General features: G+C 37.2%; 4 protein-coding genes across 4 annotated transcripts; 2 read left to right on the top strand and 2 right to left on the bottom strand.

Annotated features, from left to right (window-relative positions):
- Positions 1–1,737: 1,737 nt before the first annotated feature.
- LOC109010711 (probable LRR receptor-like serine/threonine-protein kinase At1g74360) lies at positions 1,738–6,317 on the bottom strand. Its single transcript, XM_018991614.2, has 2 exons — positions 5,591–6,317; positions 1,738–5,210 (listed from the first exon to the last, which is right to left on the bottom strand). The coding sequence occupies exons 1-2, from the start codon at positions 5,652–5,654 to the stop codon at positions 1,960–1,962; spliced, it is 3,315 nt and encodes a 1,104-aa protein (XP_018847159.1). The 5' UTR covers positions 5,655–6,317; the 3' UTR covers positions 1,738–1,959.
- A 14,617-nt stretch (positions 6,318–20,934) lies between these two features.
- On the bottom strand, positions 20,935–24,734 carry LOC109010721 (protein WEAK CHLOROPLAST MOVEMENT UNDER BLUE LIGHT-like 1). The gene is made up of 3 exons (XM_018991625.2): positions 24,341–24,734; positions 23,361–23,514; positions 20,935–22,758 (listed from the first exon to the last, which is right to left on the bottom strand). The coding sequence occupies exons 2-3, from the start codon at positions 23,460–23,462 to the stop codon at positions 21,088–21,090; spliced, it is 1,773 nt and encodes a 590-aa protein (XP_018847170.1). The 5' UTR covers positions 23,463–23,514; positions 24,341–24,734; the 3' UTR covers positions 20,935–21,087.
- A 21,622-nt stretch (positions 24,735–46,356) lies between these two features.
- LOC109010728 (uncharacterized protein At5g01610-like) lies at positions 46,357–50,435 on the top strand. Its single transcript, XM_018991639.2, has 3 exons — positions 46,357–46,618; positions 47,581–47,635; positions 49,944–50,435. The coding sequence occupies exons 1-3, from the start codon at positions 46,532–46,534 to the stop codon at positions 50,321–50,323; spliced, it is 522 nt and encodes a 173-aa protein (XP_018847184.1). The 5' UTR covers positions 46,357–46,531; the 3' UTR covers positions 50,324–50,435.
- Positions 50,436–51,839: 1,404 nt separating this feature from the next.
- Positions 51,840–54,173, top strand: LOC109010735 (eukaryotic translation initiation factor 5A-2). The gene is made up of 5 exons (XM_018991650.2): positions 51,840–52,205; positions 53,214–53,336; positions 53,448–53,504; positions 53,603–53,677; positions 53,893–54,173. Exons 1-5 carry the CDS (start codon positions 52,080–52,082, stop codon positions 53,992–53,994), a joined length of 483 nt encoding a protein of 160 aa, XP_018847195.1. The 5' UTR covers positions 51,840–52,079; the 3' UTR covers positions 53,995–54,173.
- Positions 54,174–60,948: the final 6,775 nt, after the last annotated feature.

The raw sequence follows: 60,948 nt of genomic DNA, 5'->3' as shown, positions 1-60,948 counted from the left end.
AAAAATTATTCGAAAGTTTAGTTTCCCATTCTTTCCACATTTCACATGTTTTTCTTGTTTGAATTTTTTGGTTAATTACCAAAACAAATTTCGGAATTTAGCCCTTTCTCTTTTTGATTTTATTTTATTTTATTTTTTTAATAAAAGCACTTCCAATGATTTTTATATTTAGTTCTCTAAAATAAATCATCAAAATCCAATTTTTCTATTTTAACTAACAGATTGTACAATACAACATACATCGACTTATCTATTGTTTATCTATATAATTTAAATATTTTTTTATTTCTTCTTCCTTTATTCATATTAAATATTTTTCTAACTACTATTAAATTTGTAATATTTTCGTATCTTTCAATATTTCACATATATTAATGCGAATACACTATCTTTCCGTTACCAAAATGACATAATAGCCTAATAAAAAATTAAATAGAAAATAAAGAAGGAAAAAACCCATTCATCCTTTTTTAAAAAAAAAAAAAAATTATCCTCTTATCATGTTTTAAATTGTTTTTCTTTTTATTAAAATAAAATTTTCTAATAATATTATAATGTTTTCTTGTTTTACAAATAAAAGTGTAAATGTGAGAAATATAAAGAAAGATTAGGAAAAAGAAATAACTAATAAAAAAAAATATTTACATAGATGAATAATGCATGTTAAATGTAGAGAAACACTTTAACTCATGTATTTTACGTTGATTTTACATAATCCAATAGAAGCCTTATTTTGACAAATTATTCTCTATTTGAAAAAAAAAATTACAAAATTAAAAAAGCCAATAAAAGTGCTCTAAGAGCCCTTTTTGAATAGAGATTGTATTATTATCTTCATGTTCCACTAGTTTCCAATTTTATCATCTCCCTCCATAGTTTCCTTACTTTTTATTTTATTTTTAAGTCAATCTGAGTGTCGGCAAAATAATTTAACAGAATCTAAATTAACACAACACTTGTGCACATTTGCGAAATAGTCATTCGAAAATGTACGAAAAATGATACTTGATTCCATGATTTTATCCTCTCAAAGTTATTGCTCGGCATTTTAATTTTTTTTAATCGTTAAAGAATTGACTATTAGTGAAGTAATATATTTTTAAAAATATTTAAAAATTTTAAAAAAAATATTTGACACCACTTGTGCACATTTACGAAATAGTCATTCAAAAATGTTTCGTGGTTCCATGATTTTAACTTCTCAAAGTTATTGTTCGACATTTTAATTTTTTTTAATCGTTAAAGAAATGAGTGGTGCATTTTTTTAAATATTTAAAGTTGTGTGTATACCTTTGAAAGGAAATACATCAAGAGGGTTTGCACTGCCACTAGGCCCAAAAGATTAGTTGAACGGCCCATGTAGTCAAGTTGTGGGTTTCTTTCCAATGTCAATTTTTGTGAGTTTTTATTCTTTTATATTGGCTATGCTTTCCACTTTGGTGGAGTAGAGTGCTTGTTAATGAGGGTTTGGTTTTGGTTTGCATAGAGACTCTAGTGAGATTGAAAACACCCTTTTACTTTCTGGAGAACAAATATTAGTTCTTTTTTCTTTTCTTTTCTCCCAAACAAAAAGGAAAACAAGAAAATTTGGTCCCTACAAAATCAGATCGTGAGTAGTGTTCATGAACTGAGAATATCTTTGCAGCTCTACGAGTTCCAACTCACATTTTTTAAAAACTTGTTTTTCCTGTTCCAATTCTATTTATTTTTCAAAATGGATGATTAATTGATCTGGGATTAGCTAACCCAAGAATTTTCTGGGAAATAGAAAAAAATTGAGCTCAAATTGCATAACCAAATTGTGATTCTTCAACAGAATGAATGATCAATGTCTCTGTACAAAAAGAATTTTGTAGAAGTAATGAAAAACAATGTGTATTATATGTATGTAGACTGTGTAAAACATCCTAGAATTGTGAAAACTTTCTCTAAAAAAACCTGGATTTTTTAGGCCACAAATCACAAGGAGGGAGGATAGGGGCCATAATTGAATTCATCCCTAGTACTGGATATCTTTATCAACATAGCCAGCACCTCCTTCATGTTTGGTCTAGCTTGTGGTGACTCAGCCGTGCACTTTACTCCAATCCGAAGTAGTTCACACATCTCTTCTGCCCCCTCCGCCAACCCAGACCCTAAAAGCACAACTGGAATCACTGATCTACTTAACCCATGTTGCCCAATTCCCATCACCCGTCTCGCCCATTCGACTAGACTCTCTTCCCCTCCATCCACAGCCCTCCTCCCAGTAGCCAGCTCCATTGATAGCACCCCAAAACTGTACACATCACCTTTGGTAGTGGCATGCCATGTCTGCCCATATTCTGGTGCAACATAGCCAATTGTCCCAGCCACTACCGTGCTCACATGGCTATCCCCAGTATCAACAAACCTAGCTAGACCAAAGTCTGTGACTCTTGCTTTCCCATCCTTGTCAAGCAGGACATTACTGGCCTTCACATCCCTGTGCACAATGGAAGGGAAACACTCATGGTGTAGAAACATTAGTGCTCGAGCTACATCAATGGCCACTTCAACTCTCCTCCTCCATGTCAGTTTCATTCTGTCCGATACAAGATCCTCCAAGCTTCCACCTTCCATGTACTCATAAACCAAAATTTTTTGTGAGCCATCCAGACACCACCCATAAAGTGTCACGAGGTTTGGATGTGGCCAACCAAAGCCATTCCCACTCAAAACTTCCATTTCAGCTCTGAATTCCCTTTCCCCCTCTATTCCTTCTCTTTGAAGCTTCTTTACTGCAACTTCTCTCCCGCCAGGCAATAAACCTCGATACACTGTGCCAAATCCTCCCTTCCCAATAATCCTCTCCTCCGAAAAGTTGCCAGTAGCTTTTAAAATGTCGGCATGTGTGAAAGCTGTTTTGTCCAGGCGGATGACCTTAACAGTGTCTGACAACCAAGGTGATGAACAGCTAGAACTTGATGCAAAATCATGCCTGTATTTTGTTTCCTCTAAAAGATACCCTGGTGATTCTAATGGGCCTTTCACCAATGAGCAGACTATGAGTGACAATGCCCCAAATATTAAGAAAGCCAATATCAGAGCTAGGAACACCAAGATTCTAGCCAACTTTGTAGGCCTCTTGTGCCTCCCATCCTTTCTCTCAGGAGACTTGACTTCAGGACTTTTCATAAAATCTGGAAGGTCCAAGAGGGGGACACCGAGATAGGACTCCTTCTCCAAAGTTGCTAATTGCCCAGTTGATGGAATTGTGCCAGAGATGAATGGATTGTAGGAGATGTTGAACTTGTTCAGGCTAGTTAAGTTGCCCAAGCTCGCTGGGAAAGTGCCAGAGAAATTATTGAAAGACAAATCCAACTTTTGTAGGCATGTAATGTCACCGATTTCTTTAGGAATCTCACCAGAAAGTTTGTTCCTGGTGACGTTCAAAACGACAAGAGGCATCTGTCCAATCTGAGGAGGTAGTTTTCCATAGAACTCATTCATGCCTAGATGCAACATACTGAAATTCTGCATCTTGCCGATATCCTCAGGGATCTCACCTGAAAGACGATTCCCACTTAGTTGAACATAACCAGAGATTTGTAAGGTCGGGACTGATGAACCGCGTGCACATATCTGGAAAATGCCATTTCCTTGAAGTAACCTATCCCATATGCTTCTGCAACTCTTCCTTGTGAGGAGGGTATACACAAAACTGAAAGGAGGGTAGTCTGCTGGAATCCACCTTTTCATTGCCAAACACTCTCCTGATCCTGCAATAATCCGATTACTTTCCCGTTTATTCGATTCAAAAGTAGGCGTGGGGTTGCTACCGATATTCGTCAATTCCGGTGGTATTTTCCCGGAAAGCTGGTTGTTGGCAAGATTTAACCATAACAAGCTTGTGCAATTTCCCAACTCAGGCGGAATTTCACCTGTTAGTGAATTGTTAGCTAGCATCAACCATAAGAGTGAGCTCAGCTTTCCAAGAGTGGGAGGAACTGATCCAATTAGCCTGTTAAAAGAAAGGTCGAGGGCTTGTAGGCGTGACAAGTTTCCGAATTCCAGTGGAATGGGACCGGAAAACTGGTTGTACGCAAGGATCAAGAAGTTCAAACTTGACACATGAGTAATTTCAACTGGAAGAGAACCTGAAAAATTGTTTTGGCTCAGGTCTAATCTCGAAATATTGGGTAGCTTCAGAATTCCAGACGAATTTATCCCTCCGGTGAATGAATTTCCATGCAGCAGAAGAAACTTAACCTGTATGAATTTTCCCAAATTTTCCTGTATATTACCCTGGAAATTGTTCTTGCTCAAATCCAAGAAGGTCAAATTATTCAAATTCAGAAGCGAATCAGGGATCTTACTGGAAAATTTGTTGCTTCCCAAGTACAATGCTTCAAGACTCGAAATCGATCCCAGCTCAGCAGGTATCTGCCCCGTGAAATTGTTCTCCGACAGATTCAAGATAACCAAATTTCGACACTTTGATATTTCCCTTGGAAACTCCCCGACAAAACCATTTTCCGACAGGTCTAAAAATTTCAGGCTACAGTTATCAATGAACATGGACGACAATACAGGCCCCCTGAGTTGGTTTTCTGAGACAGAGAAGTCTAGCAGCCTCGCAAAACCATTCCATAACTGCCCAGTTAAATTGTTTGAGCTCAAATCCAAGTACTGCAACTTCGAGCATCCATCGAAGAAGCTTCCATTGATTGTGCCGGTGAAATTATTCCCCGATATATTCACCACAACCAAGTTGTCGCAACTTACCGGTATGCTCATCCGTACCTCCCCACTAAACCTGTTGATGGACAAATCAAGCTTCTCCAAGTTGCTCAATCCGGTCAAGTTCAGCTCTCCGTTGATGATGTTGTGGGACAAATTGAGATGAACGAGCTTCTGGCACCGACTCAAGTCGCTGTGGATCACTCCGCCAAGAGTGTTTCTGGAGAGGTCGAGGTAGGTGAGCTCGGTCAGCGATGAAAAGTTCCCGAATATCTCGCCGGCAATGTGGCTGTCGGAGATGTTGATGTCCGTTACCCTTTCCTCTGTGCCGTTACTTTGACTGCATTTTATTCCCTCCCAGTTGCATGGATTGATTGAACTCGAGCTCCCATTGTTCCACTTCGAGTATTGTCCTCGGTTTACCTTATTGTTGTCTTCAAGAAATGATTTTAGTTGGAGAAGAACATCTCTGTCTGTGTGCAGAGAATCTCCAGAAACAAGCAGTACACCTGTAAATTAAATTATTTGAATTCCAACATATTTAAGAAACATAATCATCCTCGAAAAACGCGAACACAAATGTTTTTGGTTCGGGTAATAATTACAAGAATCAACCATGGGGAACGTAAATTCAATCAATAAATATTCACAGAAATGAAAGAATGGAGATACCCATGAACATTCTTGGAAGCTAAGGTTAATATAGTACTTGAGAGTTTTTTAATGCCATTAAAGCTCATGAATTCAGGGTAAAAAACTTGAAAGAAAACCAAATGATCAAAGCCATATATCCATGCATCTTTAAACAAGGAAATAATTTATGAATTGTCAAACGGATGAGCTGAGAAAGAATCAAAACTAAAAAAGGAAAAATCTGAATTAATATTACCTGAGATCAAGATTAAGAAAATGATTAACGCGGTAGACCATGAATCAGTTTCCTCATCTGACATGTTTGTTCTAATAAACCTTATTCTTCTTCCTCCTTTTCTTCGTCTTCTTATTTGTGAAATTTACAGTGAATGATCGGCTATTAAATTCCCAGAAAACAAAACGCCAAACAAAGAACAGAGACAAGCTGAGTTCATGGATATTTCAGCATATGCGAAGGTTGAACATGTGGGAATGTCGTTGAAAGGCAGCTTCTGCATATAGACAAAATAAAAACAGGAAACATAGGATTCTTGGGGATCGGAGAAGCTGAGCGCGCGACCTCAAAAGGGAAGGAAAATATAGAGAGAGAGAATGGAAACCACCACAAGAAAGAAAGAGTCAGGTTAGCCGCCCATATTGACCCTAACGCCGGCTATGTGTTTTTTGACTCTGGACTTGTATAGCTTGGGGCTCAAGACAAACACTTTTCTCGTGCATCCATCTTTGATTCTAGAACTGATTTTTTTCTTTTTTTCTTTTTTACCTCTGCGTTTGAGCTTTGAATTTTGGGTTCTTGATGAACAAAATCAAAAGGTCTGAAAAATGGGAACACGGCTTTTTTAGTTGGTAATTGATGGTGAGTTTGCTTTATTATTTCTTTATTGGTTTTGTGAATCCATTGGAGAGAATACTGAAAGAGAGAGAATATAATGTAAACTTTTGGGAAGAAAAGCTAAGAGGGGGAAGCCATGGTTTTAGAATTTTTCAACAAAAGATGCTTTGTGGAGACCATATATAGAGACTTGCTGCCGTCATAAAAGTTTCATAAAAAAATAAATTATATTCTTACATATTTTTATATGATATTTATATTTATTTAATAATAAAAATAATTTTATAATTTAATTTATCACGTTAAGATACCTCAGTTTGTATATTTATTTTTATGAAATTTCTTTATAACTATAATATATATATCATATTTAAGACCAAACATAAAGTTGACCCAAATTCAAATTATAAAAAGAGATTATTGTCCCCACCTTTGAATTCTTTGCACTATATATTTAGAATTTTCTTTCTTTAATTAATTAGAATATGCCCTTTCACCCTTCTTTTGTTTTGCTTTCTTTGTTTCTTTCTTCTATAGCTGTCCAGCATTTGAATCTGATACTTATTATTATTCAAATCTCACTTTGTTTTTTATTTTCTTTTTTATTTTTTTAATCCTGTCATTTTTCTGTTTTTAATTCTATTTTTTTTTTCAAAACAGTTATACGATAATTATGCATCATACGACTCTTCAAACTTGTTTTTAAATAATTGATAAAAATTGCTGATGTATCATATACCCGGCCTTGCTTGCTACGTTAAGTCCAACTGCGACACATGTCCTCACGCCATTAATCGTAACATGATAATTCATGTCTCGTATATATAACAGTTTTTGTAAGTAATGTTATATCCAATGATAGATTATGTAAGTATTGTCCATTTTTTTAAAAAAAGATTAAAGTTCACTATCATAAAATTAATTTTTTCATGTGAATTTCATACTTATTCATTTTTTTAAAAAAAGTGTGTCACATTTATGCAATTCATAACTGTAAATATCATTTCTCTTCGTCAATTATTTGTTGCTAGTTGTACTACTATTCATTCAGGTTGGTTTTTTTCACAGTATGGTCTCGGATAAGGCAGGCAAATAACTGGATTATCAATCTGCTCATATTCAAGAATCGGTCCGGTTTGATCCGGTTTTAGACAAGATTTGGGACCTAACTAGTATGCACCAGTTTTACATTTTTAAGAATCGATTCTGCATCCGTTATCCCCCTAAATTAGTACTTCCGATTTTACCTGTTCCGGTCCTGTTCGGTCCCCTTTTTCAATTTTAATATACTATATTATATAATATATATATATATAATGGTATATAATACTATAGTAATAATATATTGTAGTACATTATAATATATATTATAATTATATTATAGACTATTTTATATATAATTATATATTATATATAAAAATTATCTACAATATAAAAAAATTAAAATATATATATATATATGAAATAGTCCGGTTCAGTTCGGTCCGATCTGGTTTTAGAAAAAGAAAAATTAGAATAGGACTGATTTTGACCGGTTTAAAGAAAAATAAAACTAGTACTGGACCGAACCAAACTTGGTACTGGACCAGTGGTTCGGTCTGATTTACCGGTTCACCAATTTTTTTTACACCCCTAATTTGGGTACCTGGATTTCTTTTGCAAAATTTGGTCCACCCGAATTTTGTGTTTTAGAAATTCAGTCTCTTTCTGGTGTTACACGAGTTCTGACTTGAGTTAATCCAAGCGAGTACTTGGATCATGAATAGTCTCCAATAGTTATGTTGAATATGTTATTTTGATTTGGTTTTAATAATGATTAAAATATTTACCTTATCTTATATCAATATTATTTTCTTATAAATAGGAATCAATATCTTGTATTCAATAACAATTGAGAATAGTAAAGATGTAGCATTCAAAGTCATATCGCTCTCATTCTCTCCTTTCTAGCTATCGTCTTTTCTATTTTGTTTTATATTTTCTATCAAGTTGAACTGAGGGCTACTTCAATATTCAAGCATAGATTGTTGTAGAAAGTTTTTTGCTAATATTTTAATCACCAAGAGACCAGCTGTATATTAATTTTCCAAAAATAAAATAAAAGAGATCGCAATGAAGTATTTCCTGCAGGTGCTATTCAAATTATTCAGCTAGGGATTTCAATTTCATCATGCATGATTTTTCATGGTCGTTGCCGAATCCAACACGTAAATCCATCGTGGTCGTGAAACCACACCCATGCAGGAAGTTTGAATTCAGCCTATTCAGGTCAGGTCATGAATTAGCATTAAAAAAAATTAAAATACAAAATATTAATTACCTGGTAAAAGTTTGAATGAATTTGGTGGAATTGAAATATCTTTACGTAGCAATTGGGTACTTATCAGATAGTGACATGTAACAACGTGTAATTTTATTAAAAGAATAATATTATATACAATCGTGAAATATTTAAGTATTGCGTAATTATTTTGAAAAAGAATGATGTTTATTATTAAAAAATTAATTTTTTTATGTGAATCTCGTATTTATTCATTTTTTCAAAAAAATTGCACGATGCTTGTACACTTCAAAATTATAAATATCATTTCTCTTATTAAAAATAATACTAAGTTGTCCAATATCCATATCCTCTACATATCAGTTATTGATATGCTGAAAATCATAAAATTCAAAATTTAAATTTCAAAAACAAACTAACAAAATGAATTTTTAAGTAAAATTATAAATAAAAATATATGTACATGTAGCACTAATACTACTCATACCGAGGATTTTGAAAATCTTCGCTAAAATTATTGACCTTGATGAGTAATAATCTTGCTAGAAGGTTATTATTTTTCTATTTTTTGAATTTTCCATATGAAATCTAACGCACCAAGTTGTTTCTTCCAGTTTTGCTACAAATCAGTTACTGTTCACATCACACACGTTGGTATGTATCACTTATCAGATAGTGACACATACCAACGTGTAATTTTATTAAAAGAATAATGATATATACAGTCGTAGAATACTAAAGTACTACGTAATTATTTTAAAAAAAAGTGGTGTCTACTATTAAAAAATTAATTTTTTTTCATGCAAATCCTGTATTTATTCACTTTTTTCAAAAAAATTGCACGACGCTTGCACACTTCACAATTATAAATATCATTTCTCTTATTAAAAATAATGCTAAGTTGTCCAATATCCATACCCTCCACATATCAGTTATTGATATGCTGAAAATCATAAAATTTAAAATTTAAAATTTAAGTTTCAAAAGCAAACTAACAAAATGATTCTTTTTAAGTAAAATTGTAAATAAAAGTATTTATACATGTAGCATTAGTACTACTCATACTAAGGATTTTGAAAATGATGAGTAATAATCTTGCTAGAAGGTTATTATTTTTTTATTTTTTGAATTTTCCATATGAAATCTAACGCACCAAGTTGTTTTTTTCAATTTTGCTACAAATCAGTTACTGTTCACATTACACACTCCACACATATAGCTTTTCATAGGATGTATGGGTGTTTTTTATAGGATGTATGCGTATTTTTCATAGGGTGTGAGATGGTAGATAGTGATTGATGAGAATAATTTTTCTGTTTCTTCTCTCTTCTAAAACAGTACTATTTTCTTCTATAATATATATCTTGATTATTTTGTCTAATTTATTATTATAAGATTGAATGCATTTATGAGGATTAGAACACATAACTTTACTTAGGGATGCTACCTGCCCAATATAAGCGAGTAGCCACCCATCTCATACCTATCCCAATCTAGGTGGGGTGACTAAATTGATTCCTACATCCATCTCCGTCTATTTTTTGATTGTCTACCTCTACTTGCTAGGTGGGTAGATTGATGCCACTACTGTCCAGCCACTCTCGACAGTGAACCTTGAGGCTATTAAGGTGTGAACGGAAAGAGAAGAGGAAAGGAAGGGAGACAGGAGAGGATGGTGAGAGGAGGGGAGAAAAAAGAGACGGGAGAAAAAAAAAATATATGTCAATTTCGTCTACCCTCGCCCGTATAAAATTTTTTTTGAGTGAGGACACGCTCACACCCGCACCTCCCATCCCCTAGTGGGGAGGGAGGATGGACCGGGTTGCGGGGGCCGATGCCCAGCCCTAATTTTACCATCCTCTCTATTTATTTTAAAAAATAAAAAATAAAAGTACACTAATTAGTAATTATATTTCAACCATTTTTATGTTCTACTTTTAAAACTAACATGTTAGATAGTAGAGCCACTGCTCCCAGTCCCGTTGGGAGTTACCAATAGTGTAAAATGTTGTGTTTTTTTATTTTTTATTTTTATACATGTATTTTGTTAATATTGTAAAATATTTTTAAAAAAAATAAAAAAATTATAATATTATTAAAAAATACTTATTTAATCACTAAGTAAAAAAAATATTAAAAAAATATATAACGGGACCGGGAGCTAGACAGGAGCGGTGAGAGTAGCTTTAATCTAGATATTAATGTAAACCCAAAACCAAACACAACCGATACCGATTACTACTCCTAATTAATAAAAGTCAATTCTGGCAAAATCCGAATCTCAGCAGCCAATAAAATTGTGAAGAATAGTCAAAATATGTGTGTGGTGACGATGATATGCGAATCTTCAATAAAAATGCAAAACTTCTTCATCCTCGGGCGCCTTCAAAAAACATTAAAAAAAAAATAGATTCAAATATATATAATATATATTTGCAAGCATATATGTTTAAAAAGAAGAAGATGACTATTGTTGTGACCTCAGCCAATTGATCAATAGGACCCTATAACAAACCATTTGCCTTTAAGGTTTTTTCGCAAACAATTTCAGCAGCTGGAGTCTGCTCATCATGTATTGATAAGATGGAGCACGTGTACGTGATTAACTCTACCTAAGATTTTCTCTCTCATTTTCCAGGAAAATGGAATGCGCCCAGGACATGGGAAATGCCATGCATATTGGCTGTCTTAGTCAAAAGATGTTATAATTAATCAAATCATAGCTAGAGATTAGAATCCAAAGCCGCGTGAATCCAAAGCCGCATATTGGCTCTTGACCGTGAATGAAAAAGATTCTCTAACAACCCATAAAAAAACAAGTGATATTTACGCATGCATGCACACGAATGGCTCCCAAAATGTCATTGTGGATCGAAAAGAACCACTCCATATAATATAAGATCATTGTCCATATACGATCGAGTAGGTTGCATACATGCGCGCGTTTCATGAAAAAGATATGTTGTATTTAAAACACTCCCCTCCCCCCAAAAGAAAAACCTAACAAATACATAAACTTCATTAAGAAATAGGCCAGAAGTATTAAGATGAAGAGATGTGAGATTTGGTATATGGAGGATTTCTAGGAAAAAATTCAAATAAAGGCGTTTAGTCGGTCTCAATTATTCTTTTTCTCGCCCTTTCAGAGAAACTAATGCAACAACGGATGACTTAGTAAAAAAAAGGTGCTCAAGATGTTAATGGGTCTTAGTTCTCAGTTTCGGATCTCTCTTCTTTTATTAGAGTTATCATTAAATTGGATAGGGAAGTTTCCCTAATGTTCGGAGTTTCATTTCGTTCGGTATTGATTATTTGTTATTTTTAGAGACGAGAGTTTCATAGTATCTTGAAAGTTATCACGGTATTCTTCCGTCATAAATAAGGGTTTTTTTTTAATAAAATTGAGAGGAAGTCACTACTCTTGGACATGTGACATTTTCTCTTAAAATAATAATAATAATAAGAAGTATACATGATGATGATCAATGATCGATCTATATAATGTGAATTCATTGGTGATAATTTGAAAAAATTAAGGACAATATATTTAGGTTGGCCTATCAGATTCGAGTCGAGTCGAATCGAATCGAATCGGCAGTGCTTTGGATTTAAATAGCTGCTGCTCAAATAATATATGTTTGAAAAAACAAAACAACGAGTGGGGCTGCTTGTTTTTACTTTTTTTTATCGTACAAGACAAAGATAGGGAATCTCTCCAAATTAAAATTTAAACCTTATTATATATCAAATGTCAAATTTGATAGCTTGGTCCAACTTGGGGCAATCTTCTACACGTGTCACCCATCAGATGTTGATCTTGGATTTGACTTCACGGCAAAGTTGGCTATTCCATCCAACCACGTGGCTGTTAGCCTGTTACCCTCAAGTTTAGACGGTGTAGTTATCCGATTGTTGAGGGGAATATCAAAGTCAAAAGGAAGAACACTATTATATGCGGTCAGCTTTTGTGGGTGAGATTGCTAGTTCTTGTTGGGGGGTGTCGTTATCCTTGCTCCTACCAACTCACAAAATAATAATAATAATATTAATGTTATTTTTGTGAGTATATATCTAAGTAGCTGATAGCTATTAGCAACCATGTTTTAAATTTTGTACCCGTTGATACGGTCAAATTTCTATTGTGTAATCGATACAGAAAATGGTATAATTTTATATTGGTTAGAATTTCGACTATTTCGGTTGATACTGATCAATATTTCGACTTGTACCGATTTATATTTCGGTCCATACCGGTCGATATTTCGGCCTTTACTTTTTCTGTCTTTTTTTTTTATTTCTTCAAACTACAAACTCTTTTTTTGACCCCATAATTCAAACCAGACTATTTATAATTTAGATATATATATATTTATATAATTTATTCATATATAGACTATTATTTTAAAATATAATTTATATATATTTATATATAATTTATTCACATATAAACTATTTCGAAACGATAACAGTATCGAAATATCTCGTTTCAATATCTAGACCGAAACGATCACCAATACGGTATTTAAAATATTAGATAGCAATTCACATTTTCACCCTTACGACCACTTTATGTATTTGAGATTTGTCTCTAACATTATTCTTATTTTTAATACACAAACTTCATTAGTAGTGTAGCTTATCTCTCAACTTCCATTAGGTATCTATGGACACTCATTTTCTTTTCTTATATTTCATTTTCAATAAATTTATTATTGAAATGTATCCACAATACCGCTCTTAGACGGCCATTCTAAAATGAGGCAAGTAGAATGCGACGTTGAATGTTATAAAAAATTTAAGTGTATCTTCCTTATTAATGCTAATTAATTTTACGCACTAAATTAGCAACTTAACAGTCCAACATGCACTTTGTTTATCTAAAAAGATTAGAAATCCAAATAAAATTGCATCATATCATCTTGATTTAGTAAAAAATATGAGTAACTTTGGACGCACATCATTTTTTATAATACATTACACAACTATATTTTAAAATGAACAATAATTTAGTAAAATATTTTGAAATGTATTGTGTGGATATCATTAATCTCTCTCAGTAAATTAAGGACAATCTGAGTAATGGAGCCAACCCAGTGAGTCAGACAACATCCAAAGAGGAGCAGACAGAACATTTATTTTTTTAAGCTAAATCCAAGACTTTGAAGACAGGTTTATTAATTAAGATAATTAAAATATTGTTAATTCTGTATAATCAATCAAAATAATTAATGCTAAATATAAATGATTTCACATGTTAATACATTAACCCAGCCGTCTTTATTTTTTATTTAACATTTTTTTTATATATATTTTCATTAATATAACATATTATTTTTTATTTAATATATAAGGCCCCAAAAACTAATTTTTGCCAATATCAAAATTTGAATCGGCTAAAAAAATTAATATAAGTTCATTTAATTTGCTTCTATAACTTATAGCCGATTTAAATCATATAAATGCAAAACACCAATAAAAAATTAGATCATGACTCTAATTAGAGAGAGAGAGAGAGAGAGAGAACACCATGAATTTTTAGAATTTTGAATTAATATTTCGTTTAAAATAAATGAGTTTTGAGTAATGATACATATAATCGTGGAGTGAACAAGCCTCGTGCAGTCATTTTGAAAAAAAGTGAGATTCATTATTAAAAAATTAATTTCTTTTCGTGTAGGTTCCGTATATATTCATTTTTTTAAAGTGATTGTACGGCGCTTGCACACACACGATTGCAACTATCATTTCTCCAAAAGTAAACCAACAAACTGATGTGATTTGATGTGGTACACTGGATTATAAAGTTAATTTTATTGTAAAATATATCTAACGTATCATATGAAACTACATCAATTTGTGACTTTACTTTTGTTATATCTCTTTGTGGATGTAGCACCCCTCGAGGGAGATTATATTTTGTTTGTTTTGATCAATTTAAATTAAAAAATGGCACGTGCAAGTGACAAATAAATAATTTAGAGACGTATTTTGAAATAATAGTAGTAATAATAAGAATTTCAAAGGATTAAATGTAACTTTCATGACTTCCATGATTAATACATGAATAGGCCGTGCTAGCTTTTTTTTTTCTTTTTAATATAGTAGATTAAGACACAAATTATAAACATGCATATGAAAAACTTGTCTCTTTTGTACTAGCTTCTACCCTTTAACAAAACCAAAGGGCCAAGATTTTATATATATATATATATATATATATATATTTATAGGAAGCTAAGTAATTAGGCCAATCGGTCAAATTCTTGGAGCTTGGGTTCATGACAAAACCTAGTTGTCCACACCACTCCTGTGGCAGTCACCCTCAACCCTAAAATGCAGTAATCATGTTTTACTAACATTAATCAAAGCCAAGATCATGAAGGATTATTATTCTGTTTTTCAACTACTCATGATGTGCAATCACATGACCCTTTTTTTATTTTTTGTGGGTTTTCCTAAGTTGTTCTTGTTGGGATGTTGTTATCTCTTGCCTTTCTCCTAAGAAAGTGTGACAACCCCAATCAAACCATAATATTTATACCTGACCCACCATGTACTTAAAATCTAACAAATTTCTTAATAGGTTAAGAAGATTTCTTAAATGTTTAACATTTTATACACCCAATACGGCGTTGATGTGGAAGCGGCCTTCTACTTCAATAATATTAAAAAAACTAAAATTCTGGTACTATTTTTATTTTTTAAAACTATAACAGGTTGCGCAACAAGTGGTATGTTAACACGTCAACTTGTTAGCCGGCCGGCCGGCCGGTACTCAAGAATCGAGATCACAAGCATTCAAATGTCCAAGGCACGTTGTTTTGACCGAGGCTAATTAACTTGGGAACTAGGATGATTATATGTGCAGCTCTTCTAATAATCTAATAAACAGGTCAATGATAATATGATCAGCACCATGCCAAATGTGTCATCAATCCCAAATTCATGCTTATCTTTGACTAATTTGAATGAGAAGTGATCAATCTGGGAATTGAAATGGTGGAGTCGGATTTTGTTTCAGTGGGTGTTAAGTCTACTCTTCCCCCTTCAAAGCTACATTTTTTGGGTTTCCTGCTGATGAGGGCAGGGCAGCATCTGCTATTTGCCTGCCCGTTTTGGAGAAAGCTTCTTCTGTGTAGCAATTTACTATTTTTAGGAAATCCTTATTTATTTATTCATTCTAATAACAATTTGTATTATTTTTAAAGAAAAATATAACTTAAAAAAATACTAAGAAAAGCAACTAATATTTTTTTACAGCAATTTGTGTATTGATACAAAAAAATAAAATAAAAAAATCAAGTTTTTACAACTTAATTGGTGGTTTCATTTCCGTCGATTAAAATCTCGTCACAAAAAAATACTATTTTTTGACAATAAAAATATGTCGTTGCAAATAATCTTGACGGAAAAATACATTTTGAGGTTTTATGACGATATTACTTAGTACTTCTCTTCTATTTTCATCACTCCCATCCTTTAGATGTCCGAATATTTCATTCATTTCCTTTCAATTTCATCTTATTCTTTCCCTCTTTTTTTTTTTTTTTGGAAGTTTTTTCTTTACACTCCCTTCTTTTTCATGGCTTTAAGAACTCCCAAATCTGAGGGTTGCCAAAATTGAGGTAACACTGGACGATCTTTTAGGATCAATGGTCGATAGATGTTTGGTTGGTAATTGTCATTATTATACAAAACTAGTCCTTCACGCCACGAAAATGCTTCATATAAAGACAACCATACTCACAAGTACCCCAATCAACACTAAAAAAACCCCTCTACATTTCACCACCTTTCTTGATCGGTTAAGCACCAGAGAGAATGATGCATCACGTTTCTCGAGAAACAAACAGAGAAAGAAAGCACTACCAACCACAAACACCTGAGAATTATTAAGTATCTCGAAATCTGGATGGAATGAGTACTTGATAGTTTCATCTCGTCATAAATTATCATACTATTTAAATTATTTACTCAAGCATTCATTTTAATTATATGAAATTCTGAAATATAAGGAGAATATTGCATATTCGTAGATTATTTAATAATTACTTAATTTTTAATTTTTCGTTCGAGTAATACTAGGTACAGGCTAATCTCAAATATAAGTCTTGTTCAAACCTTTTATAAAAATGTGTGTCTCATCAAGAAAAATGAATTCTTCACACTTTTTTATGGTGGAGTTTACTTTTTAATAAAAGACTTGCACGAAATTTATGCATTTAATACTTGTATATATCATTTCTCTATCATTAATGCATCCGTGTCAAATACGAGACATATAAAACTTAAAAGCATTTATTGTTGGCTTAAATCTTACACATTTTTTTTTTGTTTTTGTGGATAAAAATGGATCGCACCCATTCTCTCTCTCTCTCTCTCTCTAGTATTGGAAGACTTACACCAATTAGCATGAAAAAGTATTTAAAAAAACTAGATTTTTTATAATGGTTCTAGGATTAATCTAGGGATCAAGGTCTCCTCAAGTTGTTTGTATTTGAAGGCATTAAATGGAAGAGAATAAATTAAGTGAGCATTACAACATTTATTATTATCCGTAAAAATATTACATATAATTGTATTAAATGAGCAATAAATGTTAATATGTCTCATTTCATATATCATTCTCTTGAGAGGAATTCAGAATATATATATTTACGCACCGACTTAAAAATTGGTAAAATTCTAATTGATTTACTAATTAAGAAAATCGAAGGCAAGTTAGAACGCATGACGGGTGGTGATAAAAAGAAAGAGAAACAAACAAATGTAAAGAATAGTTAGTGTGATGGTATGCCTAACCCCAAGCTTTAAAACCAAAACCCTAACTGCCACAGTTAGTTTAGCACATGGTAATGAAACCCTAATTATAAGGGTTTGTGCCCAAGATTAGCCGTCCTTAATTGACTTGTCTTAGCCATCTATATATTTCACTAGCAATTAGCATATTATATGACCCCTACGACACTTTGTCGATGTGTACAAGTATTAGAAGTCATGGTCGTTTTACCTACTTTTTCGGCTTGGAGATCACCATTCAAGACTTCTAGACGTATACAGAACTATTAAGTGACCCACACGACATGCATCCATCTCTTTTAATCCCCACATATGGAGCACATTTATTATGTGATATTTTCAATGAAGTTAAATTATAAAGAGTGGTGCTACTTTTGTCGCCTTTATGTGTCTATTCTGTGGGCTGTCTAGTGTAAATTATATTTTATTTTTTTACTTTTTATTTCAAATATTTTTTGAATATATTTAAATAGTTTTAAAAATAAAAAAATTTTCTTAATTATTAAAAAAAATTAAATATATAAACAGTCAAAATAAGAAGATAAAATGAAGAAGCATACTAATATTATTTAATTATAAAATCATTGACCAAAATTTAGTATGGATTTTTTCTTTTCTTTTTTGGTTCTAACATGAATATATGTCTACTTAATTATTGTTGGGTTTGTTTCTAATTATGCATGAGATCTGAGACATGAAATTTATATGATTTGATGTGATTATTCGAGTTGTAAATTTCTTTTTGTAAGATATATATGATGTAATATATTATTTAAGTCGCGTCATAAGTTTTTTTATTTTTTTTTTTTACATGGACCGGAAGACTTTGAACTTTGGCAACCTCGCAAATAAGTTTGTTCTTTTGCATCTAGAAAACGTATGCAAAACTACTTGTCTAACTGAGAAGGGACAACATGAGTACTAACTTTGACAGGGCATTTGACCCGCAAACCCTTTAGAATCATCACTCCTACCAGAGTGGTACGTACCCCTTTAATTGCTCTGTGGGACACTGGGACTTGCCTACCAAATTGGAAATAAGAATGAGACCAAGGACAGAATTCCGGCATGCAAATCATAAAGTAAAATGTTACTTTTATTGCTCATTTTTACTGTTTTATTCTATCGTTATCATTTTTTATTTTTTATTTTATTTTTTTTACTTAGTAATTAAAGAAATATTTTTTTAATAATATTATGATTTTTTATTATTTTAAAAAATATTTAAAAACATTAAAAAATACATATAAAAAAAAATGTCCCAAACAAAAAAAAAACGCAAATCAAAGAATTCAGAATCTGCTCCCTACTTTATTACTTTCACACCCCAGGCCCAGATTCACTGTATAGAGTGTGCATGAAAAACAGCTAAAAAAATTTGCAGATGAACTAATTCATAAAAGAATATTTTGTGCTGTCTATCTATCACAAAGGGGAAATGTGCATTTTACTAGTGGTAGAGCAATTTACTACAGAAAACAAGGAAGCAAAAAAACTTCTTTTTTTCATTTTTATTTTGTTGCATTCCTTTAAAGATGGATAGTTGTTCTCAGGTGATCAACCTTTTTTCTAGATTTAACTAGTGGGGGCGGGGGGAAGAAGCTGAGGCCTTCATGCTTCTCTTGGCATGGTACATCAGGCACACTTCCTTCCTATCTGTTATTCTTCTTCCTGGCTAGGTATTAGGTTGTTGACAAGGGAGGGGAATATATGCACAATCATGGGCAGAACTAGGATTTGGTGCCCCACTGTCTGGGTAGTAAAGTGTATTGTATGTAGGGGTAAATGGTAACCAACATTTAAGATAGCAAAATGCGCCACTAACATTTAACATTAATCATATAAAATAGTTATCTAGAGACAACTAAATTATTCAAGCCGTTAATCTGAACCTCTCACTTGAGTTCCATCAAACTTAAGTGAATGATAAAAATTAAGATAAAAATAATTTTTATCGTTTGTTTCAACAAACGATAAAAATTAAGCAAACAAACGATAAAATTAGTTATGTGGTTTTATCTTTGTCTTCACTCCTAATTGTTAATTCGATGGTAGTACATATGTACTTACTAGCAAAACTAATCCAAATTAATAAATTAGCTAGTGGAAGACTTGAAATAAAAGTATAAATATATAGGAAAAATGAGGTTGTAGAAAATACCAAATAGCTTATAAAAAGAGACAAAGATATATTTTTGCCTCTTATGAGATGTGAAAAAAAATGAAAATGTGAGATTTTATTAATGACAAAAAATAAGTGTGAGGATGAAAAACTGTTGAAAATCTAAAAAAAACCTAGAAAACTAAGTACTAAGTAAGAGATTTTTGGGGGGAAATTATCTTTATATTAAGACATCTTTAAAAAACCATATACTAAAATAAGTTTTTAAAAATTTTTGGGGCGCTATCATCAATGTAGGTCCGCCCCTGTGCAGCACAGTGCCTAAGCTTATGGATGGACTCACTCAGAGCATTTTCATTGGATTAGCTAAAAGCTAAATCCAATGAAAATTTAGCTATTAGGTGGATAAATTGCTCACATTGAATTAGCTATATTCCAAATATTTAGAATATAGCTACAGTAATATCCAAACTAATTTCTAAATTTGGAAGACACTATTCATTCATCAAATCCTTTTTATATTATTTATTTCTCTTTCTTTTTAATATTAATTATTTCTCTCTCCATTTTAAATGACAATTGAAAAAATATAATTAGAATACAATTACAAATTAATATATAATATTATAAATAGTAAAATATGAAAAATAAAATAAATTCATAATTAAAAAAATTAAAAAATTTTCAAAATTATTAATTACTCATTACTATATAATGAATAAATAGATAATTCAATTTGGAGATTTGATGTAAATAGTCAAAATTAAATTCATCTTATATTATTTTATTGTCATATAATGAAAAAATGGCTATTCCAATGTAAAGATTTATATAAATGGAATAGCTAAAAGTTAAATTCATCTTACATTCATAAAAAATATACTTTAATTTAGCTATTCCAATGAGAGTGCTCTCAGTACTTATGATCAGTGCATTAAGTATGTCTGCTTAACAAATACTTAGCAAAGACCTGCGCTGGAGACAGGCCCATTAGGTAGTGGTAGTCATTACTACCCGGTGCTTTCTCATCTAGTGCTAAACTGGATTAATTTCAGAATGCGAGTTGGCCTTAAAAATGCAATTCTGTTTTAGAAAATGATGTCCTCTGCTGCCCATGTGTGAGTTCTAAACTCAGGATTTCAATCAGAGTAAAACAAACAACTTTTAAGAGGTAAAGTTTCTTATCATAAATCCACCTTAGCGAATTCACTTTGAGTTCCAGACATAAACTCGGCACAAACTCATCTTTCCTGGGAATCTCTTCTAATTGTAAAACCTTTTGTTCTCAGAACTAGGCAGATCGACAATTAGCAAAGAAATGACCCCTGGGAAACCATATAGGGTTCTATCATAGCTAGACACAAATTTCTTGGAGACCTAATGCCAGATAAACTCTAGCACGTTCATGAGAAATAATTACTTGAATGAGACTCGGGCTACTACTCAATCCCGATACGTACTAACACCCCCCCCCAAAGGTTCGAGATTTGATATTGATAGATAAGTACTACTAGATTTGCTTGGGTCTGTTTAGTTTCTGAAATCTGCAAACATTTACTGCATCATAAATATAGAATATAAAACTACAATCGTTTATACAATCAATTTATACAAATCACTTCAGATAATCAATCTTTGTCCAGGATGCACCATTGGCAAATATATTAATTGAACCAAACTCTAGAAGAACTTTTATCGCTAAAATTCCATGTTCAGAACCTTACCCAGAGGCTGATATGTTGTAGGTGGCCTGTCATATTGAGGAGGGTAAAATTCTTTAGGAGCAGATTCCTCCCGGAGTGCAGCTAGAGCAGCCTTTCTCCGTTGCTTATGCTCTCGCCACCTCCTTAGCTGATCCTCAATTGCAAGTTTAGCTTTCTCAGCTAACTCAGCTCTGCTGACAGCCTGTTCTGCACGAGTCCTGAACTCCCCAACTTTCACCATTGCAACTTCTAATTCTTTCTTCAAATTCTCCAATTCGTACTTATTTTCATGCAAAGTTAATTGACCTGCATTTTCCCCTACTACAACATGCATGTAATTAGCTTTCTCGGCCTTTTTAATAAGGGACTCATATTCTTTCAGTGAAATTGTTATGTGGCTATCATCCTCATCTCTCTTCCCTTCTTCTTCTGTTTTCAACTCATCAATTTGGGAAGGTTCTACATCTTGGAAAGCCCTTTCAGATTGGAAGTTGACAAGAACAGAGTTTTCAGCTTCTTCAGCCAGATGATCTCCTTGATTTTCCTTCTTTGCTTCCTGTGCTTCTACAGCTAGTTGCTGAACTGCAAGATATAGCCCAGATTTAACACTCTCAGCTCTTGCTTCTGCAGCTTCTGCTGCTGCAATTTTGGACTTCCCTTTGTGAAGCTCAGCTTTCAGCAGTGCCACCTCTATTTCTGCTTTTGTTTCTCTTGACCTAATCTCATCCATATTAGTCTTGACCTCCAGCAACTCACGTGTAAGTGTTTCAGCAACACAGTTCAAGCGGCATGCCTCCTCCTTTGAATTGTGAAGCTCTAGCTTTAACTGATTTAGTTCCATTTCTAATGCCTCAATGTAGGCTGATCGATCCAAACTTTTTCTCTCCTTGACTTCCAGATCTGCTTGAAGCTCATTCAAATCTTTTATGGCATCAGATGCAGTTTTTTCAGATGAACTAAGTAGTTCATTTGCTTGCTTAAGTTGCAACTGAAGCATATCAATAAATACAGACTTGGTCATGAGCTGATTTTCCAATTCATCCATCATTTTTACCTGTTTTATCATATCTTCCAAGGTCACCTGTGCTTGAACTGCCGCTGCTGTTGCTAACTCTATCTCAGCATCTTTCTCAGACAATAGTGAAAGCTTTTCTTTCTCTGCTTCGACAGCAGCAAGTCTTGACATAGCAATAGCTTCGGTGAGCTCTGAGACACGTCTTAAAAGCTCTTGTGTCTTTTCCTTTTCCATGTTGGCAGCGGTCTCCATCAGTTCTGCTTGTGTCATGGCCTCCCGGTTAGAATCTCTGGCAAGAGCAAGTTCTGTTTCCATGCTGAGCAGTTCTCCTTGTGTGGCCTTTAACTCGCTAAGAGCATGTGTAAGTTGCTCTCGAGTCTTTATAGTTTCCAATAGTTGATCATCCTTCTCCTTTATCTTGGAATCAAGTTCACCTACTCGAGTTCTAGCCTCTCCACATTCATGAATGAGAATATCTCTCTCAATCTCTGTATTTTTCAGCACGATAGAAAGTTCATCAGCTGACTTCTGGTGCTGTTCGAGCTTAAGAAGAGCTTGCTTGTAGGCAGTGTCCTTGGCTTCCAGTTGCACCTTGTAATTGGCCAGATCCTTTAACAGCTCTTCATGCTCTTTCTTGTTCTCACATTCCCTCTGGTCAAAAAGAACAAATGACACAAATAGTGACTGCTTACAAATAAGCATATACAATATGCTGCTTAGAAAATAAAAATTAAAAAACAAAAAACAAAAAAGATATGGGATATTCGTATGAGAATGGTTATTCCACCTAATGTTTTAAGAATGGTTATGCAAACAATTCCCAAACGCCAGAAATGTATGCCATATAAATTAACCAACTCTATTGCAGTGGCCCAAATACAAAATTCAAATGTTTGCCTAAAAAATCCAATTCAAATTGGAATTCACAGGTTTCCATGAAATACACCAAAGTCTGATCCATAAGCAAAATAAGATCCTAAAAACTTTACCAATTTTTTTGACAGGTAATTGAAGAAACAATAAAAAACAGTAACTTTACCATATAGTTATCATGTATGTATACAACATGCACATGCGGAGTAGCACAAGTATTATGTATTTAGTCAAACCTAAGCTTTGATCCGGTCAGACCAAACACACCTTAATTGGGTCTGGGCTCAGTTCTATGAAGAAAGGAGTTTACATCATATGTCGCAACTGATATTTAATTTGTAACATCAACTATTTTATATTGATGTGCATTAAGTTCTTACATCGCTGCTGGTACACCAAGATTTCCTCTGATCACTTTTCTCCCCAAACAAGGAGAGAGCAACTTGGACTGGTTCTATAGGCTTGGTATCAATCTCACCCATAATAACAATATTAAGAAAATGAGTAGCACTCTCCCAAACTCTGCAACGCAATCTGCAAATGATTTAAATCAAAATTAGCTTATCCCAAAGCTTTTTATGCCTTAACACGCGCACACACACTCAAAATATACGAAGCCATGTGCAACAGGGTAACTATAGAAGCCTTTGCTCCTTTAAATATGGGAAATTGTAAGATTCTACAAGCACACAAGTCTCTCCTCACAAAACACTAAGCTTACATGAAATGAAAGGGCTACTACAAATAGAAATTTAAGTAAAATGGATGTCTTTCAATACAGAAACCAAAGAGGGATGAATTCCATTTCCTTCCCAAGTAGAGCAGAGCTTCGATACATAAACAAACTAGTTCAGACATTATAAAAGATTAAAAAAAAGTGCCTAAAATCAATATTGGCTTTGGTCCAAAATTCAGTTGCAGCTTTAGTTACATGCTTACAAAGATCCAGTTTTACCGAAGAATGGATTTTCAGGTATTAAATGTCACATAGAACTATAGTAATTCCTTAAAGTGCCTAAAACCAACTATAAATGAGGATTAATATACGTAAGCTTGACAGAACATAGAGAACTGTGCAGTTAAAGTGACGTGGATTCCTTACAAGCATGTAGTTTACTTACATGAATCTCAGTTTCTATATCTGCAAGGACTTCCTAACCAGAATTAGATAGCGACCAAGTTTTAAAAATTGCACTAAAGTATATAAGATGAAACTATAAGGATGAAATGAAAAAGAAACTTTCGGAATTGATTGCTCCTACTCGTTCTTATCAAGCTCTGTGCTGTAGATTAAAGCTCAACAATACTAATTTATTTCATTGTCCTACAATTTCTGGCCAACCAAATCGGAGAGAGATACCTGGAATTCCGGCCAACCGACTTTCTGAGAAAACGAAGGGAGGATGCGGAGAAAACGCGATTGGGGAAGCGAGGAGTGATGATGTTTCCTAGAATGAACCACTGTATTCTTAAACTGCCACTTTATCTGCTTCGTGGTTGTTTTTTTTTTTGTTTTTGGGAGGAATCGAGGCGGTGAATATTGTCAGAATCGAAGGGTCCATGGGGGTTAGAAGGTAAGGAACGATCGATGGACATGAACCTCGAAGGGATCGACACATTCCAATTCTAGTAGTTCTGGTTCCTAGGATTTCACGGACTTTATTTTCGTTAATGTTTCTGGCTTTTTGTGTTCCTCCGGCCATTGTTGCTTCTCAGTTTTGAAGACACTGAGCGATTCTCTCTCTCTCTCTCTCTCATCAAGATCTTCTGAAGACGGCTCCATAAATATAGTCTATATAATTACATTATTCTCCTTTTTTTTTCATTATTCATGTGATTTTTGTAGCATGTTCTAATTAATTTTTTAAATTTTATGATGGTTTTAGACAGCGGTGGTAATTCATGATTCTGAGCATGTTTATGTGGTATTTCATGAGTAGTCAATTTGAGTCCGAGCCGTTTAATCAAACGGGTCAAATCCTAAAATTCGAACCTAACTCGTTTAATTAACAAGTGACACGATACAGTTCGCTTATCATGTTTAGTAATTAACTTTTATTGAATTAACATGTACATGACTCATTTAACATATTTCAATTTGTTTAGCTCGTTTCATATAAGAGCAAATCTTATAACCGGTCCGTTCATCCTCCACCAAAAAGTAGTCTTCCAATAAATTAGTGCCATGTAGGCTTTCTATTTGAACTACAATGTGACCGCACTGCAGGAAACCACGCTCCCCCTCTCACGCTCAGATCTCTTCGTCCCCCATTGCATCCCCTCGCTCGCCTTCTCACACTCACAACCCCCCGCAGCCCATCCCAGCCCCTCGCACACTCAAATCTCCAGAGCCCCTCACCCACCTCTCGGACAGAAAACCACCCCCTCACCCACCTCTCGGATAGAAAACCACCCATTCGCCCACCTCTCGCCCCCATATATGGCTATGAATCAATTAGCTTGAATCTAAACTTTAGTTTGCGGTGAGATTTGTAAGATTTTCACCTACTAGACTTGAGAAATTCAAGACTTTTGTTCATGCTGTGGGTTCTGAATGTAAGAAGATGTTGTGTCTTGATATTCTTACAAGATGAAACTCAATATTCTTAATGTTGAAAATGACCAAACAATATAGAAAGACCTTTGATGCCATGTGTGATTAGGACATGCAATATGTCTACCACTTTGATGAGGACGAAGGGAGATCGGGATAGCCCAACAATATTGATTGTAAAAATATATTGTTTTTATAGAAATGTTTAGGCTCTTTTATGATGTCACATGAACCATTTCTAGCTGTTTATATGCAACACCAATGAATATTGTCAATAAATGTAACGACCTGATCCTATATTAATTGGGATAAATGAATAATTTTATTAGGCTCAATAAATAAGTTAAAGCTCATAAAAGAGTTATCGGATAAGTTATATTTATTTTAACCTAGAGTTAAACCTACATTATTTAAAAAAAAAAAAAAAAAAAAAACTTCAAGCTTGTGAGTTAGAATCCAAACATTATTAGCATTCTAGATTCATCTTCATAATAAAACTCCTAACTGATTTTCCTCCATGAACTCCAAGCCATGCACGTCTCTCTCCATTAGTCACACATGCACGTTCCTACATCTATTTATACACTTCATGCACAACCCTTTTTGCACATACTGCCTTTCATGCATTCTAGGGTTTTCAAAGCTGCAACAGCATCCTCCTGCGCCAAAAACTCCTTCACTTCATAGAACCACCAGCCGCAACAAACGACCAAGAGATCACGTACACCCCAAACCAAAACTAGCCACTGCCCAACCAACGCGAAACCTCAGCACCATCGCAGCCCAGTTTTCATCCACTCGAAAAGAGGCGCAAACCTCCTTGCACCACCATCGGCTAGGCTTTTTTCAAACCATCAAACAACCTTCTTGGTTCTCATTTCCACACGACCAACGCAGCCCCTATTTTAAGCAAGGAAAAAGCAAATAACATTGGAGACGTCCCTCTCAGCCACCGTGCAACTTCAAACTGCTCCACATCGTGACTCCCAACCAACCACCCAGACCTCACCACCAAAGTCAGTTATGAACCCACGACAGAAAGCAACACCCTCAACCTCACTGAAGGACCTCTGTTCTTGCATCCGAAAACAGAGCATGGCTCTTCCCTTCGCAAGCTGCCCAGCCATGAACCACCCTCCACCACCATAGTAGTCAGCATCTCCAAGCATGGCAGCACCGCCCCAGAACGTACAGTGAAAATACCACCGCCCTCTCTCTCGGTAACCTGCCTCCTCTCCCTCACATTGTGTCCTCTCCCTCTCGTTCATCTCATCTCTCTCACTCTTCATCTCTCTCTCTCTCAGTTGCATAGCCGCCCACTCACCAGAGTTGCCATCGCGCCCAACCACTAGCTGCCGCTAGTTGTTGATCATGGTAAGCTACTGCCCACTGCCTCTCAAAGTGAGGTCATCTCCTCCCTTCAAATGTCTAAAATCCCGTACCTAGAAACACATAACAGGTGAAGGTGAAGGTGTAGGTAAATTACAAAAATACACATGCCTATTTAGGATTAATGGTTGGGAATATTTTTAGGAAGATTTTAGAAAATATAGACTATTTTTAGTATTTTAGATTATAAATAAATCACATGTTTAATTAGAAATTTATGCAAATTATGTGTTTATTTTTTTAGGCGACCGATTACGTGCCAAAAATAGTAGATTAGCGCTGCAAGATAAGTAACATGATCATACCCTTACACGTATGTACAGTAAACGACATGTCTTTTATAAAAATATTATGCATGTATGCCCTCCATTGGAAGCATTTTTTTACGTATCATAGACATGATAAAATTATGAAAATCCATGATTTTATGTGAAGATTTATGCATTTAATTTATTTATGAAAATCCATGATTTTATATGAAGATTTATGCATTAAACTCATATTTTATGAAAGAAGTTATGCATCAAAAGATTTATGAAAGGTCATGATTTTATGTGAGAGTTATGCATGAAAATAATTTATAAAAAATCACAATTTTATGTTAAGAAACATGTATCATGAAAATTTATGAAAGAATGCGATTTCATTTGAAATCTATGATATGACAAGTATGCAAGTATGATTATGATTAAGATATGTAACGGCCTATATTATGATATGAAGACGATATCTATGTTATCGGTATATTGCATTCTCAGGTCATATATGTTTATAACGCACCAAATATGTCTTCCTTATGTGTGGATTCCACAACATGCGGCCACGGGCGGAATTAGAATCTACTTAGATTCGATTCGCTAACCCTAACTCACGGGGTTCAACAGTGGGTATCGACTTATGATAAGTGAAAGAAAAGTTCATATTTATGTTCATGTTATTTATGTATATATTTATGAGTATGCGCGTTTTTCAAGAAACTTTATATTTATTATGTTTACTGTATGATGTGTTGTTTATTGATTATTCAACTCATTTTTTTATGTTTTTATGTTTTAAACCACCACAGGTGATGACATTTATGAGGATGAGACTGCAGGACAGGACTTGATCCCGGAAGGCGAGGCAGAGGCCTAGACAGATTATGTTATGATTAGTTTTATGGTTTAAAGTTTAAATAAATTATTTTGATAAGCACATGCGATTTTAGTATTTTTTAAAATAAGTACTTCTGCAGACTCTATTTTGGATTTATAAGTATTTATTAAAGTTTGTTTTATTTATGGAAATCTTTCGCATCTGGCACATCATTAAAAGAAAAGTTTTAAATTCAAGTTTAGTAGCACACTGGCTCCCCGAAAATTCTAAAAATATTTTTACTGGGGAGCAAACTATTACAATAAATTTGTCAAGTGAATGAGCAATTAGATGAAATGTGCGAAAGTATTGCTCCCACTTTACATAATGTGGCATTGAATATGAGGCTCAAGTACTATAACACTCTGCTCCCAAATAAAGATATTTTTTTTTTTAAATTTTTGAGGAGCTAATGTGCTACAAAACTTGACTAAAATTTTTCTTGTAATGACGTGTCAGATGCGAAAGATTCCATAAATAAATTTTTTTTATTAAATATTTAAAATCCAAAATAAAGTCTATGGAAGCATTTATTTAAAAAAAATACTAAAATCTCAGGTGTTTATCAAAGTAATTTATTTAAATCTTAAATTATAAACTGAACATGACATAAATTATCTAGGCCTATGCCTCACCTCCTTGGGTCAAGTCCTCTCCTACATTCTCATCCTCATAAATGTCATCACCTGGGATGGTTTAAAAACATAAAAGATATGCAAAAATGAGTCGAAGATTCAACAAGAAATCCATCACAACGTAAATATAATAAACATAAGGTTTTCATAAAAATGTTCATGCTGAGAACTTAAAATTCATGACTGTTCATACTGATGTTTATGCTATGCATGACTGATTTATCTGAATTAACTGATTGATCTAACTTAACTGTCTGATCTAACTGACCAATATACTTAACCTTGTGTACGAGGTTGTGCACCGACCCCCAACCCGCGGCCGCAATGAGAGCTGCTGACAGTATTCTAACATACTATAGTGGATCACGCTTGAGTCCATGACTTGCACATCCTCTGTAACAACCCGATCCTAAGTTTAGGCCATAAGATAAATTTTATGTATTTTTCATATAACTATTATTATTATTATTATATCAGATTTTACGTTTCACTAGAGTTTGGTTTGAATTTAAACTTTATTTCTCCCTATCTCCCCTGAATCTCATCTCTTGATTTTATAATCCTAACCTCATACACATCCTTATCCCCTAATTTGATAAATCCAAATCCTAATGGAACCAACTTTAAAATCCTCTCAGCAAACGTTCTTTTTCCACGAAACCTCAAAAATAAACACAATAAACCTCCAACTTCTTACGTCTCTTAGTGTTAGTTGATAGTGTTCAAATGGAATACCAACTCTCACATCAAAACCCTTATAAATCCTCTCTTCATCCCCACAATATTTCCATCAACAACCCCACACTTCAAATCAGAGTTACACACTAAAAACAGAGAAAACCACTTCCCCGACAGCCACCATAGCACTTCCCTTCGTTCTAAGTTGTCCATCACACCGACACCACTTCAAGGGATGTCAGAGTACCTCTCGAAAAACACAGAGGCTGTCGACCAGTTTTTTTTCTTCCGTCACCCCAGGTCCACGATCACGCGATCACGCATTTCTGTCTCTTTCGGTGAGTTCTGAAACTCCCGCACAGCTATATTACTTTTCTTACTTCTTTTTACTTTCTAGTTGGTAAAAGTCTAGTAGGTTCTTTTATACTTACTTCGGTAAGTCTAGTTGGTAAAGTACTTCCATAAAGCACCCTTTGACTTGTAACTCTCCTATAGTATTTAATTAATATTTATTTTGAGATTATTACATATACACCGCTTAGTGTTTAAGAAATGATTGAATTGTTCTTAGACTGACTATTTTTCGTGGGCTCTTATCTATGAGATTAAGTCTTATTTTGTTACAAAGATTAACAAGTTGTTTTTAAATTGGACTAGACTTCATATTTTAAGTTAGGCTTACTTTAATTAAATAAGTACGTTAACCCATTAATCTATATTTTAAAGAAATTATTTATATTATTAAATGTTAATTTTTTACTTGATTTCAGTAGTAAATACTAAATGGTTTAATTATATAACGAGTCTTATGAAACCAGTTTTCATTAATATCTAGTACATTTAAATACAATATGATTCCTACTAAATTATAATATGTTATTAATATTTAAATAATTTAAATACTTTTATTGATTATGGTGTTAGACAAAAGATTTATTTAACTATCTTTTAGATTGTGAATTTAATTTAGTAGGATATTAGTACATATTGTTCCCAAACAGTTTTAGTGATAGTTATTATTTCGTATAGGTGTCGAGTTACGAAGTGATATTCAGGAAGAAACGCAGCGAGGTAAGTAGTTTGATCATAAATTAGGATCATCACAGTTCAGCTTATATATAAGTATTATTCAAGCCAGTTCATTGACAACTATTATTTATGCACCACTCATGTCATATGCAAACATGTCATCTAGCATAGTATACGATCATGTCATTCCGCATCATATTCAAATTCAAAAATTATAATTATGTATATATTATGTCTACATCTCATGTGTATAAGACACGTAATCTATCTTAAGTTCAAGTGCAAGATAAGATTAGATCAATTAATCAAATGGTCATTCAGATGCATAGTACTAATGCAGTTCAGTTTTCAGGGTGGATGTGCAAGGTACGGGCTCAAGCATGGTCCACCATAGTATGCCAGAATACTATCAGAGGCTTCCCCTTACGGCTGCGGGACGTGGGGCCGGTGCACAACCTCACACACAAGGTTAAGTGTGTTGGCCAGTCAGATAAATCAGTTAAATCAGTCAGACCAGTCAGTTAATTCAGTTAAATCAGTCATGCATAACATAAGCATCAATATGAATATTCATGAATTTAAACTCTCAACAGGAAAATTTTTATGAAAACCTTATATTTATTATGTTTATGTTGTGATGGATTTCTTGCTGAGTTTTCAACTCATTTTAGTTTGTTTTCATCTTTTTAACCACCTAGGTGAGGATGATGAATACGAGCATGCAGACCAGGATTAGAATGAGCAGTTAATTTTAGTTTCAAACTTTTTAAAATAAAATTTACTTTTATGACATGAATTTATTCTATTTATTCATTTAATGTTTTTGGAAGACGTTTTATTAGACATTTTTCTTCAAAATAAATTTATAATTTCATTTATGAAATATGAGATTTCTTGCTGGGTTTATTTTTATGAAAAATACATGACACTCATAGCCTATGGGAAGTGGGTGTTACATCCTCCCTAATCTGAACTACATTGGTACCATGCGTCTAAATGGTAATTTGATTAACTGATATGATCTTATCTTGCACTTGAACTTAAGATAGCTTACGTGTTTTATGTACATGAAATGCATGACATAATACATACATAATTATAATTTCTAAATCTGAACATGATGTGAAATGACATGATCGTATGTTATGTTTGATGACATGTTTGTATGAGTGGTACATAAAAATAGTTGTCAAAGAACTAACACTAATAATAATCTATATAAGCTAAACTGTGATTGTCTTAATTTTTTATCAAATTACTTATCTCGTGGCACTTTCTAATATCTCCATAAAAAAAAAAAAATGAATCACCTATAAAATATGCAAGTAATTTTCATAAATCTCTAATTAAACACAACTTTGTAATTATAACCTAAGATACTAAAATAATCTATATCCCCAAAAACCTAAAATCTTAATAACACTAAAATCATCACTTTCCCTATATTCACACGATTGAACCCTAAAAATATTTCCACATCCGAGAGCCTATTTTCTCTTGATTTTAAGATAAAATATCAACACCTTTAAAAATTCGTGCGAACTTTATGTCCTTATACCTAAAGTTGTCACTCGAATTACCAGCAACCCGTTACACATACATGCCCATGTTAAGTTTAGGCTAAGGCCATGACCCATTAACATAAAACTATATTGGAGAGAGAGAAACCGAAAGCTTGAGATAGAGAGCTTGACGTCGGGAGGAATAGAGGGAGATTACGAGTGTGTTGATGACTTACAGTGCCGCTGACGGTGCTGGAGATGGTCGAAACTGGGTTGTCTCCGACGTATGGTGGGGGTCTAATGCTGGAAAAGCCTGGGTTACGTGGTCTGCGAGTACTCTATTTTTGGTGTGAAGAATAGGGCATGTTTGTGTATCGGTGGCTTGGTCACTGCTAGGCTTCGTCTTGGTGGTTCTTGGTGCAGCTGCGCGGCAGCGATATAGACGAGGTGGCTAGTTTGGGTGCTCTGTTTTGAGGGGCTAAAAACAGGGGAGGATGGTAGCAGCTTGTTGGCTCTCCAAGGGCAGTCACGTAGTGTCTCTGCTAACTGGGCTGGTCAGAGGGGGAACTGGGACATGGTTGGCTTGGCTTCGGGGTGGCGAGGTTGTGGAACATGCCTAATGGTTCCCGTGTGGGTGGTCTGCTAGACGGCTGAGGAAAGTGGTTTGTGAAACACCAAAAGCAAAGGGTGTTGTGTGTGTAGTTTTCGGTGGTTTACGGTGGAAAGAGGTTGTGTGCTCGTGGCAAAGGGGTTGAGTGTGAGCTAGGCAATGGCTCGAAATGGTTCTCGATCTGTGGCTTGGAGTGGAACTACCTTAAGGTGGTGCGGCGTGAGGTTTCTTCATGCAGGAGATCTAACCGTATATACATATATATATATATATAGGGGATAGAGAATGTCCCAAAAAAAATAAACCCAAGGGAAAGATACTTGTATCGAGTAAGAAGGCTAGACATGCATGCGAAGGAACAGACGTGCATGTGGAGGAAGCGGACGCAATGAAGCTGTGCATGAAGTGAAAAACAACGGACATGAATCGTGTAGAACGTGGAGTCTAATACAAGATCTCACGGTTTGGACTTTTTGGCCTATTAAATATAATTTAGACCCAATTAAAATTATCAATATTCTGACCTTAGGATTATTGGGCAGGGTTGTTACAAGTACGAATAATATTAGGGGGCTTCGAGTACGATTGTGTTATACTCTATGATGCTATTATTCTTGACCCATGGTACAAAATTGTTAAAATGATGTAGGGGTTGGGAAACATTAGCATGAAGGAATGAGCAGATCAACTTGTGCTAAGGGTTAAGGATACTCTCAATAGGTTGTATGATGAGTTCACTGCATTCGGGGGGTTAATAAAGTGATTCCACCATCCAACGCCTCCTCCCAAAATTGATAGGCTAAAAAAGCGTAAGTGGGGTATGAGGTTTGACGATACCCACGAGCTTTGGAAGCATTTGAACAGCCAATCAGATTTTGAAATATACTTGTCAGCAGAGTTACACCCATATGTAGAGAAATTTGATATCTTAGCTTGATTGAAGGTAAATGTTGTTAAGTATCCAGTCCTTGAAGTGATAGCCCTTGTATTTTTACCATCCCCATTTTTTTTAAACCATAACATAAATATTTTATTCAACAATTAGAAATAAAATCAGCAGCCACAAGTGACTGAATAATGTCACGAACTTCCTCAACATGATAGTATCAACACTTGGATTCAGAGCTTGCTTTGCAAGAAAATGAGCAACCTGATTATCTTTACGTTTTACATGACTCATTTTCAAGCTAACATAAATGATAGCATTGTCTTTATATCTTCCCAAAACTGGCCCCAAAGACTCAATTCTTCTTATACGTACTTAATGGAATCTATGATTTGTTTTGCATCACCTTCCAATCCCATTTCATGGAAACCCAATTCCAAAGTAAAGCATAATGTCGTGAATACTTTAAGATGGTATGCACTGCATACAAAAAAGTAACCATTCTTAATTATCCTCCACAACAACTTGTCATCACCACCTAATGGACTCACTGGCATTCCCATAATCTCTTGTGCCTCTTCCTCTAGAAATAATTCATTAATCAAACTAGTATTCCACCAGCCCATTGCTGGATGAGCAATGCTGCAACTTTTGCAAATATTGAGAAAGCTAAATGTTGGGATCAATAAGAAAGAGGTTAAAAGGTCCACCTATCACTCCATATCCCTAGTTTTTGTCCATTTCCAGCCCTCCAAATAAGACATTCTTTAAAAAGATCTTCAACACTCCACATACTTCCAAGCAAAAGATGGTTTACAATCCAGATTAGACTCTAACACATTACCCTCCGAAAAATACTTGGCTTTAAGTATAACAACAAACAATGGAATCATGTTGTTGGAAAAGTCTCCACCATTGCTTTGCAAGTAGAGCTTTGTTAAAAGCTTTCTACTGCAACCTTAGAGTTCGCATTTAGCACTGAGGGTGCATATTGGATACATTTTAGAGTTTATTGTCTCTTAGCACTATGGAGGCTTTGATTTGCACTTAGAATTGAATCAAAGTGAAGTCAATTCAGGTTCAGGAGGTAGTGGACTTTACAGAGAGCAACGGGAAGGAGGATGTTAATCACCCTAGAAGCGGTAATTGCTCTTAATTCATTCTTTGCTTTTGCTTATAATAGATTATATTATATTTATTTGACAAATTTAATTTTAAATTCAATTGTTGTAGGGACAACTTCAGAAAAAGAGGCTCCATCTCAATTTACATTGGCCGATCATTGATAGTTTGACTATGATACACTATTAGTTTGTTAATTAATTGTTTGTAGTTTGTACTCACATTATTATTTTTTCTAATTGACGTTCTTTTCTTTTTGAGACATCATATGATTCATATCCTCATTTTCATTCTTTTTTTTATTTTCTTTTTATTTTTAGGTTTTATGATACCACTTGGAGTTTGAGGGACTCAGCAAAAGATTTTTGGCAAGTAATTTCTTATTTTGTTGCCTTTATTTCCTTTTTTATGTATTGTAATTGAAAAATACTACTTTGCCCACTCAATTTACCACCTCATTTTGATACCTCATATATTTTAATTTTTTTAGTTTTTCTTTACTTAATAGTTAAAGAAGTGACTACTAGTGTATTGATTTTTTTTTTATATTTTTAAGAAATATTTTAAAATGATTAAAAATTTTGAATAAAAAAAATGAAAAAAGTGAAAAGGCCAATTTGGCCTAGCGTTCACTTGGAGCGGTGCTACTCAGACAGTAGAGTAGCACCGTTGATTGTAATTTGTAACATTGTTATTCTTAAATTATTCAAATTATTCAAACTAGTTGTAATATTTTTATATTAACGTGTAATATTTTTAGATTAACTTGTAATATGTTAGAATTATTAGTTAACAACTTTATTAGGTTTACTTATATTTGGAGATAAAGTTTAATTTTATATATTTTAGATTTTCAAATTTTATATTTATATATGAATGAAGTGAAAAACTGGTTTTAATCTCTAAAAATGTATTCTTCGTAAAAAAAAAATGAGAAACAAATTCTAAGCTCAAAATGGGCTAGAAAAAGGTTTTGGGCCCAATGAAATCCACGAGTGGATGCACAGCTTGGGGCCCAATCCACCTGCCTGGCATTCAGGTGGGGTGCTCACCCAAGTGGGATGGGGCAAGGGCCCTGGGGGTAGGTGGCCCGGCCACTAGGGATGGGTAACAGGTCTAGTTTTACTAATCAACTGTTAGAGGACTTGCGGGAGGTAGGGACGAGCATAACGAGAGAGTTTTTCCAAAGGACCACACAATTTCAATCACTTAGCATCAATGAAGGCCTACAAAGAAAACATAAGTTACATAAGAGGTATGTATGGAGGACAAATACACAAGGGAAAAAAAAATGACATCTTGTAATTCAAGTAAAAAATTACATGTTGATGTCATGTTTTGCAGCCCGAGCAGTACCACGATAACCAAGCTCCACGCCACATGCAACTAAGAGGGAGAAGAGGCTCCAGGAATGTCCGAGGTCACTCTGATGTCAAAGTCAATGAATAATCCTCTAGGGACAAGTAAAGTTCAAAAGATAAGAGAGAATAGTAAAGGGTTGCCAGATAGCCTCCCTATAGAAGGGATGGCTGCTATTTATACATGTCGAGGGAGATCGTGGCATGTCAGGCCTTACCTAAGTCAGACCTACTACCACTCATTCCCTACTGCAACAGTGTGTCAGTCCGCGGCTTAGGCGGCCGAGTGAGATCGTGGCTTGTCAGGGCTAGGTTAGACCTGCCGCCACCTTTCTACCAGGACTGGGTGTTAGGTCGTGGCTGAGTCGTCCTACATGCTCTAGGGGCACGCCTTTGCGTGCCGCGCCTTCTGACACATGCATTGAATGCAACGTGCCTTGAGTATGACGAGACCACGATTGGGCACGTCCAACCGTTCGCGTGCAGTAGGGCGTGGTGTCATACAGTAGGGCTCGGTAGGTTGTCGAGTCCCGAGACGCTCTCATTGGCGTCTCTTAGCTCGGTGTTGAAAGGCCTTCCTAGTTTGGTTTACAGTTACAAGCTCGGCATAGGGTCCTTTGGCCCGAGCTCATAACCCATAACTGGGCTTCGTCTTTGGGCCTAGGGTTCCATAGCTTGACCTCCTTGGGCCTAGGCCCTTCTAGGATGGGCCCCTCCTTCACAGTACCCCGCGAATTCCTATAACGAGCACATGGTGGGAATTCATAACACTTTTAATTATGGGGTCGCCCGTTTGGCTTCCGCCGCTTCAAGTTTCTTGAGGTCACCCATTCGGTTCGCTATCTTTCTTCACATCCTGGGACCTCATTGGTCCGTGCCGCCCACTCTTCTGACCCGACATCTGCCATGCGTGCCGTCATTTCAGCCTCTGGTGCCGCGTGGCACTCTCTTATATAAAGTGCTCATTTCCTTATTCTTCCTCCATTTCTTCCTTCGACTATTTTGTGTGTCTTAGTCTCTCCACTCTATTCTCCAGCCACTGTGTTCCTACCATTTATCACATCCTCTCTCCAGCTGCCGCGCTTTTCTTCCCTTTGTTTCTCCAGCCACTGTGTTCCAAGCTGTCGCGCTTTTCTTGTCGCTTCCTACCACTGTCATGGCACCCAAAGTCGATCATGTTCCTCCGTATTTCGAGGGAAAACATTGGGTTTCTCCATCTCTGGCGACGACCTCAGGGCATTCCACTCCAAGTACATGATTCCTCCTTCCATTGTTCTGGAGATTCCTTGGAGTGACAAGCATGCGGTGAATCCTGACAGCATGGCGACTAGGGTGGCTCTTTTCCAGTTAATGTTCGCCAATGGTCTCCGCCTCCCTTTTGTCGTCTGGTTCGTGAGGTTCTAAATTATCTCAGGCTGGCCCCGGCGCATCTCCATCCTAATGCATGGCAGCTCCTGATATCTATCTATATCATCTTCTGGATCATACTCAGCAAGACCCCTGAAGAATACCCAGATCTGACAGCTCGAGAGTTCTTGTACATATACCGCCTTAACTACCGACTGGGGAGCATCTGTAGTTTCCAAGCCCGGTCTCTTGGTTAGAAGATCACCTCGCTCGAGCAGCACCACTCAAGCATAAAGGAATGGTCTTGGAAGTTTTTCTTTGTGTCGAGCTCGGATTGGGAGTACCCCAAGGGGGAGGCTGCCCACAAGGAGTATCCTATTCAGGCATGTTGGGATTCCCCCCTACCACGAAGAGCTTGGAACTTACCCTCAATCGAAGGGAAGAGGCTCAATTGGAGTTGGTAACAGCTTGGGTGCGGGCCCATCCTGACGATTCGCAGACCGATCTGGCCCTCTCAGACAAGAATATCCACAATTACTTGTCTACGCCAGATCGCTTGTATGCTATCGGGAGAAATTTCTTGGGTGGTATCCCTTCTCCCCAAGCTCAGCCCTCTCCCCGGACCCGGAAGCACACCTCGAGTTCTTCCAGTCATCAGGCAAAGCAACCAAAGGTTCGCTACGATCCTCCCCCGCAAAGTGGTGAGGCTGGGGGTTGTTCTCTTTCCGGTGGTCGTGCTGGGGAGCCAGGAAGCCGATCCCACGTGCCTTGTGACTGGGAGTTCGCACATGCAGATATTCAAGTTCCTTCATCATGGGGGAGCACAACGTCATTTCCTAGTGGTTCAGGCTTTGCTGCTAGGCCCTCTACTCCTAGTGTGTTCTTAACCAGCTCCTGCTGAATCTTTTTCGAACTCGTTGCTTCCTTCCGTAGAAGAATTGGACGCTTACGACCTTCAATCGGCATTTTTTTACTCTCTGGCACACCCCCTGCCTCGCTGGCCTAGCTCGTTCGAGCCCTTCACTTCTTTCGAGGATACACTTTGGGAGGAGATGGTCTGCGAGGTCCCTCATGCTGGCTTGGCAATCGGGCCCTGAGACGTATAGCAGACTCCTTCCCAAGAATAAGCCATGGAGACGCTGAAGGTGATGAAGACGAGACGACCTAGGGCCCCAGATTGTGGGAGGCTGAGCCAAGCCCCTACCGAGCCACTAGCCAAGAAGGGATGGGGGCAAAATTCTTCTTCCAAGACGAGGGAGAAAAAGATGAAGAAGAAGGAGAATGAGACGATGGAGAAGGAGAAGGGCTGAGACCCAAAGCTCCTCCTGTTGCAACTAGGAGCTCAGAGGAGGCCGCCAGACCTGCCTCTCTGGTCGTAGGGGTTGTTCCCCCCTTCGTCTATCGGGCCAAGCAGGACCGATTGAAGCCCAAATTTCCAAGACCCTCCCATTGTCATAGATCTGAGTGACGATGATGACTCTAAAGCTCTATCTCTTGTGGCGCCTGGGCCATGCAACGAGACCTGGGGATCCCTTCCAGATTTTGTTTGACAGATAGCGGCCACTGGCCCTTCATCTTCCTCTGGGACAGAGAGGACGCAAGCCTCAGCCTCGACCCTGGACGAGGCTCATGCTACTGCCACTGAGCGTGTGGGCCAGATGTTGTGACCCCTTTTCGCCTAGGTAGGCTCTTCCTTCGCTTGGCGTATTCTGCCGAGCCTTCTCCAGCCTTTTGCTTCTTACTTATATATATATATATATATATATATTTGCAGGCTGCAAACCAGTTAGCCACGACGATCGAGCAAGAATTGGGAGAGCTGGAGGAGGCCAACTGGGAGCTCGAGACCTTGTCGCCCTTTGGATATTTCAAGAAGAAGCAGGCGGCCAGTAGAATAAAGAACCTCAAGACCAAGGGAAAGGAGCTGATCAACGAGGTGGTGTATGTGAAGGAACAAAACTAACACTTGGAGGCGTTCGCAGCGAGGCTCAAAGAGAAGAAAAAGGCCTTTAAGGGTTCATTGTGCGATGCCGACCAGGACATCCTTCGGTTGACATTGACAAAAAGGCAAGCCGAAGAGGCTCACCAAACTTCCGAATGGATTTTGGTCAGTCGGGAAGCGGAGTTGGAGGCTGCTTAGGAGCAGTTGGAGTCTGCTGAAAAGGAACTGCGAGAGTATAGGGAGGAGACGGAGTCCGCCCGAAAGGAGCTAGAGGAATCCCGATGGGATCAGGCTCTAGCCATTGGGCAATGTTCATGGTTGTTGTTTGGGCATTTTAGGCATTCTCATGAGGCCAAACACTTAAGGATGCAGCTGCGACAGGTGAAGGCACGCATTGGTGAGCTTTTGCAGTCGGAATTCCAAAAGAGCATTGACCTCTTATCCGGTAACATGGAGATTGCTGGCATGAGGTCTCGTCTGGATGATGTCGCCAAACGTTCCGGGGAGATCTGATCTAGAATCACGAATGCAAATGCTATCCAGGACGTGACCTGGATAGCCTCGATCAGATGCACAAGCACTTGTTGCAAAACTCCGAGCTGGACTTGAGCACTTTGTCTCTATCCTCCTTTCCTCCAAGTTTCGTGGCACATGCTTACGTGAAAAACTTTGGGAAGCCAAGGTATCCCCCGTTCCCCCCAGTCGCTCCTCTGCCTCCTTCACCCCAGTGATTGGCTTGACCCCCCTCCCTCTCCCTTTTTTTTTTGTAGTACTTCGTATAGCGCTCCCCGGGCTTTTCTTGTAACTGTGTATGTTTAATGATGAATGAAATGAAAACTTGTTTCTCACTGCTGCTGTGTTATTTTGTTTCACTTTCCTCTCCTCCTCCTTTCTTTTTTCTTTTTGCGAATCTAATGGGGGCTTGGCTTTGTTGGACAGGGGGTCGAGACCCAGTCCAGGGACTTGGGATCTTGCCCTATAGCGAGTCAAGGGACTCATCTTCTTGCGAATGTAAAGACTTGGCTTTGTTGGAAGAGAGGTCGGTACCTAGTCCGGAGACTTGAGACCTTACCCTGCAGTGAGTCAAGGGACACGTCTTCTTGCGAGTGTAAGGACTTGGCTTTGTTGGACAGAGGTTCAAGACCAAATCCTGAGACTTGCCCTCACCCCACAGCGAGTTAACGGACCCGTCTTCTTGCAAGTGTAAAGGCTCAGCTTAGCGAGTCAAGTGACCCATATTCTTGTGAATGTAAGGACTCGACTTTGTTTGACTGGGGGTCAGGACCCAGTCCTGAGACTTACCCTCATCCTTTAGCGAGTCAAGGGACTCATCTTCTTGTGAGTGTAAAGACTCAGCTTTGTTGGACGAGGGGGTCAGTACCCAATCTGAAGACTTGGGACCTTACCTCTCAACGAGTCAAGGGACTCATCTTCTTGCAGGTGTAAGGACTCGACTTTGTTGGATGGGGGGTTGGGAACAAGTTCTGCAACTTTCCCTCACCCCATAGTGAGTCAATGAACTCGTCTTCTTGTGAGTGTAAAGACTCGGTTTTGTTGGACAGTGGGTCAATACCCAGTCTGAAGGCTTAGGACCTTACCCCATTGCCAGTCAAGGGACCTGTCTTCTTGCGAGTGTAAAGACTCAGCTTAGCGAGTCAAGGGACCCATCTTCTTGCGAGTATAAGGACTCGACTCTGTTGGAAGGGGGGTCGATACTCAGTCCGGAAACTTGGGACCTTACGCCGCAGCTAGTCAAGAGACTCATCTTCTTGTTAGTGTAAAGACTTGGCGTTGTTGGATGGGGGGTCAATACCAAGTCCGGAGACTTGGGACCTTACCCTACAGCGAGTCAAGGGACCTGTCTTCTTGAGAGTGTAAGGACTCAACTTTGTTGGATGAGGGGTTAGTACCCAATCCGGAGACTTAGGACCTTATCCCGCAGCGAGTCAAGGGACCCGTCTCCGTGCGAGTGTAAAGGACTTGGCTTATTTTTTAGACAACAAGAGATTTGAGATGAACATCCAGGAGTTCCCATTCATTCATAGTTGTTCGTACAAAGTGCTGCCTTACATTTCTACACATAGTACTTCTTTAAGTGTTCGGCATTCCAGAGGTGTGGTAGCTCGTGTCCCTGGTTGTTTTTGAGGCGATAGGAACCGGGTCGATTGCTCGTAGTTACTACGTATGGGCCCTTCCATTGTGGTCCCAGCTTCCCTTCTTCCGGGGTAGTTATCCTAGTTTTTTGCAGCACCAAGTCGCCTACCTTGAAGGAGCACAACCTGACTTGTTTGTTGAAGTATTGCTCTGCCTTTCGCTTGTTATTTGCCGTTCGCACCACTGTTTCTTCCCTTCTTTCCTCCAGGACATCCAAGCTCTCGGCTAGCTTTTTATTGTTGGCATCTAGCTTGAAGCGTTGGACACAGAATGTGGGTATCCTGACTTCCACGGGAATTACCGCTTCACTGCCATAGGTGAGGGAGAAGGGTGTCTCCCTGGTGGGGGTTCGGACAGTGGTTTGGTATGCCCATAACACACTTGGGAGCTCTTTCGGTCCATGCCCCTTTGTGTGCCCCTATCGTTTTCTTGAGGGTGGAGAGCATGGTTTTATTGGTTGCTTTGGCCTGTCCGTTGGCTTGAGGGTGTCCTGCCGAGGAGTACTTCACCTTAATTCCGAGCTCTGTGCACCATTCCCAATAATGTGTGCAGTTGAACTGTCATCCGTTTTCTAATATGAAGCTCTAAGGTATGCCAAATCAGCAGACCACTCACTTCCACAAGAATTTCGTGATGGTTCAGGAGATGATGCTAGCAAGAGACTCTGCTTCGACCCATTTTGTGAAGTAGTCGATTGCAATAATGACGAACTTGGCCCCCTTGCTGCTGAGAATGGGCCAATTAGGTCCAAACCCCATTGGGTGAAAGGCCACGGGGCAGTGATTGATGTTAGCTCTTCAGCCGGGCAGTGCAGATTCGGCCCGTGCTCCTAACACTTCGAGCTTTTCTTGGCAAAGTTTTTCGCATCCTTGAGGGAACGAGCCAATAGTATCCGGCCCAGGTTACTCTCGGAGCCAGAGCCCTCCCTCCCAAGTGGCTTCCACAAATTCCTTCGTGAATCTCTGCTAGAATGTATTGGGCTTCGTCTAGTGAGAGGCATCTGATGAGCGACTCAAAGAAACTCCTTTTGTACAAAATTCCTTCCAACAGGGTGAACCGGGCTGCCCTGTTCCTGACCTTTTGTGCTTCTTCCGGGTCACTAGGTAGCTGCCCTTCCTGTAGGAACTTCTGGATATTCGTTGCCCACTTGGGAGGTGCGGGGGTTGTGACAGACACTTCCTCCGCGATGGAGGGGGCATCTACCGTTCTGACTACGGTGTGTTCTAGAAGGGGTAGTTCTTGCCTCGACGCAGCCGTTGCCAAATGATCTGCCTTCTGGTTTTCTCCTCTCGGCACCTATTGGAGGCTGAAATATTTTGGTTTTCTCCTCTCGACAACTATTGGAGGCTGAAGTAGCGGAAGCAGTTGTGCTTGTTGTAGACCAGTTCGAGATACTTCTTCAGCCTTTCTCCTTTCGTGGCAAACTGCCCCAGTACCTGGCTAACCACCACTTACGAATCAGCCCTCACTTTTATTTCTTCAGCTCCTAGTAACCTGGAGACGGTCATTCCGGCTAAGAGTGCTTCATACTTGGGCTTCATTGTTAGTCGTTTTGAAGGCTAACTTGACTGCATAGTTGTGCTCCTCTCCCTGTTTAGTGATAATGTGCACTCCCACTCCCCACTAGCTCTGCAGGATGAGCTGTCTACGTAGACCCTCTAGGGCTTAGCAGTGGGGGGCGACTCAGGTACAAATTCAAATCGGCGAAGGTGGAGGTCTCATCCCACTCCTAGGCCTTCCTTAGGACTTTGAAGAAGGGTAGGTACCGATTGGTTGATCGAGCGATGAAGTGATTCAGGGTTGCTACCCACCCGACCAGTCTCTAGAATTCATGAAGGTTTCAGGGGGAAGGCATTCCTATCACTACTTCCACCTTTTCAGGGTTCACCTCAATCCCTCTCTCGGAGACCATGAACCCCAAAAACTTACTTGTCTCCACTCCGAACGTGCACTTCAACTGGTTCAGCTTCATCTAATATTGTCAGAGGACAGAAAATGCTTCTCGTAGATCTTCAAAATGTTGTTCGGGTTCTTTACTCTTCACCAACAGGTCGTTTACATACACTTCCGTATTTTAGACGATCTGCATTTTGAACATTCGGGTGACTAGTAGTTGGTAGGTAGCCCCCACATTCTTGAGGTCGAATGATATTGCTTTGTAGTAGTAGAGGCCTTGGTCTGTTACGAATGCTGTCTTTTCTTCGTCATCTGGGTTCATCCTGATTTGGTTATATCCGCAATAGATGTCCATAAAGTTAAGGAGGGGATGCCCCGCCGTCAAACCCACGATCAGGTCGATGAGGGTTAAATCGAAGCAATCTTTCGGGCAAGCTTTATTCAAGTTGATGAAGTCGACACACATCTGCCACTTCCCATTAGCTTTCTTCACCAAAACTACATTAGATAGCCATTCCGGGTAATGGACCTCCCAGATGAACCCTGCCGCTAGGAGACGGTATACCTCCTCAACTATCGCCCCATACTTCTCGGTGCTGAAACTCCACCGTTTCTGCTTGACTTTCCGAGCCACTAGATCGATGCAAAGCCGGTGCTCAATGCTGGAGTTGTCAATCTCAGGCATATCCTCATGGCTCTAGGAAAACACGTCTCGGCGTTCGATAAGGAGAGATATCGGCGTCATTCTCATCCACGGGTCCAACTTAGTCCTGACTTGGACCTTTCGTTCTAGTCCTTGCTGATCAACTGTAACCAGCTCCAAGGGCTCGTTGGGTTCTGCTTACCGAAGGGCCTGTTCATCATGGATCTCTTCATCCCATTCGATCAGGGACGAAGGTGAACCTGACTTGGGCGCTTCTTCTGTCCTTTCGACGGTCGTGACTACCTTGACTTCGTGTCTTAGCTCTCGGTTGTAGCATTCTTGGGCCAAGACCTGCTCGCCGCGGGCTTCGCCCACCCCCAAGTCAGTGGGGAACTTCATTTTGAGGTGGTGAGTGGACGTCAGTGCCCTCAAGCTGTTTCGGGTGGGGCAGCCCAGTATGGCATTGTCCTAGGATAGGGCTTTGACGACTAAGAAGTTGGTCATGGTGGCCGTGGTCCTGGGCGCCTTCCTTGCCAGTATTGAAAGAGTGATGGCTCCCATCGGTTGAACGACGTCTCCCGTGAAGTCCTTGAGCGGCATTAGGGCCAGGCTTAGTCGATCGGGATTGATGCCCATTCTGACAAAGGCTTTCCAGAACAGGATGTCGGCTGAACGACCGTTGTCGAATGCATCGTCATGTGGGTGGAGGATGCCTTCTTCATCTCTCTTGTTGAAGGTTATCATGGTGCCTCTAGTGTGCCGTAGGGGCCTGCTTGCGCCCTTTTCAGTAGCGAACACTTCCTCGTAGAGTGCCCTTCAAGTGTGTGTCTTTCGGGTCGACAAAGTGGCTTTGCCTCTGGCATATCCTCCGGTGATTGTGCTGATCTCCCTGAGTGGTCTGTTCTCCACTGGGGGGCTCCTTCGTGTCTCATCCCTTACTCCCTGCCTTTTTGGGCTCACACCCCGCTGGAAACCCTGGCGCCTACCTCCACGTCAGTCCATTTGGTCCTCCGACCGCGGTGCGTCTGGTTCCGTTGCTCATCCTTCTTTATTCTCTTTAGGGCATAGCAGTCTCGGGTGCTATGTCGGTTGTTCATGTGATACTCGCTATACAAAAGGTTCTCCACATCTTAGAGTCGTTCTCTTTTCGGGCTTGAGCGTTGGTTCCCTTCCATAGCCATGTTTGTGTGAGCGTGGCCACCCCTGGGGCTGAGCCGGCGCTTCTCCCCTTCTCTTCACATCTGGTGCTCCCCTCTTTCCCCCTCCGCAGTAGCGGCCTCCTCTTTGCCTTGACGCCTTCAGATCCGCTTGTTGTACCTCGGACCATCGTGGGGCAGTCAGGGCCTTGAGTGTGCCTTCAGCGTTGATGAACCCATCTGCTTGGTCCATAAACTCTCTTAGCATAGTAGGAGTCTTTCGTGCTATCTCAGCCATAAAGGGATTCCAAGGCGAGATTCCTCCCAGGAGGGCCTCCAATGTGATCTTCTTGTCTTGGTCGTCTGTGATCATACGCTCCCGACTGAATAGCGAGATATAAGACTTCAGATTTTTGCCATCTCGCTGTTTGACAGTAAGGAGGTAAGCTGTCGGCCGTCTCCTCTTACGACTTGTCAGAAACTATCATGAAGAGGCAAGCGAGCTCCTCGAAGCTATCTATCGTCCTTGACAATAGCGACCCAAACTAGGTTCGAGCGACCCTTTTCAGTGTTAGCGGGAAAGCTCGGTAGGCGACTTCTCCTGGAAAACCATGTAAGGTCATATGAGTCCTGAACATCTCCAGGTGCTCTAGCGGGTCTTTGGACCCGTCTATGCTTCCATCTGGGAGACTTTGAACTTGGGGGGAAGCGGTACTGCCATGACTCCGTACGAATGTTATTGAGTAATTGTGGAAAATAATTTTCGTCTACTCTCTTATTAAAATATTCTTTTTTAAAAAAATATGATATATATTGTCATTCTTGATTGTTAAGTGGTGATTAATAATAAGAAGATAAAGTGTCATTATTGAAGTAATAGGTAAGTTACGTTGATGTCATCGTCTATCTTATCTTACAAAGCAATTAAACTTCATTAGTCTCATTATTATGTTTGAAGCATCCAAACAACCGATCTGTTCATGCACCTCTTTTTTATTATTTTTATTGGAAGTTTTCACCACTTTTTTCTTTCTATTTTGGGTATCAATGATTCACGTTTCGTTGTTTTCATAAATGAAATGGATTGAAATAAAAATTGAGAATTAAATAAAATATTATTAAGATATATTTTTTAATATTATTTTTATTTTAAAATTTAAAAATATTGATTTTTTTATTTTATTTTATGTTAAAATTTTAAAAAATTTTAATAATTAAATGAGATGATTAATACTGAGTATACCAAATAAGAATACTAAGCAAAAAAAAAAAAAAACCAATAAAAAAGAAACTTACTTCAAAAGCTATGTCGTTTTGGTTGTTCTTTCAAATTTATTAGTTTACCCCCACTTTTTTTTTTTATTGGTGACACATTATCCTCTGTGAGAGAGAGAGAGAGAGAGAGAGAGAGAGAGAAGGAGAGATTTTGGTGCCGAATTTCTTCTTCCTCCTCTATGTGAAACCGAGAGGAGAGAAGAGGGTGAGAACTGAGAAGTGAGGATTGAGGAAGAGTTTGGGGGAACTTAGGAGAGGGAAATGGAGAAAGCTCTAACAAAAGTCGGGAGCTTTTGGATTTCCAAGAAAGCCAAGGAAGAGATCTCCAACATCTCTGAAGACCTCTCTGTACGTTCCCCTTTTCTCTATCTCTTTCTTTTACCACCTGTTCCAACTATCAGTCATCAGTGCTCTCGCATTCTTCTGAAATTTTGTTTTCTTAGCTGGTTTGTGATCTTTATATGCATAATGCTGCTTGATAGTTGACACCTTATAAAAAAAAATATGCTGCTTGATATCACATGGCCGCTTGATAATTTGCTCGATCTAGCATAGTTTAGTTAACAAGTAAATTAAAAATAATGGAGAAATTTGAATTTTTTATTTTAAAAAATGATATTTGCAATTGTGCAAGCACGCAATCCTTTTTAGAAAAAGTGAGCAAATAAGAGGATTCATTTAAAAAAAACTAATTTTTTAATAGTGAATTCTACTATTTTTTATAATGATTTTGCGGTGCTTATGCACTTTATGATTGTATGTAGCATTACTCTTTTATTTTTATTGAGCTGAGGATTCAGGAGGGTCTTTGCCTTTGTGTTTTAGATGTTTTGCTGGCTAAAAGTTTTGTGTTTCATTTTTTTTGGGAGAGAGAGAGAGAGAACTTTTTCTAAAACTTTAGTATGTATTTCTAATATTTCTAATGCTTCCTTTTAGTATGTTCTACCCAAGTGTAAAATAGCCTTTGCATCATGGCTTGTACGTAAGTTTCTATAGCCCATTCCTGCAAAAGTTTGCCCAATTATTTGTGTAATGGTTGAAAGGAAAATGAAGGTTTTATAGCTCATTAGTCATTCTGTATATTAGTTAGACAGGGCAGTGCTTTTATGAGATAAATGAGCCAGATTATTCTACATGATAGGTCATCTAAAACTATAGAAATTATATGTCAGTAGTAGCTTCATTGAAGGAATAAAAGACACCATCAGATTTATCTATTGGCGACATTTTTAATGCCCTATATTTGTAATATGGTATCTAAGTAGATAACTACCATTTCTTTTTAACTTCATTTTTTTTCATGATTGCAGTCTTTTTCAAATACCGTTGAAGAGAAGGCCAATTGGATATTCAACAAGCTAAAAGGTAGGGAACCCTTTTTTATAAACCGTATATACCCATCTTTCAGTGTAAGTAATTTCAAGGCCTTGACCTTGGTTTGCAACTCCTCGTTCAATGCCTCGGAATTCCTTTTCTTGTAGATTACTGTATGTGTTTTCATATTAGGTCTCTTAAGTATAAATGTTTCTCATAGACTAGACTACATACAGTTTCTTTTTCTTTTAAATCTGCTAGAGATTGACGATTTGTATATCCTTACAAAATGATTCAGGATGTGTATATCTTTATTGAAGATTGGGCCAATAGGGCATGAGAAGAGACAATTGATGAGTTTTAAAAGGTCCTTTTCGAAAAAACAGCCAACAGGGCATTTAGAAGCCCCTAAATTTCCTGATTAGTTTGCTTCCATAAGAAAACTGTGTTTGTTCATCAGCTTGCTTTTCTTCTTTAATCCCAGTGTTCCCCCCTTTGTGCATATGCTTCTGAAACTCATAAGTTGAAGGCACTACTCCACCACAGGTATAGAGCCACTTATACATGGGTGGCTCATGCCTCATGCTGCCCATGGAGAACAAAAAAGGAAATGAGAAACCATGACACGCTGCCTCCATGCAGGGCAGGTGCTTTCATAATTTGAGAGTCACATGAGGGTCTCTTGACAATTATGATAGAACATCATCCCTTATCTAGACAGTATCACTGAATTACATTCCTCTGGACATATTGACAGAAATCTGGAGATCCCATATCTCATGAGGGATGCTGACTATCCAACAGTAATTTGGATCATTTACAGTACCTATCAAAACAATAATTGGGTCGCTTACAGCATTTGTCCCCCTAGTTATCATCCTTGCCTTTTGAAAATCATTTGGGAACTAGTAGTCCCACTACTCATCATTCTTAATTGCTTTTTGAAAAGGAAAATGCTACATGCCCCGCTGGGGCTGTAGCATTTTTTTATATATTTTTTTAAAATTTATTTTTATATAAATATTTTTAATAATTTTAAATATTTTAAAAAATAAAATAAAAATTATAATATTATTTAAAAATATTTTCTTAATTACAAAGTAGAATAAAAATTAATATTTAATGATTTGTATTTTACTTTCTGATTAATGAAGTGTTTTTTTTTTTTACTTTCTCATTAAGGAAGTGTTTTTTAATGATTTGTTTTTTACTTTCTGATTAAAGAAGTGTTTTTTAATGATTTTGTTTTTACTTTATGATTAACGAAGTATTTTTTAATGATTTTTTTTTTTACTTTCTGATTAAGGAAGTGTTTTTTAAGGATTTTTTAAATTTATTTTATTTTTTGAAAATATTTATAAGTGTAAAAAAAATCTATATAAAAAATAAATTAAAAAATTACACATAAAAAAGTACATGTTAAGCTCAACGGGAGCCCCCAACGGGGGCTGTAATATGACTATTTTAAATTTTTTTAAAAAAATCATAATATTATTAAAAAATATTTTCTTAATCATGAAGTAAAATAAAAAATTATAAAAAAATATTTTTTTATAATTTTTTATTTTACTTCGTGATTAAGAAAGTATTTTTTAATATATATTTTTTACTTTTAGATTAAAAAAATATTTTTTAATAATATTTTATTTTTATTTTATTTTTTTTAAATATTTTTAAATATTAAAAAATCTATATAAAAATTATTTAAATAAAATATATATTAAATAATACTACAGCCCCAGCGGGAGCCCCCAGCAGGGGCTGTAGCACCACCCTTTTGAAAATCATTTGTAACACTATTTGTAACACTAGTCCCTTTACCTCATCATTAAGTTCAGTTGACAAAAAGTTGAAAAAACCTGAATTTTAGTAGGTGGCATGCCCTCTTAGCTATTTTGCGTTGTAGCTGGACTGGTTGCTGTTTCATTTGACTCCAGATTCCTTATTACTGGATTGATTACCATACGAGGAAAGATGCATATATATATATATATATATATATATATTTCGTGGTTACTCTACTATTTTATGTATCTTGGTTAGAATGACATAAGTGCTTTGTCTTTCCCACAAAGTGCATATTTGAGGCTATCCAATTCCAGGCTCTGCATCTTTGGCAACACAAAAAAAGGCTACCCCCACATGAAGAAAGAATAAGGGTTGGAGTTTAGACTGCTAACTGTAGTTCTACCTATAGAAAATGTCATTAAAGAGACAACCAGAATGTTGCTTGAATCCATTACGATCCCCAAGTTTCCAGACACATTTCTCTTATGCATCATTTTGATGCCATTTCTTTTATTAAAGGCATCTCCATTACAAGCATGTGAGGATTTTATGAAGCTTAATCTTCTTACAGGTAAGCCATTGAAAGACTTGCCAGATCTCCTCCGAGAGTACAACCTTCCTCCTGGGCTATTCCCACGGAACATAACATGTTATGAATTTGATCAATTAAGGGCCAAGCTCGTAGTGTATTTTCCCTCTGCCTGTGAGGTTTCCTTCAAGGATTCATCTGTTGTTCGGTATGCCCCTCGTGTTAAAGGAACATTGTCAAGGGGAAAGCTCACTGGAATAGAAGGAATGAAGACAAAGGTTCTGGTGTGGGTCAAGGTCACAAGTGTAACGGTCGAAAGCTACAAATCTGACAAAGTGTTGTTCACAGCTGGTGTGAAGAAATCAAGGGCCAAAGATGCCTATGAAATGCCTAGCAATGCCATTAAAGTAGAAGAATTTTGAGGTTGTTACTGTAAATCTCTGAACTGAAGTAAGCTGTGCTAGTGCATGAATCTATTCATCAGTACATTCATTGTTACTTGTATAAATAAAATAAAAAGAGAAGCTTCTCCCTTGTTCCAACGACCTTAGTGGCGACTCTTTTTAAACTTGGGGGATTTCTTTTTGTTTTTTCCCCTTTTTTTGAGGAGATGGTATTGTTGAGAGGAACATGAGGATTTGTGTATATCCATTTGATTGAGCAATCTTTTCATTGATGGAAAGTCTTCTTTCTTTGTAGGCCAGTCCTTTTGATGAAAGTGAGATTGCAAAAATTGACCGGCTACCTAATTCTTTTCCTCTTATCTTAATGGATCTTGTTTTGCAGCCCATAATAGGTATCTGTTAAGTGGATTAGCAGATGAACCGCCCAAGTAATTAACTAAAAAACAAAGTTTGAAAAATGTACTTTTTATATCCTTTTATTTTCTTTGCAAGTACTTTTTAACCAGTTTTGAAATCAAGATTAGGGAAAATTATCACAAAATGGCAAGTTTTGTGAGCATTGGCAAACATGGAAACTTGAGTCCATGATTGTTTGAGATTTTGGAAAAAGTTAGATCCAGTTATTTTTTGAGTTCCACTCTAGGATACACAATGTATTTGTATTCCAAGAGTCCTTGGGGGGTTGGCTCAAATGGAAAAAATCTTAGTTTTGGTAGTATACTCTCTCTCGAGAATCTGTGTACTTCTGAAATTAGTCGGGACTCGGGATTTTGTTTTCGAACATCTAATGCCAATTAAGAAAAAAATTGTTCTAAAAAAACCTAATAATTATTTAATAGTACTTATATTTATCACACGAGCTCATATCATTTAAAAAACCACAAATAAAGTTAATGATATGATGCTTTGAGAGAGGATAAGAATACACCCCTTCATTCATATTATAAGACTATCAAATAATTAAAGTACTAAAAAAAATGAACATTAAATATTTTGATATTGCGAATAACACAAAATCTTAGGGTTAGAAGTAAATTATTTCATCTTATCTTATCTAATATAATTATTATAATTTTTTTAAATTTTTACAGAAAATATAATAAATAATTTAATTTTTTTAAATTTTAAAATAAAAATTCTATTATAATAATATTTTAATCAATTTCTAATAAAATATCTCATCGAATTACGTAATCAAACGAGTTCTTAATCCGTCATTATGAGTTTCTTGACTTACATATCCCTAGATATTGAGGTAGCTCTTTTACTATTTTGCCCCCAATGCATCCCAAATTCCCAATCCCACATACCTCCGCACATAATAATTGAACGTAGACTCTCATCGGCCACCACGGACCAATCAGATATGTCATTCAGCCATGTCTACCTCCCTTGGTGCGTAACACAATCACGGCCCAGAGCCCAAGCCCGTAATAAATCATAGCGTCCTGTAAACGCTAATTGTCCGAAGATGCAACCGGGCCCGCACCGCAGCACTGAATCCAACGGTTCGTAGCTCATTTGGGCCCACGATGAAACCCTAGAAAGAGTGTGCGTGCGAGCAACACCCTGAGGAGTGAGGAGTCTGAGGACTGGGACCTATATTTACAATTAGCTGTATATCTATATCTCTATATATATGTAGGTATATCTACTCTTGTTCGTCCTCTCCGCCTCCTCCGTGGCCCTTCTGCTGAGAATCCGAGTCTGTCAGAGTTGATTCGAATCGAATCCGAATCAGTGAGTTGAGAGAGAGCTTTGAGGAAGAAAATCCATGTCTGACAGTGAGGAGCACCATTTCGAGTCCAAGGCCGATGCTGGAGCCTCCAAGACCTATCCCCAGCAGGCCGGTACCATCCGTAAGAACGGCTACATCGTCATCAAGGCTCGCCCTTGCAAGGTTTCTTTCTTTTTCCCCTGTGTTTGTTTCCTCTGAAAGAAACTAGTTTTCTCTCTAAATTTTCTTTGAGAATATGCTGTATATTTTAGGTCTTGATATTGGATTCGATAGATGAGACGTCTTCTTCCTATGAAAATTGATTCACCCAACAAAGAAAAAGATGTTTTTGGGCGAATTTTCTGATTTTAGGTCTGATTTCTGGGCTGGATTGTGGACATGTATGTATTGTCGCTTCTATGTGGCTCTGTAATTATAGTTGAGATCTGGTTGGTTGGATGGTGATATCAGCCACTCGTGCTGTCTGATTTATAATTCGGTTCATATTTCGATCTCATAGCCTCAAATTAATTAGTTACAATGTTATTTTCTCACGGTTAATTTGGATCTGACCCGTTTGGGTGCTCGGTAATATCATAAATGTTTGGTCAACATAATTTTGAGCTAGCTATTTTGTAATTATTTGCCTCCAATAATTTCCCGGTTCCATGAACTGTTTTTTAAAGTTTATACTGCATGCGATTAGATTAGATATTGCTATAGACTCCTTTGGTCTCTTGGTGGAGTTGATGTGGTTTTACAAACTTCTTTCTTTCATTCCATTATGCCAATACTTTTTCTTCAACGTGGTCCATAAAAATTCTTTTGCATTAGGGCTTCTGTAAAAGTTCAAAAGTAAAATCAGATAGGTGCTTGATGTCTGTTTAGTAGCGGAATTTAGGAAGGGGATAACATGCTTTAGCAGTATATCCCTGTTAACTGGGGCAGAACCAGGAAGTTGAATTTTTATTTTGGCGGGGGTGTGGGGGGTATAATTTTCTTTATAAAAGTACCTCAATAATTCAATTTCTACACATTTTGAAATCCAAGGAACCTTGTAGTTACCCCGGCTCTGCCTGTTAACAATTTTGGATATATATTTGAAGTAGTGATTTTGATAGGTATGTCAAGAGTGATGAATTCTTATGGTGGTCTCATGAGCTGATGAATCCTGTGTGTTTCCTGTAACAGGTGGTAGAAGTTTCCACCTCCAAGACTGGCAAGCATGGTCATGCTAAGTGCCACTTTGTAGGAATTGACATTTTTACTGGCAAGAAACTTGAAGATATTGTGCCCTCTTCCCATAACTGTGACGTATGTAGTAATTTTGTTTTCATTATTGTTCTCTCAATTTGATTGCATTTTTCAATTATTACATGGTAAGTTCTCGGTATTTAAAAACGAGTGTTTGTCTGTTTTATGCAGGTTCCTCATGTCAATCGTACTGACTACCAGCTGATTGATATCTCTGAGGATGGATTTGTATGCTAAATTTTCTACACACATTTCATTACTCCTTCACTCAACACGGGTGTTTTCCCCCTGAATTTCAGTTTCTTAATAATTTAAACTGTCTTTAGGTGAGTTTGCTGACTGAAAATGGGAACACCAAGGATGATCTGAAGCTCCCAACCGATGACAATCTGCTGACCCAGGTTGGTTAAATTCACATTTCATTTACTGAAATAAGATATCTTTACCACCTTGTGCAACTTTTTATCCACTTGTTTCCTTAATTTATTACTAGTTCTTGGGTACATTTATTATACTCCTAATGCAAAAACCATTTATTTGTTGGTGATTAATTTATGTTCTGCGTTAGATACACTGAATTCCTATAAATGGTTACACCATTTGTTGGTGAGTGCAGATCAAGGATGGGTTTGCCGACGGCAAGGACCTGGTTGTCAGTGTGATGTCGGCAATGGGGGAGGAGCAGATTTGTGCTCTGAAAGACATTGGCCCCAAGTAGTTTATTTATAATAAGTGGAGGACTGTTTGTTGCAACTTTAGCTGAAAGATTTTTGCGAGCCCTTTATAGCTTGCTCTCCTTAAGACAATCGGGTGTATTTCGGTGGTTGTGTGGATGGAGTTATATGGGTTTCGAACAAATTTATATTATTATTATTATTACCTTCTCTTGTTACGTTATGTTTGTTTTTCTTCTTGTTCCTTGTGTTTGCTTTCTGTCTGAATTGGTTGGAATGTAAAAGGGAAATAGAGAAATGAGAAGTTCTTGGTTGAGAAAAGAATTCGCTGATAAGAGGTAGAACACTACCTGGTGGTGCTTAGTCTTATTTAGGAATGGAGTAACTTGTGATGGTTTTAGACGTAAGACATGGCAGCCTAACATGTTTCTTTCATTTGTCAACCGAATCTTTTCATCAAAACCTACAAAAAATCATTTGTTTCGTACTAATGGATCCCATCACTTGTTAGAAGAACCATGGGATTTTCACTTTGTCAATTTAATTCTCCTTAAATGCAATCGGAATGCCTTCTCTGCTATGTTATTTTCACTTATCGAAACATTGTAGTTCATATATCCTGTCATATTCATTATATGGTATCCAAATCTACGTCATGTTACAAATAAGAGATTTGGTATTTTATTACCCTAAAAATAATTCTACAACCTATTCCCTTGGATCATTGATTTTTTTCAACATACCATAATATGATAGCTTTAAAACTTGTCCTTGCCACGTGCCAGATTTAGAATGTGTCTCGTCACTTATTTTTTATTTGTATTTGTATTTAGAAACATGAAAATCTCAGGTAATCTTATACGGTCAAGAGTGCTTGGTATTCAAAGGATGTTGAGATGAGATTATTGGAATTGTGAATAATAATATTTTGTGGGTTTCATTGAGATGAATTTAATTTTTTTAGGTTGAAATGAGTTTAATTTTTTAGGTTGAAACGTGTGAAATAAGTTTAGATGAGTTTAACTTTTTATAAAAAATTAAAAAAATAATTTATTTCATCAATAATTAATTTGAGATGAATTGAATTTGATTATCCACGTTGTTCTCTATTTTTTTTTTCAAAACTGTTCATTGATGAGACGACATTTTTATGATATCTCGCAACAGTAAAAGCTACAAGAGGCTGAGAGCGAAGAGAGAGACTCATTTGTCAAAATACTCAACAAACAAGAGTATAGAGAGAACTTTGTGAAAAAACCGGTCTGCATTCGTGCGCAACCTCTTTCTCATTGAGTAGGCAATCTGCCATCCTTTAAAATGGTAAGAACTATACATGGTAACAGCTCCTAACTATTATCTATTGAGCATATATACTGTAAGAATAACTATTGAGCATATATGTAACAATAACTATTAGCATCTATATATGGTAAGAAGAAATATACTAGAATATCTACGTTAACATCTCCTCTCAAATTGATGCTAGTAAAGTCAACCAACAACAATTTGCGAATAAGAAATTGATGCCATTGTTGAGTCATGGCTTTAGTGAAGACATCAGTCACTTGGAGATCAAAATAAATGTAGGAAGAGATATCAGCCGACTTTCCAAGATGTCACGAATAGAATGACAATCAACCTCAATGTGTTTGGTGCGTTCATGGAAGACAAGATTGGTTGCAATTTGAATAGCACTAGTGTTATTAGCATGAAGAGGGTTAGAAATAGTCTAAGAAAACCCGAGCTCCTCAAGAAGACCGCGTAGCCATACAATTTCAGAACAAGCAGTAGACATGGTACGATACTCGGCCTCAATGGAGGATTTAGAAACATGATATTGTTTCTTACATCTCCAAGAAATTAAGGCATCATCTAAAAACATACACCAACTCGTAGTAGATCGATGTGTATCCAGACACCCTGCCCAATCAACATCACTATAGGCAACTAGTTGAAGAGATGAGCATGTAGGAAAGAATAACCCAGGAGTAGGTGAACCTCGAAGATAGCGGATGATGCGTAGAAAGATGGAGATACCGAGGAGAAGACATAAATTGACTGACCTGATGAACGACATAGGAGATATCGGGTCTAGTAGTGGTCAAGTAGATAAGATTCCCAATCAGGCACCAATAGAAAGTAGGATCATCCAGAAGATCCCCTTCATCTTTCTTGTATTTGACATTTACCTCCATAGGAGTATCAACAGAAGAAGTGTCTTCCAAACAAGCCAAGGTAATATGATCTTGAATATACTTATGATGGTTCATGAAAATACTATTGGCCAGATGATGAACTTCCAGTCCTAAGAAGTATGTCACTTGGCCAAAATCTTTCATATGAAAAGTTGCATGCAATAGCTGCTGAAGCTTAGTAATCAAACCACAGCCGGTGCCAATAATGATAATATCATCCACATTGACCAAAAGAATGACTATATACCCGACGTAGACTTGTGGAAGAGGAGAAGAATTATACTGACTTTGTGTAAAACTGAATGTAAGAAGTGTACTGCGAAACTTCTCAAACCAAGCCCAGGGTGCCTGCTTGAGCTCATACAGAGAACGTCTTAGCTTACAGACATCATGAGGAGAAGAAGTAGTCATATTAGAATGAAGCTTCATGTAGATCTATTCTTAGAGATCACCATGAAGAAAGACGTTCTTCACATCCATCCGATGCAGTTGCCACGACTGGGAAGCAGCAATAGCTACGATGGTTCGAACAGTGATCATTTTGGCAACAGGAGCAAATGTCTTCTCATAATCAACTCCATATTCATGTTTGTTACCCAAAGCTACTAGGCGAGCTTTGTACCTGTCCAAAGAGCCATCAGAACTAAGCTTTACAGATAAAACTCATTTACTCCCAATAAGTTTGATTGTAAGAGGACAAGAAACAATATCCCAAGTGTGATTCTCCTCATGTGCTTGAAGTTCTATTTGCATTGCATTTTGCCACCACTCATGTTCCATGACCTGTTTGTAGTAAGAGGGAATGAAAATAGAGGATAAAGTAGCTACAAGAGAGATATGAGAGAAGAAACCATACCGATCAGGGGGTCAAGAAGGACGAGTAAACTGGCGAAGAGTGGTGGAAGCAGGAGTAGGTTCAAGCACCAGGTCAAGATCATGAGGGGCACAGAGGAAGTGGAATCAGACTCATGTCGACTATGTCTTTCATACACAAAACCAGGTTTGAACCTTTCCACAATTGTCGGGGAATCAGAAAAGCTAGGCAGAAGAGATAAAGATGCAGATGACAACTCAACATGAGATGGAAAGCAATATTGATTTTCAAAGAAAACCACATTCCTAGAAACTCGTATACGACAAGCATGAGGGTCATAACAAACATAACCCTTTTGAGGTATAACATAACCAAGAAAAGCACACGTAACAGATTGAGCAGTAAGTTTATGTCATTCATGAGTAGGGAGATGCACAAAACAAACATAACGAAATGCCTCGAAGATCAAAATATGAAGAAGAATGGTCAAACAACTTAAAGAATGGAGAAACATTATGTAACGTAGCAGAGGGTAAGCAATTGATCAAATGAACCGAAGTAACAAATGCTTCACACCAAAAACGAGGAAGAACAGATGATTCAAGTAAAATGGTTCTTACCACATCAAGAAGGTGACGATTTTTTCTCTCAGCAACACCATTTTGTTGCAGTGTCAAAAGACAAGAACACTGAGAGATGATCCCTTTGCTTTGAGGAAAGTCCTAAAACTCATTAGACATGTATTATTTGCCAGAATCAGAGCGCAAGACCTTGATGCTAGCAGAGAATTGAGTCTCAAGAAGTGCAAGAAAGTGCTTAAATAATGAAAAAACTTCGGCCTTAGCCCGTAGGAAGTAAATCCAAGTAAAGCGACTAAAGTCATCAATGAAAGCAACAAAGTACTTGTAATGTGCATGAAAAATAACAGGTGCAATCCCCCAAACATCACTATGAATAATATCAAAACATTGTGAGGCACGAGATGCATAATGAGGAAAAGGTAGAACTTTACTTTTGTCAAGTTTACATGATGTACAATCAAGAGAAAGATCAAGAGAAGAACATGCTTTATTTCCCAATAAACTAGAGTTAAAAAAAGTACGAAGTACATCAGAGTTTGGGTGGCCTAGACGTCTATGCCACATCTTATTTCCAGAACTAACAACATTACATGCAAAAGAAAGTAAAGGAAAACTAGGAATAATGGTGGAAGGAGAAACATGGAGAGGAAAGAGGCGTCCCACTTTAGGCCTTTTCGCGATCATCTTCCCTGACACTTGATCCTGCACAATAGACACGCCAACGCCGTCCAAACCCTTCCCCCACCAACTTCATTTCCTCCCCATCTTATGCTTTGCCTTCCTCCATTTCCTTCAACGAAAACGCTAGTCGGCAGCTTAAACAGCGAAACACCCTTCCAATCGTGGTGAAAATTATAGCCTAGCCCACTTGATAGTGGGGAAGCACCACCTTGCTCCATTTCGGTTCCCCATTGGCCATAAAGGCAAGCCTAGGTCCATAGCCTGAGATTCTCGCGTGCACCATTTTGTCTGTTTCCCCCTTTCCATTTTCAGCTTTACTCTACAAAGCATATTTGCTTATGCATCGGCCAACATATTCCTTTGCCATCTCCAACTGGCTTGGCCATGGTTTGTGGAGACTTTGGCAATTTGTGGAGGGGATCTCGATTTGTCTACTGTAGACCAAAATTGACTGCAAATTCAACATGTCCAAACCAAGGAAATCCACCACTACCTTTCTATGCAAGCGTTGTACCTCCTTTTCCACCTCCCAACATAAATCATTGTAGTTGTCATACCTCTGCCATGACATGTTTGAAGACACACTCCTTTCGAGTAAGCACAAATGCACTCCCATTTCAATCTTCAATTGTTTGCAACCTCAGTTTGTAATTTGCTTAAATTGTTTCATAATCTGTCTGTAACATATGCTTAATTTGTTGTGTAATTTGCTTAATCCTTGGTACCGCAATGCCCCATAATTTGTCTCCAACTGGCTTGGCCTTGCTCAACAGTTGGTGGGTGATGGGAACTCAATTGACACCGCAATGCCCCAGTACTCATTTAACACCCCCAAAATATAGATAAGTTCACCTATGCACTTAGAATTTGCTCTAACTGAAATTGGAACCCAATTGGTTTGTTGTCGAGACAAATTGCCCTTGAACCATGAAACACAAGATAACCTTGTTCTTGATATATTATATATGGTCCATACCATCTTCTCTGATAGTATATGAATTTCAAGCCTTGTTGGGGGGAGGCTAGTTTTTTCACTCCGTTTCCCATTTTGGTTGTTTTTCTCTCCGAGATTGAGCTGCAACTTAAGTTAATGACGTTTTGAAAGAATTGACAATTTTTATAGCTACTATCGCCATTTGATTGAAGAAAGACTACTAAATTTTAAGTGCCACTTAACAAACAAATGGCATTTGGTGCAAGTTTTATATGTAAAGAGTTGAATACAAACTCATTGGCCACTTGAAATTTAAGGCCTAAAGATGTGGCAGAGGTTGATACCGAAATCAAGAAACGTAAGGAGTGGGAGTTGGGAAACACAACCACTTTATACAAATTCCCAAACCATCCATGGCAAAAACCCATCCATATCTATAACCAGACTGTTATCTAGAGTTACAAACCAAATAAATTTTCAACAATACAATTTAGCATTGGACTCCTTAATGAGCTAATCTTTATCGTCTTTCCTCTTCAAGAAACTTGCAGTGTCTCCTAATTGCTTTTAGCATTGACTTGGGATAAAAAATAAAACAAGGTAAGAGATGATTATAGTCTTTCCTTGACTATTGCAATTATTGTGTCTCCAGTCTTGCATCTTTTTTTCCTTTTAAAGCTTGTATGCACATCACCTTTTTAGCCCCGGAGTTTTCCACAGTTTTGAGAACTGTTCGCATCTGAATGAGTCCTTTGCTGCTGTAAAACTAGACATAACAAAAATTAAGGTTATTTTCAAAATAGGTAATAATCGAGAACCCTTATCATTTAGTTTAATAAAATGGACTAACATTCGTTGCAACGTATTAGGCGTGCTTTTGTACACGCCAAGAAAATGTAGGTAATTTTGATAACTTCCTTAGCCTTGAGAGAGAGAGAGAGAGAGAGAGAGAGAGTTAAAACAGGCATTCCTTAGATTGCAACATGTCGACCTGTCCAGAGTTAAAACTTCATCTCCTTGTTAAAACAGTTTGCTCAACACGGGAAAACAACTGTCTTTCTACTTTTTTAAATGAACTAAAAGACATCATTCTTTCACACCCTCTAATTTGTTCTTTCTTTCCCCTTTCTTTTTCCTATTAAATTATGATATTCTAAAGCCTTTACACCCCACGTCTCTTAAGTGGGTCGCTAGTGTGGTTTTGTTCATTTATCTATTTAATACCTCTGCAACGCAGGACAAACACAAAGTGAAAAATCTCCCTTACAAGACACAACAGCTCCCTCGCAAAACGCACATATTCTCCCCAAATCTCCTCCACTGCCCTTCATCATCCTTCATTGTGCCCTCTGTGGGTGTGATTCCAGCTGTTGCATTTTTTTCCTTGATCGCAAAATGCCCATTTTCTCCCAAATCTCCCTCGCCACTCTTCATCGTCCATACGAAACAAAGATTGGCCTAGACTTCCGTGTGATTCCAACTGTTGCATTTTTGTCTTTCATTGCAAAACACCCCTCTTCTCCCCAAATCTCCCCGGCCACCCTTCATCGTCCGTACAAAGCAAAGATCGGCCCATCCTCCTGCCACTCATCCGCCCTTCATCTTCCTTCATTGTGCCCTATGTGGGTGTGATTCCAACTGTTGCATTTTTGTCCTTCATTGCAAAACACCCCTCTTCTCCCCAAATCTCCCCCGCCACCCTTCATTGTCTGTACAAAGCAAAGATCGGCCCATCCTCCCACCACTCATCTGCCCTTCTTAGAGTTATGCTGCTGCATTTTGTCCTTCACCAC

This window comes from Juglans regia, chromosome 2 (assembly GCF_001411555.2).
Source record: "Juglans regia cultivar Chandler chromosome 2, Walnut 2.0, whole genome shotgun sequence".
NCBI lineage: Eukaryota > Viridiplantae > Streptophyta > Magnoliopsida > Fagales > Juglandaceae > Juglans > Juglans regia.
The sequence above is the reverse complement of the archived record's forward strand: the minus strand, read 5'-3'. Positions and strand labels throughout refer to the sequence as shown.

Bases quoted from the DNA above. Each gene is read 5' to 3' on its own strand.
- LOC109010711 (XM_018991614.2), bottom strand. From the start codon at position 5,654: ATGTCAGATGAGGAAACTGATTCATGGTCTACCGCGTTAATCATTTTC. The intron at 5,211-5,590 runs GTAATATTAATT...TTTAATTTACAG, and splicing joins TTTCTTAATCTTGATCTCAG to GTGTACTGCTTGTTTCTGGA.
- LOC109010728 (XM_018991639.2), top strand. From the start codon at position 46,532: ATGGAGAAAGCTCTAACAAAAGTCGGGAGCTTTTGGATTTCCAAGAAA. The intron at 46,619-47,580 runs GTACGTTCCCCT...TCATGATTGCAG, and splicing joins ACATCTCTGAAGACCTCTCT to TCTTTTTCAAATACCGTTGA. The intron at 47,636-49,943 runs GTAGGGAACCCT...ATCTTCTTACAG, and splicing joins GATATTCAACAAGCTAAAAG to GTAAGCCATTGAAAGACTTG.
- LOC109010735 (XM_018991650.2), top strand. From the start codon at position 52,080: ATGTCTGACAGTGAGGAGCACCATTTCGAGTCCAAGGCCGATGCTGGA. The intron at 52,206-53,213 runs GTTTCTTTCTTT...TTCCTGTAACAG, and splicing joins TCAAGGCTCGCCCTTGCAAG to GTGGTAGAAGTTTCCACCTC. The intron at 53,337-53,447 runs GTATGTAGTAAT...TGTTTTATGCAG, and splicing joins CCTCTTCCCATAACTGTGAC to GTTCCTCATGTCAATCGTAC.
- LOC109010721 (XM_018991625.2), bottom strand. From the start codon at position 23,462: ATGGGTGAGATTGATACCAAGCCTATAGAACCAGTCCAAGTTGCTCTC. The intron at 22,759-23,360 runs GTAAGAACTTAA...CTTTTTGACCAG, and splicing joins CTTGGTGTACCAGCAGCGAT to AGGGAATGTGAGAACAAGAA.